At 40.4% G+C, this 71,812-nt stretch overlaps 4 protein-coding genes across 4 annotated transcripts; 2 read left to right on the forward strand and 2 right to left on the reverse strand.

Annotated features, from left to right (window-relative positions):
- Window positions 1-2,689: 2,689 nt before the first annotated feature.
- On the reverse strand, window positions 2,690-15,940 carry LOC112543096 (vomeronasal type-2 receptor 26-like). The gene is made up of 6 exons (XM_088143982.1): window positions 15,836-15,940; window positions 15,348-15,499; window positions 7,757-8,048; window positions 5,951-6,796; window positions 4,330-4,456; window positions 2,690-3,585 (listed from the first exon to the last, which is right to left on the reverse strand). Exons 1-6 carry the CDS (start codon window positions 15,938-15,940, stop codon window positions 2,690-2,692), a joined length of 2,418 nt encoding a protein of 805 aa, XP_088000108.1.
- A 5,283-nt stretch (window positions 15,941-21,223) lies between these two features.
- On the forward strand, window positions 21,224-31,158 carry LOC148215271 (vomeronasal type-2 receptor 26-like). Its single transcript, XM_088143983.1, has 4 exons — window positions 21,224-21,571; window positions 21,928-22,782; window positions 29,381-29,507; window positions 30,248-31,158. The coding sequence occupies exons 1-4, from the start codon at window positions 21,224-21,226 to the stop codon at window positions 31,156-31,158; spliced, it is 2,241 nt and encodes a 746-aa protein (XP_088000109.1).
- A 7,856-nt stretch (window positions 31,159-39,014) lies between these two features.
- On the reverse strand, window positions 39,015-46,243 carry LOC148215272 (vomeronasal type-2 receptor 26-like). Its single transcript, XM_088143984.1, has 5 exons — window positions 45,960-46,243; window positions 44,008-44,299; window positions 42,182-43,033; window positions 40,643-40,769; window positions 39,015-39,910 (listed from the first exon to the last, which is right to left on the reverse strand). Exons 1-5 carry the CDS (start codon window positions 46,241-46,243, stop codon window positions 39,015-39,017), a joined length of 2,451 nt encoding a protein of 816 aa, XP_088000110.1.
- Window positions 46,244-55,743: 9,500 nt separating this feature from the next.
- Window positions 55,744-56,997, forward strand: LOC112543113 (vomeronasal type-2 receptor 26-like). Its single transcript, XM_088143985.1, has 2 exons — window positions 55,744-55,887; window positions 56,128-56,997. The coding sequence occupies exons 1-2, from the start codon at window positions 55,744-55,746 to the stop codon at window positions 56,995-56,997; spliced, it is 1,014 nt and encodes a 337-aa protein (XP_088000111.1).
- The last annotated feature ends 14,815 nt before the right edge of the window (window positions 56,998-71,812 follow it).

Here is a 71,812-nt window from a genome sequence, read left to right on the forward strand (position 1 = left end):
TATGCACCTTTCCTCTTTAGAAAATTCTGCTAAGATATACAAATTCATCTATTTGTCCTCATTTATTGGACATTTTTATATAGCTGGCAATTGTTTATGCTTATTTAGTTACTTATGTAGGTGTATATGGCTGCTCATTCAACACATGACTCTGGGCAGTCAACAATCAGTTAAAAACAACTTAAAAATAATCAACAATTTGGAAACAATACATTGTGCTCAGGGTGACTGAAAACATAAAACCAGAGCACCAAGATGGGCTCACCCAACAGCCTGGCAAAGAACCAGGTCATCAGTGCCTTGCAAGAGATGGGCAGAGTTGTAGCCAATAGAAAAGAATATGTGTAGCTCAAGGTTGAACTGTGGAGTCCTTGGGGTTCTCTGAGCTTGGTTGTTTTCTTGCAAATGTTTGGTTACCTGGCTAGGTAACATCTTCAGTGCTAGAATGGACTGGGGTTTGCTCTTTGTTTATATACAGGTGCTTGCCCTGCCAGTGTTGATGAGGGTGTGGTGTCCCCCCCCCCCCCATTCCTGGTAGTTTCTTGATTAGGGTATAATTTACTGCTTGATTGTTTGCCTAGTAATAATTTTGGTGTTAATCTCTGCTTATTTGGGTGATGATTGCTGGCAAGGAGATATTCTGGTATTTTTGTTTCCTTTTTATTGCTGCTTTTGAATAGTGCATAGGTGCTGTTTATCTCTATGTGGCTCTTGATGGCTGCCTAGTTTGAGTACCAAGCTGGAGTTGGGTGGCATACAACTTTTATTATCATCATTATCGTTATTATTTGCATGCAAAAGTATATGTATAGGTTCACCTCTCCAGCCAACACACTTTGAATGTCATCACAAGCATTCTTTATACATTTATCTAGATATACATTAAACAACCAAAGGGGCATCAGATATCCTTATTTTCTATTCATTGAACAAAGATGGGAAGATTTGCCATTCCCCACAATGGAGGAATGGTGATGAAGTTGATGGAACTCGCTGAGATGGCCAGACTGACTTCCTTGATCAGAGAAAAGACACTATCTACATTTATTTTTTACTGGAAACCCCTTATGGACTTTTTGTCTATAACAGAAAAAATGAAGTTATGATTTTGATGATTAGACAGGTTAGGTTATAGAAAGAAGAATCATGTGGTAACATTAGAGTAAAGGTAAATTTATAATTTATGATTGTACTTTTGGTGTTCCAAAGAAATTTGGAAATGATTTCTTTTCACTTTTTAATCATGCCATAAAGTAGGAAATAAATCAAAGAAATGGACTGGACTGGACTGGACTAGAATATGCATCAAGATGCTTTAGCAGTATTTCTCATTCCTTTCCCCACCCAACCTGGAATTGACCAGATGAGGTTTTGATGATTTGGAAGAGTTCATATGTAATGTTTAAATTTATGATATTTTCTCTGGATGTTCAAAGCTCTTTTTGGAGGCCCAAAGTTATGTCTTCTGTGTAAAGTTGGCCTTTGGGTACCTTTGAAGGCTGCTTCATTCCAACAAATAGTTCCTGCCTAATGCTCAGATTCTTTGATTCTATGAATCAAGAGCTGAAGCCAGCAAAGTAGGGACCTGCCCCAATGCAGGTGACTTCAAAGAGCTGTATAATATTTCAATCTGTCAACAGGTTTTATGGTTTCCCACCCACTTCTGCAGTAGTTAGACCTGCATGCTATACCTGGATCTTGCTGGAAGAGTGTTGAAAAATGTCATGAGCTACCTGAGGTTGACATGAATAACTAGCCAATGACCTGCTCATTAAACTATGTGCCTAGTTTATAGATACTAATATTATAGTAATAGCTGTTCTAGTTGCAATGCTACCTATTCAGGAGCATGAAAATAATGAAGGGAGATAAAGTGGCCACTTTGGAGTTCACAGAAAAAAAGGGCTTGAGGATACTTTATGTTATTTTACGTTATTTTAATTATTTATTTGTTGCATTTCTTACAGCCACTCAACTCAAACAGTATAACTCTGGGAAGTGTACAAAAGTCATTAACTGAATGAAAAAATCACAATGAAAACTTTACTTACAACCAAAAAAAGGTCTTAGGTCTTAACAGCATTTCTAAAGGGCCTGAAGTGTCAGGTACAACTTAATGTTAGAGGTTAGTCCAAAGGACAGGTAATGCCAATGAGGAAGCAGAGAAGATGACATTGTTTCAAGGAAGGAATCCAGAGTGAATCCTTCCTCTTAGAATATGTGGAACAGGAAGATTTCCCCTCCTTTGTAAAGCATCTGAAGAACAACACCAAATAACCATCCAATGTAGTACAACATACCTTACTTACATAGGTGTTCATACTCAAGGCAGTTCTGCTGCTGCTTCTGCTCCTCCTCCTCTTCTCATTAGTTCATGATAGTATAAATAATGTACTAAACGATGTAAATATAACAAAGCGAATGATCAAGGATATCTTGAGATGGGTCTCTACTTAAACTAAACTCCCATAATCTGCATGAACTTATGCAAAACAAATAATAAAACATCTATAATAAAAGGAGGCCATCTTCAACCCCACAATGCAAAGCCACAAAGGCATCAAAGTCTTTCTCCTGAAACATGACCCAACTGTTCCTGCTAATAGCACCCAGCGTGGTAACTCTCTTGATGATCTAAGAGGAGGGTAGACTCATTGGGGTAAGCTACTCACTAAGATCATTATTCCTGTTATTTTCTCCTTAGGTGCTTCCTGCTGTTCAGCTCAGGCCTCAGTACAAGAATGTAAATTTTGGGGGAAAAGATGCAGACCAATAAGCCAGCACTGGAGGCCAAGATGGAAAAGATCTCCACAGCCACCATGTCTTTGCCCTTTGTGCTTAAGTAAGTTGGAACAAAGGACACCCAGACACTGCAGAAGACCAACATGCTGAAGGTGATAAACTTGGCTTCATTGAAACTGTCAGGCAGGTTCCTGGCCAGGAAGGCCACTGTGAAGCTGATGGTAGCCAGGATGCCCAGAAAGCCCAGGGCACAGTAAAACATGGTGACAGACCCTTCATTACACTCCAGGATAATTTCTTCCATCATGGAGTGCATATCAACATCTGGAAAGGGAGGAGCAGTTACGAACCACACACTGTAAATCAAGGCTTGAGTAAAGGAGCAGGAAAGAACAATGGAGCTGGCCAGGTGCTTGCCAGACCATTTTCTCATCCCACCTCCGGGTGTGGTGGCCATGAAAGCGAGGACCACAATGATGGTCTTGGCCAAAACTGAAGAAATAGCTGTTGAGAAGATGATGCCAAAAGCTGCTTGTCGAAGGAGACACATAAGCTTTGTGGGTTGTCCAATGAAGAGTAAAGTGCAAAGGAAAGAAAGCAAGAGGGAAATGAGAAGAACATAGCTGAGGTTCCGGTTGTTGGCTTTGACGATGGGAGTCTCCTTGTGCTTAATGAAGAGGTAGAGCACCAGAGTTGTGAGGAAAGAAAAGAAAAGGGCAACAACAGTGAGTGTGATTCCCAAAGGTTCTTCAAATTTCAGGAAGCTGATTGCTTTTGGAAGGCACAGATTCTGGTCCTTGTTGGGATGCTGACCATCCGGACACTGAAAACAGTCATCCAAGTCTGTTAAAAGAAAGAAACGAATATGCTATTTAATACACCAGAGCTTCACTTGTACAGGTGAATGTACAAGAAATGTATAACAAATTTATGTACATAAGTCCCAGTTGTGAAAAGGAAATGAGAGAATAAAGAGCAATAACACATATCATAGGATCACATTGAAAGGAACCTGAATAAATCATTATGTTTGCGTTGCCACCAAATATTGCTGACCTTTCTCCTCTCCATCTATGTACCTAAATTAGCTTTGCTCTTTCTTTTCTTTCTTCATTGTAAAAAGATACAGGCAATCCAGATTATACAAGTCATATTATTTTATCTTGTATTTTTATTTCTCTACTCTGATGGTGCTGCTTTTAACTGACAAGGTGGGCAAAAAGTATAGGTGTCTCATATTCAGCCAGATAATTACAAGCACGTGAGTGAAACTGCAGCCTCATGTCTTTGTGTCTCAATGTCTGATGTGAGTATCTATGTTGCCATATTTGTGTCATGAGAACATTGTGCATCTTTGTCTCTTGCTCTCCACCAGACACTTATATGCTCTTTCTAAACAATTTGAGAAAAAAATGTGAATATGCTGAAAGTGAAGAGAAAGTAAGACCCATAATTTGCTTTTCAACATACATGATCTCCCAAACCACTGAGTCCAAAATCACCCCTTTTTAATGACTCCTCAAATATTGGGAATGATATGAAGCTCACAGGCTGTGCATGAGTGCATTTTTCTACAGCAGTTCTTACTCTTTAGATTAGAAATCTTCCCCTCTGGGCATCGATGGCAATTGTAGCAGCAAAAGGGTTTCCCTTCAATCTTGGTCCGACTGTAACCAGAACTGCAATGGGCATTACACAGAGAAGGAGGGTGTCCCTGTCCGGAAACATGAGAGGAGAATCTTTTGTCCTTCCTAAAACAGATATTGCAAATATCTAGCTCCAGGTCCTACCCAGGGATCTTTTCCAAAAAGATTAATTGGCATTGGTCTGAAATAGAGCCATGCAATGAAAGAAATTCGAAAGGATGATGAGCACAAGTAAATACATACAACATACTTGTAAACAATCCCTTAAGGAAGCTGGATATTCTCCCCAAATAGATTTGATTTATCGTGTTGCCCAATGAGGTGACCCTTTTTTCTGCTTCAAATCAGTTCCTTAGCAGAGTCCAAGTTGGAACAAAAACCAGACTGCTTGATGGCTTAAATTTCACTGAAGTGTATATTAGACACATAAGGTGACTTTGAGGGCAGTTGCATCTGGCCATTAATTCTGTCCTTTCAATGCCAAAATACCCCAAATATTTGTTGATCCCCGCTGTGGATCCTTGCACTGCAGCAAGTCTTCAACAAAGCAGAAAAACCTCCTTTGGGATAATGATTGACATGTCTTAGTATGAGCTCTACCTGGTTGAAAGCCTTGGGCCATTTGATCACATCTTCAGAAATGGTGAATACTTTGCCAGGGGCATTCTGTGGTGCCATTCTTCCAATCTTGACTCTAATGAAGGATTGATTTGGAAATGTGATCCAATTGATAATATCAAATCCTGCTATCAGTTCCCCTTTTGAAGTAAAGGAAAGCGTTTCGCCAACACTGTTGTTAAATGAAACGCTTCTCAGGTAGTGGTGAAGCTACATGAAAATGAGGACAATAAATGATCAACCTCCTCATCAGCATCATCTTAAATAAATACAGTTACAATCAGATTGAATCTTAAAAGCATTCTTTCTGTAAAAGAAGTGGTCTGGTGTATCATATCAAATTGATCATAACCTTTTCAGTCCCAATTAGGTAGCAATATATATTTCACAAGTAAATTAAAGGCAATAAACTCTAATGCATATTCCTCCATTTACAAGTTAGATACATTAACTCAGAATTTTCTGAAAAAGGAAATGTATCAATTTTTTTTAGTTTCCTAGCAGATGAGCAACTTTATGCAAGGCTTCCATGTTCATTTGTCTTGGAAGACCATGAAATGAGGTAAAAGAAAAGGAAAACCGTAAAAGGAAAATGAATGAATGAATGAATGAATGAATGAATCTGATCATCATCATGATCTCAGTTCCAGTTATTATTATTATTAGCTCTCTCAAGACAGCCATCACACAGCTATTGTATGGTTTTTATATTAATAATATTCATAATAATATAATATGGTATATTGTATATTTAGAGACACCCAGAGTCACTTGTCTTCGATGGGCAGCTATAAAAGTTGAATAAAATAAAGAAATAAAAATATTGTCTGCGTGTCTAAAATTCTGCAGTGATATCAGAATTTGAATCACTGGATACAATTGTTTGGAGCTTCCAGAACTCATTGTACAGGAGTTCTCCTGCATTATTGATCTCAGGAAACTACCTGCCAAGGTTGTTGCTTGAGAAGTTGCTGCCTCTGCTTGTCTCGTCTTGCTCCTTGTTCCACTGAGTGCATAGCATGCAAAGCTTCTGCCACTACATGGACAGCGTTATAGATGCTGTAGCTGTGGCTGGTCATGCTCATTTCAAAAATCGATCCAGGAAGATGCTCCAGGTTCTCCTCTCCAGTGCAGAGTTCTTCTGCCATTCTTTCTCCAGCAGCATTGGAGAAAGAACACTGAAATGCCTCTTTCCAGAAATCCCTGGAGAAAAGATCCTGGTTAGATGTGAGCTTCCAGTGATGAACGAACTGATGGAATCCCAACACTTCTTCACTGTGAACTGAAAAGGAGAGTGCACCATGCATGAAGTCCAAGGGCCAGCTTCGTTGAAAAGACATTGAGGTGAAATCCATCTGGGCTATGAAAATCCATACTATAGGTTTTATTAGGCTCTCCTCAAATTCAGCCATACGAAGCATTACCCTTAAAATCACCATAGTTTGAATTTCACCATGCACAATGACTACATTAGCAGTTGCTCCCATAATGATTCTAGTAGTTTTCTCTCCGTCCGCAACCATTTCAGAGATTTCACTTGAAAATTTGAGTTGTGGAAATGTTTCTATAAAGTCAAAGCAGATACCTGCCTGGGCAAAGATGGGCAGCTCATTTTCTGCAAATCTCTTCCCACTCTCATTGTTAATGAAAATCACTCCAATCCACATCCAGTGGAAATAAAGCAGTAGTTGGAGAATCCCCTTATATTGTTGGTTGATGTCTGGAAATATCTGGCGAAGGAAAACTCTTTGGTTTATGTCATTCATCACTGGTGAGGACCCATATGCCAGCTAAAGAATACAGCAAACAGTCAAGAAGGAAGTGTCTCTGAGATATTTTCTAAATACAATTAAGTTGGGTACTTTTACCATTTCTAAATTTCTAGGCATGTCCCCAAGCATTTACTGTTTTTCAGTGCAGACTTCATTCAAATTCAGTGATAATTTGGATTTTCGGTGTGCAATGGCCATGGATGTACCTGCTCAGAAGTAAACAGAAGAAACTTTCTTAACAGATGATAAGTAACTCAAAGCCCAAGGTGTCTCATATTCATCCACTAGCATAAAGGTTCCCTAGGAATAAAACAATTAAAATTCTTTCCCGCTGATCTACGTGCACGTGTCTAGAACATTTATGCTAAATGAAAACTTTAAATGAAGGTAGTGTCCATATGACCTCTAAATAAACATCTATGTACATTCTGATGATCATACTGCCTAGTCTGTAAATTAACATGTAACTGAAGGTACCATAAAACAAACTAACATATTCTAGATTCACTGCTAGAGCTGTATAGACACCGATTGTTGGACAGAGCCTGCATCCTCCTCTGAAAACTACAAGGGATCAGCATGGCCAGAAATCTGACACAGAAATGTGTAGGTTTCCTTAATTGTTATACATGTATGGAACATTTGGGAGTGCAAACTCTCTGAAATACAACACACAAACAGTCTGCTTTTGAATTTAAGCCATGTGAGGAGAAAAATGAGAGCTCAGTAGCATGTAAAATATGGATTTTACCAGCTCTCGGTCATACTTCTATTGCTAATGGGAAGCATGAGTGAGCTCTTCATTATTTTGGCTGATAAGCCAGTATCAGCAGTAAAAAGAGAGAGCTGTCCCCTCAACAGGGTTTGCTCTTGAAACAGGACCTGTCTCTTTTGGTTCCATCCATTCTCCCTAATGGTATCAAAGCCATTATCTCAAAAGTATTGCCTGCTTAACTGTATTGCATGTGGACAACTCACCTGTGAAATCTTGTAGCTGCACAAGATGTTTGCCATGAACAGACACACATCAGCATTAGGTCCCCCAATAACAGCTGCTATATTACTCTGCACATCACACTTGTAGTTAGGGATAAACTTGTCCCTTGTGGAGAGAAGTTCCAGTGAGGCAAGATAAGTCCACTGGTCCCGAAAACTGCTGTTCAATACATGGAAGCCCAGTGTGGCATTAGGTAAGATCCTTGGGCTTTCATTAATGGTCTCTATAGCAAATTGCAAGGCTAGCAGATGCTGGTAGTTCTGAGTTATTACTCTGCAATGAGAAGGTTGCCTTTTTAATCATTAGATCTTGTGATCTAAACACATCACTGGCTCTGCATGGAACAAATTTCTTGGAAGTTTCCTCTTCCTAAAAATAAATATTTAACAATAACACAAGAGAGGAGAGATCTGGACTATTTATTTTTCTGTATTTATCCCAGATATTCAGTATATTATTTATAATTCTTACTTGATAGCTTATATTTATTTTACTTTTATTTATTTATTAAATTTGTATGCCACCCATCTCCCCCAGAAGGTGCCTCTGGGTGGCTCACAATTAAAGTAAAACCCCAAAACAGTTAAAAATACAAATACCCACATTAATTAGTTAAAAAGTCAGGCTATATAAAAATTTCCTATACATAGAAAGACTAGATTATAGGTTATTTTCTTCTGCTTTTGCCAGTCTAGAGATATTTATTCAAACCATCTGGAAGCTTCTCCCCTTCCATAGATGTAACCAAGCCATAAAGGATACCATCCACTCTGACATCTGTAATAAGCAGCTAGCTTTATAATACAATTTAATGCTTGGAAGTGTTAATCCACCTTGTTCTTTGGATTCCTGTAGAATCTTGAATTTAATCCTGCTGTTTTATTAGACCATTTGTAGTTCATTACATCTTTGCACCAATCACTAGGTACCTTGTTATCAAAATTTATTGGAATCATTTGAAAAAGAATCTTGACTTTTGGTAGAACATTCATTTTGATGGCAGCAATTCTATCTAGTCAAGACAATATAGTTTTTTTTTTTTAATGTTCCCATAACCCAGAGAAATGTGTTGTTTTGTTCTCATTAAGAAAGTCGTTTAATTTCTAATTATTCCCTTTTTTCTTAGCAGTTCTTTGTGGGTAACTGTTCTGAATGTGACCATCTCTTCCTGATTCTCTCTATGTTCATGCCTGCTTAGTTACCGCTTCAGTGAAGCTTCCATGTTTTGTAACAGACTGAATATTTGAATGTTAAAGTGAGTAAAAAATTAGTAAAAATGCTAGAAGAGAGAAAACTATCAAATGTGCTGTTCTGGAACAAGTCTTTTAAGCAACAACCCTTTGCAAAAAGCTCTGAGTGCAAAACAGCCAAAAACTTTGAAAAGGCCAGAGACAGCAACCTGCTTCAAGAAGGGATGGTTGGATGCAAATGAAAATTGCAAGCCATTTTATCAAGATAAATCCCCACTGCTAAATACTCCCTCAAAGTTATGAACATCTTAAAAGTCAGTATCAACCTTTGCTAAACCATAACGTCATGGTAGAATGAATTGGAATGTAGATTATAAGATTGATTTAATTGTTTTAATAGCTAAAAATGAAGGAAAAGAAAAATATGCATATTTCAATGAATAGGTACATCAATATTTACCCCTGGAAATAAAAAAAAAAATTGATCAAAACTCCATCTCAGTGAATCAGTCTGCTCTCAGGATTGATTCTGAGCTTCTTAAAATGTTTTGAATGATTGCTTTTTAGTCCTATCACTTGGGAAGCCGGGATTTCATGGGAGTTTGTTCCAGCAGAAAGTTGTTGCTCCATCGTTTCTATTAATATTTCCTTCAACTTGCCTGGCATAAAAAGAAGGGGGTTTGATGTGGAATTTCACCCCATTCTCTATGTTTCAATAGGTCTCCTAAGGCTTGTATGGTTTAATTAGAATTATTATCATCTCTACACTAGCCACACAATGACAGACAGTGATACAATGATGGCTCCCATTAATTCAGAGAGATGAACATCACTTCAGCATTAGGCAGGGTTTGCCAGGAGATATATTGTGCTAACTAATCAAGGGAAAACATGAAAGGCCTTACATGATATTGTCAAATCTATCAAAAGAAGGATCTCTTTCAAAGGTTATGGGACTGGAAAATAGATAGATCTGAGAGAGAATGCCACCAATGATAAAGTCACCAGGATGATAATGTTTGCGAAGAATAGAAAGAGGGAGACTTGTAGGGCATTTCACAGGAGCACTGTTACCAGCTTCTTCAAACACCAGTATCACTAGTATTGATGCCACAAACATCATCATCTTCAGTGAAGATTTTTCTTAAAGATTTCCTGTCACATACGCATATCTTGTTGAGTTGGACATGTTGGCTTGAATAAACACTTATTGGGTGTCTGGCCTTAATAATATATATAATCAAAGTGATAAAAAATTGTCTGTCTCTGCCCTAGCTCAGAATGGATATTAGTAGCATGTATTAGTTTGGTTCAAAGTTTTGCTAACAAATTCTGGATTCTCTATGGACTTGTAGAACTAATTGTACTTGAGTGGAAAATTATAGAGATGAGAAACTCCAGTGAAATGTTGTTGATCTACAAGTCTCACAAAAAAAGAAAAAAAATCAAACTCTACAGCTGACTCATCGTCATCCACCACCAGTTATATAACTATCATTAACAAGACATGGAAAACTGAAAATAAAACTTTTAGAAAGGAATGTTGACATCAAAGAAGGAGTACAAGTTTGTAAGAGGTGAAGTTTGCACAATGTTCAAGAGAGGCCAAAGTTTTGCCAGAAACCAACCAACCAACCAACCAACCAACCAATCTGTTGGCACCTACATCTAACATCTCTATTACAAAAAATAATTTATACACACACACGTTTATTACAGCCATAAGGCCAGATACAATCGCAATATACAGTAGTAACCATCTTACTTTTATGCATATAAACAGTATATAAAACAAAGCAATTAGTATTATTTAATCTAAAATTAAAGTAAAAATACTAAAATATATCAAAGTAAAATGTTATGTTATAAAGTCTTAAATCTAAATAATGGGGAATGTATTGTGCAGATGGGAGCACAGAACTGGGCCACTTGGGAGGATATTTTCGGACCCTTGTCTGAAAGGAGTAGCATTAAATAGAAATCATACTCCCTGCTAGGAAAACTCTTCAGTATCGGGTATATAAATATCTCTCTAGAGTCCTTATATAGGGAACAGTATAATAACATATAGCTTAGTGTTTCTATTGATCCATTTCCAGACGGACATAATCGAAGGTGCATAGGAGTACCCCTAAACGTCCCAAAATGACTGCTGAGGGCAGTGCGTCCATTCTGGCTGAGGTGAAAGCTTTATGAAATTTCAGAATTGTAATAGACGATAAGAAGCTGGAGCAGACCCTTTTGGCAGAAAATGACAAATATTGGGGTGTAGCATCTTACTTAAATTTGTTTGAAGATCTATATCCCAGATACGTTGTTTAAGGGCGTTTCTAGCATGATCGAATTCTAATAAGCACAGACTTTCCACAGAGAAGCCCAGCAATTGAATTCTATGTAAGGCTTTTTTTTTTCCCCCCACGATGATTTAAAATGATCTCTAAATACTAATGGGGCTAAACCTTTAGGAAACAGAAGTAATTTTAGCCAGAAGGTAAGAAGAAGGAACCATGTTCTGGCATCCAATGAAACTATACCTAATTCTTCCCTTAGGATGGCATTTTTAACACATTTTGGTACCATCAGAATGGCTCTCATAAACTTATTCTGAATAGTTTCAATTATATTAAGCTTTGCAAGGGAGCAAACCTGAGATCCATAGAGGAGCTTGAAAAACCTTGCAAGCTGCAGGGATATCATGGGCTCCTTTTGAATGGTAGACTCTTACAATTGCTGATGAGGTACTCTATGCCCCAGTAGCCTGGTAAGAAAATGAGCATTCCAAGATAGGGAAGCATGGGACTGCACTCCAAGGTATTTATAGGTGCACACCTGTTCAATTGGGGTCCCATTTATTTGCCATCTGTGACTCTTATGATGGGGTTGGGCAAAAACTAAGACTTTAGTTTTCTGATAATTTATTGAAAGTTCTTGATCTGTGCAGAATAAAGCTAGTGCCCAAAGTGCTTTTCTCATTCCCACTTGTGAGGCAGACATAATGACTACATCATCAGCATACAATAATGCTGGAATTGCACGATCAGCCAAAATAGGTGGATGGTAGGCTGAAGCAGCAAGCACTTGAATTATTGGATTTAGATACAAACTGAAATGTAATGGAGCTAATATGCAACCTCGTCTTACACCTCTATGGGTTGGGAGTGCTCTAGATAAGTGTCCCCAAGGGGTGCATCTAATTTTGAGGGAGGTATTTGAATAAAGCAACTGAATAAGAACTAGCAGCCTTTTGTCAATCGTGGTATGTCTCAGACTATCCCACAGTCTCTCCCTTGGTATTAGATCAAAAGCTGATTTAAAATCAACAACAGTTGCAAAAGGAGAACCACAAGGGGGAATAGAATACTTTTCTGCTAAATGGTGAAGAACTAAACAATGATCTAATGTTGAATGTTCCTCTCTACATCCAGCCTGTTCTTCAGCAATAATATTTTCCTTTTATACCCAATCCACTAACTTTGAATATAAAAATCTGGCATAAAGTTTATTTATTGTGTTTAATAAACTGATAGGCCTATAATTTGTAGGATCAAGTCTATTTCCTTTATTTTTGTATATTGGTACAACAATGGCCTGATTCCAGTCAGAAGGAAATTGTCCTGTGTTATTAATATGTGTAAATAAGGTAGCCAGAATTGGGGCCCACCAGTCTTTATTTTCCTTTATTAATTCTGGGAGGATAAAATCACCTCCAGATGCTCTACCTGGTTTTATTTGGGCAATAAGATCTTTAACGTCAGCTGTGGATACCGGTGGCCAAACTGGGAGGTCATTACAAGGGGGAATCACATCTGAGATTTTAGCAGATTCCCTTTTAAAGATGTTATTAAAATGATCCTCCCATTTATCTGCAGATATTTGTGTAATAGGGCCTAAACATCTATCTGTAAGAGACTGGTTTATTAAACACTAGAACCAAGGGGAATTCTTGAGCTTTGCTGCTAAAATTAAATTGTTCCAGTTGTCTGTTATAGCCTGCCATTTCTTTGTCTTCAAAAGGTCTCTATAATTTTTTTTGTTTGAGTCTTAAGCAATTTTAAGGCAGTTGAAGAATTTTCCTGGTGAAAGGTGATTATTGCATTTAAGAGAGCCTTTTTAGCTTTAATGCAGTCATTATCATGCCAAGATTTAGATCTTTTATGTGCATAAACATACTTAGCTGTTGTACATCTTGTCAAGGGGGCCTGAAGATTAGCAATAATTGATTGATACAATGATATTACTTGTTCATATGAATTGGATGAACATATTTGTGTATGCATCTGAAGCAGGGGCTCTGAGATCAAAATTCCAGTCATAATTTTAGCTAAACCTTGAGACCATTTATTTTGTACTCGTCCCTTCATTGTAATGTCAATGGGGCAATAGGCCACTTCTAATAATCCGAGGTTTGTTTTAAAATCAAGAAGACAAATTAATGGAAAATGGTCACTATCAGGGCCAGTTCCAATATAAAAATAAGCTATATAACTGATAAAGTTCTGGGAAATCATAATATAGTCCACCACACTGGCCCCGTTTGGGATCCAGAATGTAAACTCCCTTTTTAGGTCCCCCTGGACAGTGCCATTAAGTATTACTAGATCTAAACTATCCACACATTGAGCCAAACAAAATCCTGCAATATTACATTTTTGATCTTTAGATTGTCTGGCTAATAAACATCCCACATCAGTTTTGGGGGGCATTTGCCAATTAAAATGGATTTGTAAAGAAACATCAGATTGGCCCATGCATGCACTAAAATCACCAGTTATTAGTATGATGGAGTCTGGGTGTTGACATTATAGCAAATTTATGTAGGTATCAAACTGATCCCACAAATTGTTTATTTCCCTGTGTCCACGCACTGGGGGCAAATATACATTGACAAGTAATAGAGTAAAATTTAAATCTGAGTAAGAGGGCTAGAGCCGTATTTGAATAAGACTCCAGCATAAATACTGGGACATTGAGTTTAACCGAAATCATAGTACTCAGGCCACCTGATGGTCTACCCTTTTTTGTACTGGGAATAGCATTTAAAGTAAAGGGAAGATATACAGGTATTAATAGATCCTCCCTAGCCCATGTTTCTTGAAATAAAAGAATATGGAAAGAAGAAATATATTCCATAAATGAAACATCTAACATCTTTGCTTTCCAGCCTGCAACATTCCAGGAGAGGATAGAGATGCCCCCTTCTATAGGGTGGAGTCATTTAAAGTCTGAGGGTACTATCAGTGAGTTAACCGTACATACAGAGTTTTTCTTCTGGAATGGGGCCGAAGTTAAAGTTTCATCTAGTGTTGCCTGTTGTAGCACCACCTGAGTTTGGGGGAATAGCTTCCGGTTGGGTGATTTTAGAACTTCTGGTAACAATATCCAGATCTGACTTTTGGGGAAGTATTAGTCTACTTAGGTTCCAAGGGATGTAATAAAAAGCCATCATGTGGAGAAGGTCTAAGTTCCAAAGAGCATTGTTCAGCATCTGCCTGTGATACGGGAAACACTTCCTCCTCGATAGTTAGCAAAGGTTGGTACTCTCCAAAAGGCTCCCTGTTCCTTCCATGAAGGCTGGGAGAATTGTTGTTTGGGTGGCAGTTTCCATCCATTTCATTGACCGTCGGAAAATGGCAATTTGTGTCAGTATTTAAAGACACAAGATCAATAAGTGGTTCTGCTGTAGCAATTGTGAGCAGTAAAGTTTCCTTAAGATTTTCTAGCTTATGTATATTAAATTGTCTTGTTCTTCCTGGGCAGCCACCCAAAAGCATTAATAAGATCACCTTCAGCTGAATCTGACATATCTTCATTTTGTGAGAGTGGCTGATTCCCACTGCCTTGCTTTTTCAAGGTCGTATGTGGGAAGGAGGGCTTGATAGCCTCTGTTACAGTTATAGAGTGAGTATGCGATAAAGATGAAGCATGGCCAGACAAAGAGTTAATTTTTACATCGCGAAAAACTCTGGTAGGAAAAATTTGGAATGATGCTAAGTATGGTCTCATCTTAAATAGCATTAGTGGAATAGTAGTCTGGTTAAAAGATAGCAAAATCCATTTTCGGTTTTGTACAGTGGGGAGCCATTCGATGGTACGTAGGTCTATCTGGCTGTAGTGACAGTGCAGAAGTTGCCCTAAAGAAGTTTTAATTGCTCTCTTAGAATCCCAACATCTGATATTGAGACGATTTAGGGAGATACAGAGAGCAACCTGCTGTTTCTGAAGTAAACGGTTTTGCTTGCGAGGGAATTCCGGTTTTGTATCCAGAGAGGCTTTAGTCTGTATAAGACTACAACTCTTTATTTTATCAGAGAGTAAGGATTTATTAGCAGAGTCATTTAATCGTTGCACACTTTTGTCAGATTTTTTAATTTTGTTGTCTCACCCTTTGTCAGAACACCTGCCAGAAATGTCTTGCTTTGTCAGAGTTTCTGCATTAGTTTTAATGGATGTGGCCGGTACAGCTGCATTCTTATAAACAAAAGCCTCAAAGTCTTTTTTCAGCAGATCTAGATCATATTTTATAGCTGACAGATGCTCAAATAGTGGAATAACAGTTTGAGCTGTAAGAAGACATTGCCTTGCCATCCACTCCATTGTATTTTCCCTGGGGATCCTCTCCAAATTCTGATTTTGTATCTTATTTTTAAACTTATTTTTGTTTCCTTTGAAGTTATTAGGTGAACTAGCAAATTGTACTGGAGACATACAGTGAGAGACTGAAAGGGAGTCCAAATTTTCATTTAGCTCTTCTCTAACAGATAATGAGAGCTCTAACAGCTGTTGTTTTTCCAGTTCTGTTTGTAAGTCCCATTCAAGTGATTCAAGGGCTGCACATTTATGGGAAGTGGAGAGAAAATTTGCTTTACTTACAGTTTCATTTTGTGTAAAAAGTTCTTCTATCTTTGGTTGTTCAGCAGATTTTGATGAGGAGAGAGAGCCTGGACTAATTCCATGTCGCTTCTTTCTTTTTCCCATGTTGGTCAAAACGACTCGGACACTTTTACTCCACAATCTATAAGAATCTAATCTAAAATCTACAATAACCTTATATACTTGTTATAACTAGAATTATCTAAAAGAAAAAATGACTAAAATATACTATTTAAAAAATAATAGAAAATTAAAAGGGCAGGAGCATAGAAAAACGTGTGTTGCTGGACTGGTGAGCAAGACTCCCACAACAAATATTTGAATTCCATGCAAGTTCAGAATATCTGTAGTTTCCTCATGAATCTGGAGAGTGGGTAGTGACCTTCCCAATACATAAAGAGGCAGTTACCAAGACAATCAAAGAAACCCACCCTAACAAAGAGACAAATGGGGTGTTAAAGTAAATGTATCCACTTTCCAAGATTCTTAAATGAACTCCCTTTTCCCTTTTCAATGTGTGATTAATAATTTTCAATATATGTTATTAATAAGTTTATGAAAATCTTATTTCTAGAGTTCTTGGTGATAGGCGGCTACTGGGAGGTTGCTAGGATTCATGCCCAACATGAAATGGACGTCTCTCAGTCCACCTGCCACCTTCAGTCAGGCTCGTTTCAGAAACATACTTCAGACAGTTTCTAACTTCTCTTCCCCATTGCAGATTCCCTCAACTTCATTCTGTGATTGTGTTATATGGTTTGTGGTTAGTCATATAGCTATGGTGTGTCTTTTAGTTTTATTATTTTATCTGTCCTCTGTAAGTGACCCAGAGGGTTACAAGCAGTATTAAAAGAGGCCTCGGCCTTCAGCCTCAGGTTTTCATCCCCTTGGTCTCTCCTTCTTCTTTTTAGTTATGTTTTAATTTATGGTTTTATGTGTTTATATATTTATGTTCTAATGTTTATTGTGAATCACCCAGAGTTCCCCCATTGGGGGGAGATGGGTGGTTGAAAAATTTAATGAATAAATAAATAAAAGAAATAAAAGAAATAAATGGAACATATAGTATCTGAGCTGAAGCATTATACTGGCAGAATTCATTTCCAGATGAACAGCCCAATGGTGGGCTGTTAACTTTCAAGCCCACAAAGTTGAAGGGCAGGGAAGCTGGTAGAAAGCCTCTTTGTATATGCACCTCAACACTTTTAAGAATAATTAAAAGAATGAGGCTTTTAATTCTTAATTTAATTGTGAATTATAACCGGTTCACTTGACAACCAAGTTGCCAGTCCTAATTGTGATTGCTTACTAAGGACTACCTGATATATTCACTGAAGACCACTCCATAATTATAGCTGGTTCAGAATAAAATAGTGCAGGCTGTGATGGGCTTGCCACAGAACGCCTACGTGTCATCACTGCTTCACAAACGCAATTAATTTCCAGTTGGCTTCTAAGTGCAATTCAACATGCTGTTTCTACCTATAAAGCCCTCAGAGTTATAGAGCCTGGTAATTTGAGGGACTGGCCATCTGTAATATTTTCTGCCTATCCAGTAAGATCAGGCACTCTTGGTTAAACATGGCCATCTATTGGGTCCTATATGGAGATCCCATCCTGATGCTATTCCACAGGCCTTTGAAAATCTGGCAGTTCGTCCTGGTCTTGGGTTAGGGCGGGTGTTGAACGCCTGTTAGTTGTTCTTTGGTGACTTACATATGCTTTTTTACGGATGTACATGATTTCTTCTCTCTGTAATTGTTCTATATTTATGAATTCATATTATCATTTTTATAATAATTTTTATTGAAAATTTTCTCAGAAATAAAAGATAAACATAAAGTAATATAAAGCGGAATGGGTAAAAAAGAAAAGAAAAAAGTGGTGAGAAGATAAGAAAAGTATGAAAGAAAAAGTAGAAATAGAAACAAGAAAAGAGATATAAAGAAACAACCCCAATCTTCTTTACAACAGTTCCACACAAGTCCCCATGCCTCCCTCCTTAAAATTACATCATGTTTCTCTTCCCATATTCAACCCTTTTTAAACACCAAATCCATAAATCCCAGATCGTTTTTTCCCCCATTTTCAGCAAAAAGTGTATACAAGTTTTCCATTCTTTCATGAAGTACTTGTCTTATCCCTTATCAAGCAGGTCAGTTTTGCCATTTCTGCAAGTTCCATCACCTTCACAATCCATTCTTCCATTGTGCATAAAAATGGTATTTTCTTTTCTCTTATACAATATTGTAATAGGTATTAATCCTCAGGTTGGTATTAAAGTATTATTGCATAACCTGGTCTCTTGTCTTCTTCCTGACAAAGTGTACAAGTATATCACTTGGTACATTTCTTAACTTTGCAAATCTTGGATTAATTCTATACACTTTACCACTTCTGCATCCATATCTTCTTTATCGTATTCCAGAACTACTGGTGTTGTAACAACAATGCTGTCAGATGCTCAGGAGATAGCGGGGTTACTTGAGGATTGGAGGCCATTCTCAAAATTCCTCTCTTTAGAAGAAAGCAGGAGACTTGCAAGGTTGATGTCAGCCCTCCCAGGTAGACCAGACAGGAAACATGACTAGATGAGCTAATTCTACTTTAATGTAAGGCTACATTAATAGAAACTTACACATCTGCAAGTACAAATCTCCCACCCTCCCTCTTTACCACTGGCATAGTTAGGGTGGGTCCTTCATAAGCTTCTTTCTCTGGTCATTACTCCGTTGTGGACTCCTTTCTCTTTTATCTGATTGTTCCTTAGCAGCATCTCTTCCCCCAGTCTTCCAAGGTCACCCTCACATTCTATCACACCCTGCTTTGTGAGCTGCATTGTTTGCCAGGGTGTTTTGGGGTGCAATTCAAGGTGCTGGTTGTTCTTTAAAGCCCTTCATGGCTTAGGACCAGGTTACCTGAGGGACTGTCTTCTCCCAGTTGTTTCTACCTGTCCAATCCTGTCTAGCAGGATGGGCATGCTCTGGGTCCTGTCAGCCAAGGGCCTTTTCTGTGGCAGCACTTCCCCTCTGGAACATTCTCCACCCAGAGATTAGGATTGCCCTGACCGTGTTGGCCTTTCGTAAGGCCTTGAAGACCTGGTCATGTGCCCAGGCCTAGGGTCCTGAGTGTGATAAAGGCTCCATGTCCTGGTTATGAATATCTATGGATTATATTTTTCAACCCGGGACATACCAAATGTAGGTCCCTGACCAATGGAATGCATAGCATACCTTCCCTATCGGATCTAGTAGGATGGCTGATGTAATCAGGCAGAGCCTCCCCTCAAATAATCCAGCCCCATGCCATGAAGGGCTTTAATGGTCAAAACCAGCACCCCATAAATTGAATAAATAAATACATTTATATACAAATAAATTTATATACAGAACATCCTCCACAGGGTTGTTTTGTATATAATTCCCCAACTAAAATTAGAACTTGTACTGGCTGATCATCATGGCAGATTTGGTGAAAGTTAATTTGCATGAGACGAAGACTTTGATGCTGGGAACTTATGCCACAAACGAGGATCATGTATTGTTCTGTGAAGGACTTATGGAGATAGTAATTAAGTGTATTTTCATAAGAGAAACCTATTACTTTTCTAAAAGACATAGGTCCTTTTCAGGAATAGACATGATTTGGATTTCAAAGAATTTGGCTAACAAGGTTTCTAAAGAAGAGATACAACTGCATAGATCTTGAGACAACATTATCAGTGAGATAACTTTGTTTTCAGTAAAATTATTGATACAATCCATCTGAGCTTCAAAATATTCCAAAACTGAAAATTCTCCCAAACTGGAACTGGTAAAGAGTTATGCTACAAGGAAATATTAATACAAATAAATGTTTCCTTCTTATATATGGCAATTTTAAAACATTTTTTTATTGATGGATTATTTTTAGGATTTAACTTCATAGGGGTAATTATATACCTGTGTCTTATTATTTGAAAGAATAAGATTGGGAAGATGCCAGCTGAGCAGTGATAAACAAAAACATGCAGACCTCTGGAATTATTTTGGGTAACTTAGAATTCCAAGTTGGTAATTATTCCTCTATCCCAACATAATTATGAAATAACCATAATTAATGCTATCTCTTCCTGGCCCATGAATTTTCCCTATGGGAAATAGGATAATCCAACAGTTAGCTATACTAATATTTCATGTGTCACACAGAGTTGATACTAGCAACAGGTAGAGTTAGACCCCTGTGATAGTTGGTAATCGATATTGCAGAGTCCTGCCTTAAGATCTGATGACAGTTGCCTTTTGAATCTGCAACATTCAAATGTGAATGAGGGAGCAGACAATTTGGAACAAGGCAGGAAGTCTCTCAGACCAAGTCGTGTTATTTGCAGCACTGATGATAGCTATACGGGCTCTGCCTCATGTCTTGAGTAAGGTTTCTATTGCTAAGTGTCCTGTTGGTGAACCTCTTTCTATTCTCCACAAGTATTACCAGCCAGGCAATTTCATCATTGCAGGCATTTTCTCTCAGATCTACATTTTTTCAAATCCAATCAGCTTTCAGAAGCAGCCTTCAGAGGACCATTTTCTTGATTTTGTGTAAGTAATTTAGGTTTTACATGTATGCATGTTATGTTTGACCAGATAAAGTTCTCCAATTATTTATGTGATTTGTAGGGCTGCACTGAAATCTACAATTTGGGGGGAGAGAGGGGAAGGAAACAATGTGATAAGGAATCTTTTCAACCTTTTATGCAATTCAAGTGTATGCTTACATCCTTATCTGCTGATTCTCATTTCTTAAACTTTGGTGGAGCGGTTCCCAAGATGCTCCGAGGCAGAAGCATCTATAGGTATGTAGAGGTGCAGAGCAGTGATAGGGGGAATTGGGTGAAAAATCAAATATTTAGTCCCCATATTGGTAACAGTAGCTCCACAGCTCATTAAATTCAATGGATTCAGTTGAAGCATAAAAAAATACAGAAATTGTAGATGATGAGAGAGATGATAGGAACATGACAGGGAACACAATCATCCACCTTCTTTAGTCAAATGGAAGTACAAGAATACAATATTGCCCTTCATCACACAAATTTTCTACAGCAAATGAGGTTGCTTGCTCCAGTTCTATGGTTAAAAGCTTGCAAAGGTGAAGGACATCAAAGGAGCTCTCTGTCTTTAATTCATAATGCTTTCATGTTTAGCAGGTGCCCCAGAACTATCCCTAAATATGGTATATTTTCAATATGTTTTTGTAAAATGAACATCTGCATCTGTGAGAATGAAATATTTGTGAAATATAACTGTGTCTGAAAATATCTTCATAATTTCCAAAACTTGTTCCATGCAGTTGACTTGAAGTGCCTTGTTTTCAATGAATCAACTTTTCTTAGCACTATGTCTCGATAAAATGAGCGTTACAGTCCAGAACGGAGACCTAACCCGAAACAAATTCTTTTCCTATAGGATGTTTACTCAGAATTACCAGCACATCCTGGCCTTGGCATTTGCTGTGAAGGAAATCAATGAGAATAACCAACTCTTACCCAATGTCAGTTTGGGCTTCCACATTTTAAATAGCCATTTTTTTGCAAGGTGGACCTATCTTGCCTGTCTGGAACTTCTATCCACAAAGGATAGATTCATCCCTAACTACAAGTGTGACATTCATAATAGCATTGTGGGAGTCATTGGGGGACCTAATTCTCAAGTCTGTCTCCACATGACAAACATCCTGAGCACCTACAAAGTTCCACAGGTAAGTTGTACACGTGGAAAGACAAGGAGGAGGAACAAGGTTCCTTAAGTTTAAATATGGTTTTCTGCATGGAGTTAGACAATATAAATCTCTTTATTGAGCTGGTTGACTTTTTTTCTGAACAACTGACTTGGTGGTTGTTTAATCTATGTATGTATGTGAAGGATTAGAATGATGCATTTATAATAAATAAGTTCATTCTCTATCCACCCATCCCTACATCAATCCATGCTCTTATCCCAGGAATTCATTTGCTTAACCGCCTTCGTTTGAAAGATTTGAAAACCATAGTACTTTTTGCCATACTAGTATTCAAGAAAGATATTTGCAGAAAGAATGTCTATTTTTTTCTCAAGATCTTATATGGCTCTTCACCAATAATAAATGACAGAACCAAAGAAGATTTCTTCCACCAGATGTTTCCAGATGGGACCCAGCAGTATATGGCAATTCTTGAGTTGCTGCTGCATTTCCAGTGGATCTGGATTGGTGTGGTTGCTTTAGATGATGCCAATGGAGAGATCTTTAAACAGGATATGCTTCCCATCTATTCTGAAAAGGGTATCTGTGTGGACTTCTTAGAAACAATGCCCAAAATGTCTTTTTCAGGTGACATTGTTGAAACAGCAATGGAATGGTTTGGAACTTCTCGTGTTGTCACAGGAAGTACTGCCAATACGATTATTATAGAAGGTGAAATACAAACTATTAGTGTCTTAAGATTAATTTTCCACTTTGCACAATTTTATGATATAACGGTTGAGAGCCGAGTGTGGATTATGACAGCCCAGATGGATTTTTCATCTCCTGGGTTTCAAAGAGATTGGGACGTAGATTTCCTCCATGGAGCTCTGTCATTTGCTATTCATACCAATTATCTTAGAGGATTCCAGACATTTCTGAAGAAAAGAAACCCTCCCTCAGAAAATAGAGATGGATTTCTCAGAATCTTCTGGAAAGATGCATTTAATTGTGATTTCTCAGATTCCACTCTAGACAGGAGAGATGAGGAGATCTGCACAGGGGAGGAAAAGTTGGAAGCTCTACCTGGGACCCTGTTTGACACAAGCATGTCTGGCCACAGTTATAGCATCTACAATGCAGTTTACATTATGGCATATGCTTTGCATGCAATAACTTCACCCAAGTCGAAACAGAGAGCGAAGATTAAAGTGATAAGACAAGAAGGACTATGTGAACAGCCATGGCAGGTAGAGTACATACAAATGTAGAATGGTTTTATTTTGTTGAGAATATAGATTAAACCAGGTGGCCATAATAGGCCAATATGAGCAGTGGTTATCCAATGTAAGTGCCAGGAAGGAGATTTAAGATAGAACCAGAAGAAAACCATACTCTATCTTTTTAAAAAATTTTTTATTGAACTATGATTAACATTATTGTAGCTAAATTAATATAAATCCAAGATGCGTAGAGGAAAAAAAAAAGATAGAGAAAATACAAAAAAGATTACTAAAATATAAATAAAGAGACAGATACTGTACATGTACAGATTTACCATCTTTTGTCCATTGCTATTGAGGTAAACCATAAAATCCATCCAAATTTGATAAACTTGTGGTTCCTGCCTCCGATGTCTCATTGTTTTAACTTCACCTGTGATTTTTTTCTAATGCGGCAATTGAAGAGGCCTTGTTAATCCACATCTCAACTGTTACGTTATCTCAAGTTTTCCAATGTTGGGCAATTATTATTTTAGCTGCTGAAATTAAATAGATAATACATTCATTTTTTTTTTAAGCTTGAGGTTTGGTCCTGTAAATCAATGCAGTAAGCCAAACTCTGGGAAACATTCATTTCTTTGTTTAGTGATGGTACTTTTTTCTCCAAAAAGTTTATGCCAAAATGGTATAGCTTTACCACATGACCACCCCAAATGAAAAAATAATGACCCTTTTTTAAACAACTTCTCCAACATTTGGTAGAAAAAAGTCGATATAGATATGTGCCAATCTGACTGGAATCAAGTGCCGGTGATGCATAATCTTCTACTGCAGTTCTTGCATTGAAGCTGAGGTGAATCTGTCCAGTTTCCATAATTTCTGCCAGTTTGTCTCCTGAATCGAATTTCCAAGATGATTATTCCAACCTTCCTTTAAACCATGGGGTGGATCTCCTATTTCTAATTGTAATAATGTTCTATAATTTTTTTTAGCTTGTTCCTTTTGGTTGTTCTAAGTAGTGAAGTATTAAATTTTCAACATTGATATAAAGCTGTGTTGCTGAAGCTCTACTGTCTCTATTGCCCAAAAGAGATTTAAGTAGATACCAAAAGAACCATGGTAACTTATCACTTATGAGTTCTTCTACCTGATCTTTATTGAGAGGTCCACTATTAACATAAAAATCATTTAATATATAAAGATTTTCTTATCTCAGAAATTTCATTTTATCTAAACCATAATGATCATCTGGATCTATATATGTTATTAAAGGAGTTGGAGAAGTATCCTTTATCAAAGCTATGTATTTACTTTTCCAAATCTGAAACATCATTTTAGTGAAAGCATTTTCAATCTGTTTTATTATAGAAAAGTATTTTGGGTAAAAGAAAAATATTTATAAAATCATTTGGCTCTAATATAATTTAAATTTGGATCCATTGTTTAGTCTTCCATAATGCCCTAACTGTGCTGCTTGATAATCTATTATCAAATTGGGCATGCCCCAGCCTCCCTGTTTCAGAGATTTATATAAAATCCTTTCATTTGTTCTCAATTTTTTTGCATGAAAGCAAAAGCTTTTTCTTTTTTTCTAATGTCTTAAAGCCTGTTCTGGAATTTCCACTGGGAGGCACTGAAATACAACATTGCACAGCTGTGCAAGGATTTTCATTTTTACCACTGCAATTCACCCTAAAATGGTGAAATGTTTTGAAACCCAGTTTTTCATTTCTGTTTAATTTCTTCCATATTGGTATATAATTATTAAAAATATTAATATGTTTAGTGATAGTGTTGCCTAAATATTTTAAAGATTTATAAATTATTGGAATCCCTAAATCTGCAGAAATTTCCTTTTGAAGTTTTGGGTATGTATGAAAAAACACTGTATGTGATTTGTAATAATTGACTGAAAGTCCTGACTCCTCTGCAAATTCCTCTAACTCCTTAATGGGAAACATCTGAGAGATTCAGAACCATATCATCTCCAAATAGATTTACAGGATATGTCTTATCCCTCAGTTTCATCCTGTAAATCTGATTATTGCATCTAAGTGCTATTGCCAGCATTTTTATAGCTAGGTAGAATAATAGAGGGGAGACAGGGCAACCCTGCTTGGTAGTTCTTAAAACTGTAATAAAATCTGAATCGTAACTCTTAAGTCTAATCTGGCCTTCAGTTGGTCCATAAATGTGTTCAATCATGTTACAAAAACCAGCCCTGAATTTAAACTTAATATTTCTTTTAAAAATTGTAGTTCCAGAGAATTAAAGGCTTTAAATATATTTAAAGAACATATGGCTCATGAAAATTTATTAATTTTACTAATTTGTATAATATATAATTTTCTGATAGAGGTAGACATACTGTCAGGACCAGAAATATTGGAGCAAGGATAACTGTTTTGGCATTTGGCCTCTGTGCACCACCACATCGAAGCTGATGTTGGGTAATGAGATTAAGAGGAGACAAGGTATATAATATATCAACCTTTATATCTACTTAAAATATACAAAAGGTAAACTTAGATATAAAATACATCCTTAACAATACAGAAGTAACAACAAAGAATATAAATAATACAATGCAAATATATTTCAGACAGCAGGGTAAAAGCAGTGAGCATAAAAAGGTAAAATCAGGAAAGCAGAAGGAGTAAGAAGAAGGATACTTCTCTTATACAGAGTTTGCCAGCTGATTCTAATAGTTCACAGCCAAAGACAATCACTATGGTAAATACTGTTAAAGGTGTAGAGCTTCCAAATGTCCAGCAGTTGAAAGGAAACAGACCCAGATGGGAGCGAAGTCAGAACTTCCAGCTGTAATTCAAGGGGTTTGGCAAAAGTGCGGTAGGTATTAAACGCGATCCTTATGTTTGTCATGATGTTAGTTTGTTCCATTACTTATGAGCCATCAATGATGGGGTGTGTGTGTGTATGCCACCAGCTATACTTCTTGAATGGTTAGTGCCCCATTTTGTCAAACCCCTTGAATTACAGCTGGAAGTCCTGACTTTGCTCCCATCTGGGTGTGTTTCCTTTCAACTTCAATGTGGTGGTGCACAGAGGCCAAATACCAAAACAACATTATCCTTGTTCCAATATTTCTGGTCCTGACTGTAAAATAGAGCTTTAGAGGTATATTTTTTCTGTTGCTTAACTTCTTATTGTTAATATTTTTAATATATATTTTGCACTGTAAATTTGCAGCACCTTAATTTGATGGAAAATGGCAAATTTTAGTACCGTGGCTTCTAACTAAATAGAGCAACTTCTGCCGCATTAAAGGCATCTACTTTCCCAACTGTGCCACACAAGCTTCTCTCTTGGTGTCACCACACTGCCTGAACAGCTCAAGTGGTGTGTCCTTCTCCTTCTTCATTTATCCCTTTTCTGTCTCCTCTGAATTGGAATGAGTACTGTCAGAATACACCCACCTCAAGCATATTTAATGCTTGGTCTCTGCACCATGCTTTCTCTTCAGCTGATCATGAAAAGTTCAACTTCAGCTTCATGATGTTTCAGAGTGTTCATCAACCTCCAAACATTTATTATATAAAAATAATTTAATAAATGCTACTTTAACTAATAGGGATAGATCATCATGGGGAAAATCTACCTAGTTTTCTAGATAGACTAGCAGTCGAAAATGACTTGATGGCACATAAACAATCAACTATGAATAACAGCAGCAACAACAATGACAACAACAACAGTGGATAGTCCTATCAAGCCTTGGGGATCGATACTGACCACTTTGGCATAATAACCCACAATTTTCAGCTGTGTTAGGACCATTATGAAGGGTGTCTCATGGCATCATTTTCTCTCCACCTTCTCCCCAATTTAGCTCCACAAGTTTATGAGGAGTACTTTCTTTAAAAACAGCGCTGGAGAAAATGTTTCCTTTGATGACAATGGACATATAGTTGCTGGATTTGATATTTTCAGCTGGGTCACATACTCAAATAACACATTTACAAAAGTCAAAGTTGGAGGGGTAAACCCAAATTCTTTCTCTTCCAAATCATTCATCATTCATGAGGATTCCATTATATGGCCCACACGATTTAACCAGGTACATATTTTATACAGATTTGCAGATAATTCAAGCCCCATTTTGAATGTTTAAAATTGGTTCCTTGCTCTTCTGCTGAAACAGCATAGTCTGTTTATGCTCTTTAGGACTGGGGAACAGTGGTTTGATATAAATATCTTGCTGATCCAGTCAGTGTTGACAGGAGGAAAGAGGTTGCACCTGTGGACTCTAACATGTGGTAAGACTCAGGGCTCAACACTCTCACTCCTTCTGTTTAACATCCACATGAAACCACTGGCTGAAGTGATGTATCAGTTCAGGGTCCAGTATCGTCTGTATGCTGATGAAACCAAATTGTACATCTCAACCCTGTGTTGTACAGGTGACAGTGTCCATGTGCTGGAGACTGTTCCGGTTTGGATAGTGTAGAACAGACTTTGGCTTAATCCTGACAAGACTGAGTGACCATGGCTGTTTGCGCCTCCTGCATTTAAAACATTTTCACCCCTGTTCTTGGACGGGGTTTGCACTTCCCCAGTTGAGCCTAGTATGCAACTTTTGGCATCCTACTGAATAAAGAGCATGTAGCAGCTGTGGCCAGGAGGGCCTTTGCAGAAATTCACTTTGTGTATCAGTTGCACCCATTCATCAACTGGGAAGCCCTTCAGATGGTCACTCACACCCTTGTGACCTCACAATGTGACTACAGCAATGTGCTGTATGTGGGTCTTCCTTTGGGCACTAACGCTCCTTGACAGGCCCATCTTTCAGTGCTGCTACATGAGCTGTATTGGTTGCAAGTCAGCTTCTGGATGCAACTTAAGATGCTGGTAGTCAGCTATAATATCCTCCATGGCATAGGGCCTGGTTATTTTGGGAACATCTGCCTCCAATTGCCCATCTAGTACACTTGGGCTGAGTGGGTGCACTGAAGAAGCACACCATCTCTGACGTGGCCCTTGCCTCTGGACCAGCAAGCTGCCAGAGATAAGTACAGCTCCCATTCTTCAAGTATTCTGGAAGTTTAATACTTGGGCCTGTTTTTCAGTGTTACTTATGTGATTTTATCCAGGTGGTCTCTGTATTTTTAATTCTTGTAAGCCTCCTAGGGTGCTTTTGGAATTGGGCAACCAGAAAATCCAAAGAAAAAGAAAAGGATAAGGATAAGGAAAAGACACAGGAGGGATGGAAGGAGGGAAGAAGAAGGGAGGGAGGGAGGGAGGGAGGGAGGGAGGAGGCTTAACTTCTCAAACCAAATCTTTAATACAGTAAATTAGGGGCACATTGAGTTTACTTGACAGTGTTGAGTCCCAAACACTAGCCAGAAGTTATCATCCAACAGATTTTAATCAATGGTGCACAGAACCTGGCAATGCTTGTGGCAGGGTTAAAACCTGAAAAAAACAGGAAAGTACAAAATTGTCCTATGTGCCCTGGATATTTCTGTACTAATGTTAGGATGAGACTAGGGCTAATGTGTCTACATGATGGTCACTAGAGAAACTCATGGGTCCAGAGTTGCAAGCGCATTGCTGTTCCAGGTAGGGAGTCTTCCTCTATCGATCCACAAGGATGGCTGAGGGGGGGCTTGACACTGTGTCAGAGTGAAGGCCCTTCTGTGCTTAGGGACTTCCAACTTCCTAAGGTATTCTTTTGGCAAATGCCATGGCTTTGGTTTTGTGATAATTGGGTTCCAACTAGTCTTCCTTGCAACACTGTGCTAGGACCCTCAGCAGCCTTGTAAGGCCAATAGGCATTCTTGATAGCATTGCTGCATCATCTGCATAGGGTAGAAGAGGTTTGTGTCTTCCAGCAAGTTTTGGGGACTGAAAGCCCATGTTATGGTGATGGCCTACCTTGGAGTTCAGGCAGTGGAGTTACTATGCCGTCTTGCTTGGCTCCTTTTTGATGTTAAACAGCACTGGTGAGATGGCTGTGAAGTGCATTAAAATATACTGTTTGTATTTTCTGGAGTATGGGAGCGGTTATGTGATTCAAATATCTTGATGGTCTAAAGAACAGCGCTTAGCTGATTAAAAATTCATTTGAATATGGCAGTGTTTGAATGCAACTCACTGCATTTGGCAAAGGAAAAAGTAATAAAGTATTGCTCGAGTAAAATTCCATTCCATTCTTCTATGAAATATATAAGAAAGAAAAAACAGTTAAAATCAGAAAGAGCATATTAGATGTCAGTGGACAGCACTTCAAAGTTGATAAAAATGGCCAAACATTATTGCACAAAAATTGAAATATCTTCCATTCCATTATAAAAAGAGAATAACTTAAACAAAGCCACGGAAGTATTTTACAGAGAATAGGAGAGGTATGGTGGAAAAGTCCTTGATACTTTCTTAGTCTCTATTGGCAAGGACAAATACCATTAAGACTGAGAGTGTTTCACAAGGTCTCCTTCCGATGCCCTCAAGCAACGCATATTGAACAGCAAGCCAGCCATTTTGCATCTGTGTTTCAGTAAGAGCAATTCCTCCATGGCATGTGTGTCTTCTTTGCAAAGACCAGTACTGTCATAGCATCCCAAGGGCACCAAACCAATTCTTCATTTTGTTCATCTCTTTCATTCAGGAAAGACCTCGTTCTCAGTGTAATGACAATTGTCATTCAGGTTCAAGTAGGGCCAAAATAGAAGGAAAGCCATATTGCTGCTATGAGTGCCTTCCATGTCCAGAAGGGAGGATTACAAATCATAAAGGTAAGGTGCATTATCTTTAAAGAATTAATCTGTCCCTGCAAATGAGAGTGGAACAGTATTCAAGAGAAAGTGTTCCAGTTATGTATGGAGGAGAAAGGTTTAGATGAGTGAAATAAAGCAAAACATCCCAGCTGCTTCCTAATTACTTTCCCAAGGACTGGATAATGAAGAAACTTTGTCTTCTCAACCAAAAAATAGGTAGAGGACCAAGGAATGTTGATGAAACCAAGAGAAGATCCTATGAGCCATGACAGGCTCTGTGAACTAAGAATCTACCTCACTGAACACCTGATGTGTTGCTAAATTAAATCCTTTGCTTGGATTTTGACACTTTCCAATCACATATAAGTTCTAATTTGCATCAATCTAATTTCCCATATCTATGGATGTAAGCACAACCTTAATTTAATCTGCTGAACATTTAAGTTGAATCATAACAATTAGAAAATTATATTGGTCCAATTTTGCCACAGCTCTAATATTCAGTAATTTAATCAAAGAGGGATAAAAGTAAATGACAATTTGACTTGAGTCCAATTCTATGCAGGTTCATTTATTTATTACACAAGTGGCTTATTAGTCTCTTCAGTCTAGCCAGTAGCTCTATAAGTCTTAGGTGCTCTCCCACTGAATCACTAAGCAGGGTCCAGGCTGCTAAACTTCTTACTTCAGTCAGTATTACCCATGCCATCATTAATGCAGAATCTTCTACATTGTAATAATAACATTTTCTTTTGCAGACATGGATGATTGTTTCCCATGTCTAGAAGGAGAGTATCCAAACAACAACCATGACTCCTGCCTTCCAAAACATATTGTTTTCCTGTCTTATGAAGACCTGTTAGGGACCAGTTTGGCCACTACAGCAATTCTCTTGGCTTGCATTGCCACTGTGGTGCTTTGGATCTTCATCAAATATCAGGACACTCCCATAGTCAAGGCAAACAACCGGAACATCACATACGTTCTCCTTGTCTCCCTTGCGCTCTCGTGCCTTTGCAGTTTATTATTCATTGGACACCCTGAAAAGGTGACCTGCCTTTTCCGGCAAACTGCTTTTGCGATCATTTTCTCGGTGGCCATTTCTTGTGTATTGGCCAAAACCATCATTGTGATTTTAGCTTTCATGGCTTCAGTGCCCGGATCCAAGATGAGGAGATGGCTGGGCAAACGATTGGATAATTACATTGTTGTTTCCTGCTCCCTCATTCAAGTCGTTGTTTGCACGGCATGGCTTGTAACCTCACCCCCCTACCCAGATGCTGATATGAACTTAGTGGCAGAGGAAATCATCCTGGGATGTAACGAAGGCTGTACTCTCATGTTTTACTGTGTCTTGCTCTACCTGCTTTTCCTTGCCATTGTTGGCTTCTGTGTGGCTTTCCAAGCCCGGCATTTACCGGACAGTTTTAATGAGACCAAGTTTATCTCCTTCAGCCTGTTGTGTTTTTGCAGCGTCTGGTTGTCCTTTTTCCCTACGTATCTGAGCACCAACGGGAAATACACGGTGGCTGTGGAGATCTTTTCCATACTCTCTTCCAGTGCAGGTTTACTGGGCTGTATCTTTTTCCCCAAATGCTTTGTTATTCTACTAAGGCCTGATCTGAACAATAAAAAGCAGTTAATGAGAGGCAAGAAAGAAGAAACATAATTCCATGATATTGTTTCAGTGAAAAACACTTTCGCTGAAAGCCAATCAGAAATTACAGCTAGCTTAGAATGCAGTACCGCCTGTAGTAGTGGGCCTGCCATCCTATGGTCATTTGTCATCACTCCTCCATGAGTTAGTTCCCCTGCTTTCCATGTGGCTTCCTGGTGGAATTCAGTGTGCTTGGCAACCAGCTATCAAGCCTTCAAAGACATAGGACCACCTAATTTCTATTATTATTTAAGTTAAATTAATTACATCGTGATCGTTTACTATAGAAAACAAAATATAGATGATTATTTCATGAGATTTTTCAATGTGGTCAACTTACTATTATAACTTTAATATGTTCTGATTTGTCTGTAGATAACAGGTAAAATTTTGAGACATTGCTGTGCAGTGTAGAGGTTTTATTAGAACGGTTTGGGGTTTGTTTGTTTTTTTAGAAATCATGTTCATCAGACTATTACCTTTCAGAGTATACACAGGAACTACATCTACAGCAACAGAATAAGAGGTAGTAATCAAGAAATTAAAGATCAGAAATAAGAGAAAAAGAAAGAAAATATAATTCAATGTGCTTACACATATTTATTTATTTATTTAGATTTATGTGGCTACCCATTTAACACATGACTCTGGGCAGTTAATAATAAATAAAAACAACTTCAAAATAATCCACAGCAATTTGGAAACAATACATTGTGCTCAGGGTGGCTCAAAACATTAAATCAGAGCACCAAGACGGGCTCACCCACCAGCCTGCCAAAGAACCAAGTCATCAATGCCTTGCAAGAGACGGGCAGGGTTGTAGCCAATAGAAGAGAATATGTCTAGCTCAGTGCTGAACTGTGGAGTCCTTGGGGTTCTCTAAGCTTGTTTGCTTTCTTGCAAATGTTTTGTTACCTGGGTAGGTAACATCTTCAGTGCTAGAATGGAGTGGGGTTTGCTCTCTGTTTATATACAAGAGCTTGCCCTGCCAGTGTTAATGAGGGTGTGGTTCCCCCCCCCCCCCAATTCCTGGTAGTTCCGTGATTAGGGTATAATTTACTGCTTGATTGTTTGCCTAGTAATAATTTTGGTGTTAATCTCTGCTTATATGGGTAATGATTGCTGGCAATAAGATATTCTGGTCTTTCTGTTTCCTTTTTATTGTCTCTTTTGAATAGTGTATAGATGTTGTTTATCTCTGTGTGCCTCTTGATGGCTGCCTAGTTTTACCAAGCTTCCAGGAATTCCCTTGCATTTTTAGGTTTAGCTTGGTCTAAGATGCTTACAGTTTCCCAGTTGATACTATGGTTCAGTCTGTCCATGTGTTGTGAGATTAAGGAGTTTTCATTGTGTCTTCTGACTCCTTGTTGTTTTTCATGGATGTGCTCAGCTAGCCTTCTGCCTGTCTGTCCTACATAATGGTTCTTACAGTCCTTATACTGTATTCATAGATGACTCCTGTTTTTTCCTCTTGAGCTACTGGGTCTTTTGGTTTACTTAAGATGTCTTGGAAGGTTTTAGTTGGTTTGTGAACATTTTCTTGCCAGCAATCATCACCCAGAAAAGTAGTGATTAACACCAAGATTATAACCAGACAAACAATCATGCAGTAAAGAATACCTTAATCAAGGAACTACCAAGAAAACAAAAATAAAAACAAAACCACACCCCCACCAACACTGACAGGGCAAGCTACTGTATATAAACCAGAGCAAACCCCACTCCATTCTAGCGCTGAAGATGTTATGTAATGAAACATTTGCAAGAAAAGAACCAAGATCAGAGAACCCCAAGGACTCCACAGGGTTGTAGCCATCCAAATCTTGGGAGGTGTGCTATTCCATAGGCCAGGCACTGGAACACACAAGGCAGGCTTCCTGGATCCTATAAAGTGACGTGCTTTGATATGGGGGATCCAGAACATACCCACCTTGTGAGGTTTGTAGGATGAGCAGAAATTATTGGAGACTGGTGGGCCTGTATTTTCCCTGTCAGTCACAATAACTTCAGATTTATATATTAATATTCAAAAATATGTTCCTCATTACATCATGCAATCTATATAAGAATTACTAAAAATCATGTGTGTTCTCAGCCAAGAACATGACATTGTTCTATCTTTATCTTTTACGTTTGATTGATTTGATTGTAATATCTTTATCTGATTGTTGGGATTCACCCAGAGTAATTGGACTTGGGTGGCATACAACTTTTATTATCATCATTATCATTATTATTTGCATGCAAAAGTATATGTACATGTTCACCTCTCCAGCCAACACACTTTGAATGTCATCACAAGCATTCTTTATACATTTATCTAGATATACATTAAACAATTAAAGGGACATCAGATATCCTTATTCTCTGTTCATTGTCAAAGCATTTGCTAAATATTTGATTTATTCTCATGCTTGGATTATTTCTATTATTATACAAAAGTTCAGCTCCGTATTCACCCTAAATATTCCGTAGTTCAAGTACATCCAGTTTATTCTATGCTATCTCTAAATCAACAAACGTGCAATCAACTTTTCCCTGTCCAAGAATTTGTCAATGAGCTGCTGAAGTGGAAATATCCATTCTATGGACTCCTTTCCAGCTTCACCCAGACCAGGTCTTACAGCCAGAGATACAAGGATAGTATCTGTGCCTTGGGACTCTCATGGACCAGTATTCTGAATTTGCTAACTCCAGCACTCATATATCTCCTGTTTGGCATAAAGCCAGGTTGCCTTTCCCAAATTTGGCTCATTGTTACCTCTTGTACCCTTTCAATAAAAAGTCTGCCAAACATATTCTGAGGCAAATTAAAATTAATAACCCTGCTATTTTTGCATTTGGTTACTCTTTGTTTTATATACTCTCAATCATTAAATATTATCTCTCCATGTCACGTCTGTAGGACTGAACTATTCAAGATACCTTTCCTCCTTTGGAACTGTTCAGTGGAGAACATGGGGTTCTGCAAATGGGAGTCATGGTGTGTCAATTTCAGGATGGTTGCAGATGGAGAAATTGAAGGGTGAAGCTAAATGACTCTAACTCAAATACATCTTCTCAGGGGAAACCAAACACTAGCTCAGCCATGTGTGTGTGCCTTCGAGTCATTGTAGACTCCTGGCAACTACCCGAATTAGTCCCTGCAACTTTCTTGGCAAGATTTTTTGGAAGTGGTTTGCCATTGCCTCCTTTCTAGGGCTGAGGGAGAGTGAATGGCCCAAGGTCACCCAGCTGGGTTTGTGCGAAAGGCAAGACTAGTACTCACAATCTCTCGGTTTCTAGCCTGGTGCCTTAACCACTACTCCAAACTGGCTCAAAGCCGTAGAGGATCAAATTAGGCAACTACCTCGTTTTGCAAAACACTTTGCCAGAGGAACTAAGTGTCAGATCAGCCATAAAACATTAGAAAGACAAGAAACAGTGATAAGCTGGGGAAAGATATTGGGATACTTAGAAACTCAGGTACTGTAAGCAGAGCTGTAAGAAAACAAATGTAACTCCATAGGGAGGATAGTATATCATGTAACTCCCTAGGGATGCCTTTGTGTGAGTGAGGGTGTGTGTGTGTGTGTGTGTGTAACACACTAACTCTTTGTTTCCTGAAAACTCCCTTGTTTTTGCAGTCCTGGCCCCAGCACCTCACAGTTATACTCTAATTGCTTCACTGATCTTATGATGCATTATATCCAATCCAATACTTGCTGTAGTTTGTATCAAATACCAATCATATGTATACTTAATATCTCATAAACATATAAAGTGCGGTAACTTTTCCCAACTTTTGGTCTGTCTTTGCCTCCAGAATGGTTGATAGACCAATTTATGCTTCAATATAACATCTACTGGTCTCTATTTCAAACATTTTTAAAAATTCATTCATTCATTCATTCATTCATTCATTCATTCATTCATTCATTCATTAATCAGAGTTATACGGCTCCCCATCTCCCAGTAAAAACAGCACATATATGAAAACAATCATATAAATATTTAAAAGGTCAGTTTTAAAAAGTAAATATAATTAAAATTAAAATATACAAACCCCAGGCATGGAGAGAATGAATATAGACACTTCAGTAAGAGAGCCATTTAAACATGTCTCCAGTTCCCTGGGATCCCCAGGCCTGGTGACATAACCAGGTCTTGAGAGACTTACAGAACATTAAGAGGAATGGAGCCAACTGAACATCGGGGGTAGAATGTTCCACAAGCCAGGTGCCATGGCAGAGTAGGCCCGCCTCCTGGGGCCCACCAAATGTAAGTCCCTGGCAGTTGGTAACTGCCTTCTCTGCCAGATCTAATGGGACAGACTGATGTAATTGGGAACAGGTGGTCCCTCAAATAGCCTGGCCCTATGCCATGAAGGGCTTGAAAGATTAAAATCAGCACCTTGAATTGGACCCAGAAGCAAACTACCAGCCAATGCCACTCACTGGGCAGAGGTGTGACATGTGATGTTCTAGGAGCACACATAACTGCCTATGTTGCTGCATTCTGCACCAACTGAAGCTTCTAGATATTCTTTAAGGGCAGCCCCATGTAAAGCGCATTAGAGTAGTCCAATCAGGAGGTGACTAGGGCATGAGTGACTGTGAGGAGAGCCTCCTGATCCAGGAACAGGCACAACTGATGCACCACACGAAGCTGTGCAAAGGCCCTCCTAGCCACCACTGCCACCTGCTCTTTGAGCAGGAGTCATGAGTCTAGGATTCAGCACTGGGTCTCTCTGGGGCAATACTGCCCCAGCCAGCACCAAGGATGGCATAGTCCTGGAACCAGTAGGCCCCAAAACCCAAAGCCACTCACTCTTGCTAGAGTTCAGCTGAAGCCTATTGTCCTTCATCCAGAACCTCGCAGCCTCCAGGCACCAGGATAAGACCTTCACGGCATCATTTAATTTGCCAGGGGCAGAGATATATAATTGGGTGTCATCAGCATACTGGTGATATCCCCCTACATGGTGATTTATTTGTGGAAAACCTTGTACAAAATCAAAATAAATGCCTCCTGTGGCAAAACTAGGCAGCACTTTTTCTCCAAATCTCTCCCCAATCTCATCATTAATGAAAATCGCTCCAATCCATGTCTACTGGAAATACAGCAATAGCTGGAGAATCCCCTTATATTGTTGGTTGATGTTTGGAAATAGCTGGTGAATGAAAATGCCTTGGGAACGCAATCTTTGAATTACAGTAGTCCTATCAAATTCCTTGACTTGTCCTAATCCATGATTTAGTGAACTATGAATAGTTACATTTTATTACAGTTGTTGACTGCTGTGAAAGTAGCATAAGAGAGTAAGTAGAGATATTTCTGTTTCTCTACATAACCGACATGATACCTCTTCACTTAGCTGAAGCCAGGCCTGGACTCCTTTCTGTGAAAGTGTTTCGTGTCTGTCTGGGCAATCAAATGACTAGAATGTATAAAGGCACTTGAAATGAGAGGCTTTTCTTTTGGGATTGATGGACAAACAGTTGGAAAAAAGTCATGGAGCTTTATTTTTGTATATGAAAACTGCCTCAAGATTATTGTACGCACAAAGATGGAAAGATTCGGCATTCCCCACAATGGAGGAATGCTTGGTGAAGATGATCGAACTTGCTGAGATGGATAAATTGACTTCCTTGATCAGAGGAAAGACAATCTCTACAGTCTTCCAATTTATTGCTGACTGTAAAACTCTTAAGGACTTTTTTTGCATGAAATTAAACAAAAAAAGAACTTATGATTGATGCTTTTGATGATTAGACAGGATAGATTATAGAAAGAAGAGCATTGTATTGTAACCATAGAGTAAGAGGTAAATTTATAATTGTACCTATAACTGCTGCAAAGAAATTTGGAAGCCATTACTTTGTATTTTTTTTTTTCTATTTTTATTTCTTTTCTATTTTTTTTTCTATTCTTCTTTTTCTATTTTTCACCCTACGTACCTAGCATGCCTCTTGCCCTATTGGTATCTGTAATAGAATAAATAGGTCTGATTTTATATATGAAGGACCCCACCAAAAACTTCCTTTATTGGTGTCCTCCTTCCCCTAAAACCTCCTGGTCACACTGAACAAACTTCTATGTAGGAGATGGACACATGTATCAAAACTGGTTAGGCCCAAATCTGTGTTTGTACCACTACTCAAATTCACCAGTCATCTTCTGTCAGAACTGAACTAGGTATCTTTCTACTGGCTTCAATTCTCCTATGTCCTCTAAGCAGCAGAATTGTTTCAGATATTGCTGAACTACATCTCCCAGCATCCATCACCCAATGGGCTGCTGAAATTTTAACTTAATATCTGGAAGGTAATGTGGTAAACCTATATCTTCAAGTGATACTGTAAGATCTTTTCACTTTCTAATCATGCCATAAAAATAGAAAATAAATCAAAGAAATGGACCAGACTAGAATATGGATCAAGATGGCTCAGCAGTATTTCTCCATTCTTTCCCCACCCAACCTGGAATTGACCAGATCAGGTTTTGATCATTTGGCAGAGCTCATATGCATTGTTTCAATTTGGGATATTTTCCCTGGATCCTTCAAAGCTCTTTCTGGCTGCGCAAAGTTGTCTTCTGTGTAAAGTTGGCCTTTGGATACCTTTGAAGGATGCTTCAGTTCAACAAATAGTTCCTGCCTGATGCTCAGATTCTTTGATTCTATGAATCAAGAGCTGAAGCCAGCAAAGTAGGGACCTGCCACAAAGCAGGTGACTTCAAAGAGCTGTATAATATTTCAATCTGTCAACAGGTTTTATGGTTTCCTGCCCACTTCTGCAGTAGTTAGACTTGCATTCCATACCTGGATCTTGCTGGAAGAGTATTGAAAAATGTCATGAGCTACCTGAGGTTGACATGAATAACTAGCCAATGAATTTGAACAGCTCATTAAACTATTTGTCTAGTTTATAGATACTAATAATATATTATTAGCACTTCTAGGTGAAATGCTACCTATTCAGGAGCATAGAAAGAATGAAGGCAGATGAACTGGCCACTTTGGAATCCACAGAAAAAAAGGGCTTGAGGATACTTTATGTTATTTTAATTATTTATTTGTTACATTTCTTACAGCTACCCAACTCAAATAGTATAACTCTGGGAAGTGTACAGAAGTCATTAAACAAATAAAAATCATAAATAAAATTTTACTAACAACTAAAAAAAAAAAAAAGCAAATCAATTAAACAGCTAGAATAAGCTAAAATCTGTTGAAAAATCTGCTCATCCTGAAACAAGTTCTGAGGAAAAGACAGGGTGTTAACTTCCTTTCTACAGGGGCTGAGATGTCCAGTCCAACTTAATGTTGGAAGTTAGTCCAAACGGCAAGTAATGCCAGTGAGGAAGCACAGAAGATGACACTGTTTCAAGGAAAGAATCCATAGTGAATCCTTCCTCTTAGAATATGTGGGACAGGTAGATTCCCCTCCAAGTTGTAAAGCATCTGAAGAAATACACCAAGTAGCCTTCCAATGTAGTACAACATGTTTTCCTTACCTAGATATTCATACTCAAAACTCCTCCTCCTCCTCCCATTAATTCATAATAATACAAATATAACTATATAACTATAAAAAGTACATAAATATAACAAAGGAAATGATCAAAGATATCTTGGAATCAGTGTCCACCTGAATTAAACTCCCATAACCTGCATAAACTTATTCAAAACAAAATAATAAAGCATCTGTAATAAAACAAGGCCATCTTCATCCCCACAATGCAAAGCTAGAAGGCATCAAAGTCTTTCTCCTGATACATGACCCTGCTGTTCATCCAGATAGCACCCAGTGTGGTAACTTTCTTCATGATCTAACAGGATGGTAGACTACTTTGGGGTAAGCTACTCACTAAGATAATTTTTCTTGTTATTTTCTCCTTAGGTGCTTCCTGCTGTTCAGCTCAGGCCTCAGTAAAAGAATGTAAATTTTTGGGGAAAAGATACAGATCAGTAAGCCAGCACTGGAGGCCAAGATGGAAAAGATCTCCACAGCCACCATGTCTTTGCCCTTTGTGCTTAAGTAAGTTGGAACAAAGGACACCCAGACACTGCAGAAGACCAACATGCTGAAGGTGATAAACTTGGCTTCATTGAAACTATCAGGCAGGTTTCTGGCCAGGAAAGCCACTGTGAAGCTGATGGTAGCCAGGTTGCCCAGAAAGCCCAGGGCACAGTAAAACATGGTGACAGATCCTTCGTTACACTCCAGGATACTTTCTTCCATCACTGAGTGTGTGTCAATATCTGGAAAGGGGGGAGCTGTTATCAACCAAACACTGTATATCAAGGCTTGAGTAAAGGAGCAGGAAAGAACAATGGAGCTGGCCAGGTGCTTGCCAGACCATTTTCTCATCCCAGCTCCTGGTGTGGTGGCCATGAAAGCAAGGACCACAATGACAGTCTTGGCCAAAACTGAAGAAATAGCTATTGAGAAGATGGTGCCAAAAGTTGTTTGTCGAAGGAGACACATAAGCTTTGTGGGTTGTCCGATGAACAGCAAAGTGCTAAGGAAAGAAAGCAAGAGAGAAATGAGGAGAACATAGCTGAGGTTCCGGTTGTTGGCTTTGACGATGGGAGTCTCCCGGTGCTTAATGAAGAAGTGAAGCACCAAAGCAGTGAGGAAAGAAAAGAAAAGGGCAACGATAGTGAGTGTGATTCCCAAAGGTTCTTCAAATTTCAGGAAGCTAATAGCTTTTGGCAGGCACAGATTCTGGTCCTTGTTGGGATACTGATCTTCTGGACACTGAAAACAGTCATCCAACTCTGTTAAAAGAAACAAACAAATGAATACGCTATTTAATACACTGAAGTTCTATGTATAACAAGTGTGTAATAAATTAATGTGCGTAAGTCCCAGTTGTGAAAAGGAAATGAGAGAATAAAGAGCAATAACACATATCATAGGATCACATTTAGAGGAACTTGAGTAAATCGATATATTTGGGTTGCCACCAAATATTGCTGACCGTTCTCCTCTCCATTTATGTACCTAAATTAGACTTGCTGTTTCTTTTGTTTCTTCAGTATAAAAAGGTACAGGCAATCCAGTTTTTACGTGTCATAGTATTTTATCTTGTATTTTTATTTCTCTACTCTGATGGTGCTGCTTTTAACTGACAAGGTGGGCAAAAAGTAAAGGTGCCCCATATTCAGCAAAATAATTACAGACGTGAGTGAAACTGCAGCCTCATGTCTTTTTGTCCCAATGTCTGATGCGAGTATCTATGTTGCCATTTTTGTGTCATGAGAACATTGTACATTTTTGTCTCTTGCCCTCCACCAGACACTTATATGCTCTTTCTAAACAATTTGAGAACAAAATGTAAATATGCTGAAAGTGAAGAGAAAGTAAGACCCATAATTTGCTTTTCAACATACATGATCGCCCAAACCACTGAGTCCAAAATCACCCCTTTTTAATGACTCCTCAAATATTGGGAATGGTATGAAGCTCACAGGCTGTGCATGAGTGCATTTTTCTACAGCAGTTCTTACTCTTTAGATTAGAAATCTTCCCCTCTGGGCATCGATGGCAATTGTAGCAGCAAAAGGGTTTCCCTTCAATCTTGGTCCGACTGTAACCAGAACTGCAATGGGCATTACACAGAGAAGGAGGGTGTCCCTGTCCGGAAACATGAGAGGAGAATCTTTTGTCCTTCCTAAAACAGATATTGCAAATATCTAGCTCCAGGTCCTACCCAGGGATCTTTTCCAAAAAGATTAATTGGCTTTGGTCTGAAATAGAGCCATGCAATGAAAGAAATTTGAAAGGATGATGAGCACAAGTAAATACATACAACATACTTGTAAACAATCCCTTAAGGAAGCTGGATATTCTCCCCAAATAGATTTGATTTATCGTGTTGCCCAATGAGGTGACCCTTTTTTCTGCTTCAAATCAGTTCCTTAGCAGAGTCCAAGTTGGAACAAAAACCAGACTGCTTGATGGCTTAAATTTCACTGAACTGTATATTAGACACATAAGGTGACTTTGATAAACTTGGAGGGCAGTTGCATCTGGCCATTAATTCTGTCCTTTCAATGCCAAAACACCCCAAATATTTGTTGATCCCCACTGTGGATCCTTGCACTGCAGCAAGTCTTCAACAAAGCAAAAAAACCTCCTTTGGGAAAATGATTGACATGTCTTAGTATGAGCTCTACCTGGTTGAAAGTCTTGGGCCATTTGATCACGTCTTCAGAAATGGTGAATTCTTTGCCAGGGGCATTCTGTGGTGCCATTCTTCCAACCTTGACTCTAATGAAGGATTGATTTGGAAATGTGATCCAATTGATAATATCAAATCCTCCGATCAGTTCCCCTTTTGAAGTAAAGGAAAGCGTTTCACCAACACTGTTGTTAAATGAAACCCTTCTCAGGTAGTGGTGAAGCTACATGAAAATGAGGACAATAAATGATCAACCTCAGCATCAGCATCATCTTAAATAAATACAGTTACAATCAGATTGAATCTTAAAGGCATTCTTTCTGTAAAAGGAGTAGTCTGGTGTATCACATGAAATTGATCATAAGCTTTTCAGTCCAATTAGGTAGCAATATATATTTCACAAGTAAATTAAAGGCAATAAACTCCAATGCTTATTCCTCTGTTTAAAAGTTAGGGTAGGGTTAACTCAGAATTTTCTGAAAAAGGAAATCTCAATTTTTTGTAGTTTGCTAGCAGATGAACAGCTTGATATAAGGCCTCCCTGTTCATCTGCTTGGAAGACCATGAAATGAAGTATAAAACTTAAAAGAAAAAAGAAAAAAGAAAAAAGAAAAGAAAAGATAAAATAAGTGAAGCTGATCATTATGATCTTAGTTCCAGTTTTCAGGAATGGCCAATCAACTTCAACATTGTTAAAAGTCAGTGCTGTGAACTGGGTATGAGATGGCAGCCATGTCACAGCTATTGTCTGAGTGTGTAAAATTCTGCAGTGATATCAGAATTTGAACCACTGGATACAAGCACTTTGAGCTTCCAGATATGTGTGTACATGAGTTCTCCAGTATTACTAATGTCAGGAAACTACCTGCCAAAATTGTTGGCTGAGAAATTGCTGTCTCTGCTTATCTCGTTTTGCTCCTTGTTTCACTGTAGATGAGTGCATAGTGTGCAAAGCTCCTGCCACCACATGGACAGCATTGTAGATGCTGTAGCTGTGGCTGGTCATGCTCATTTCAAAAATTGACCCAGGAAGATGCTCCAGGTTCTCCTCTCCAGTGCAGAGTTCTTCTGCCATTGTTTCTCCAGCGGCATTGGAGAAAGAGCACTGAAATGCCTCTTTCCAGAAATCCCTGGAAAAAAGATTCTGGTTAGATGTGAGCTTCCAGTGCTGAAGGAACTGATGGAATCCCAGCACTCCCTCACTGTGAACTGCAAAGGAGAGTGCACCATGCATGAAGTCCAAGGGCCAGCTTCGTTGAAAAGACATTGAGGTGAAATCCATCTGGGCTACGAAAATCCATACTTTGGCTTTAATTTGGATCTCCTCAAATTCAGACATATGAAGCATCATCCTTAAAATCACCATAGTTTGAATTTCACCATGTACAATGACTACATTAGCAGTCCCTCCCATAATAATTCTAGTAGTTTGCACTCCTTCCATAACCATTTCAGTGATTTCACTTGAAAATTTGAGTTGTGGAAATTTTTCTATAAAATCAAAGCAGATACCTCCCCGGGTAAACATGGGCAGCTCATTTTCTGCAAATCTCTTCCCACTCTCATCGTTAATGAAAATCACTCCAATCCACGTCCACTGGAAATACAGCAGCATGTGGAGAATCCCCTTATATTGTTGGTTGATGTCTGGAAATATCTGGCGAAGGAAAACTCTTTGGTGTATGTCATTCATCACTGGTGAGGACCCATATGCCAACTAAAGAATAAGCAAACAGTCAAGAAGGAAATGTCTCTGAGATATTTTCTAGATATAATAAAGTTGAGTACTTTTGCCATTTCTAAAATGCTAGGCATGTCCCCAAGCATTTAGTGTTTTTCAGTGCAGACTTCATTCAAATCCAGTGATAATTTGGGTTTTTGGTGTGCAATGGCCATGGATTTACCTACTCAGAAGTAAACAGAATAAACTTTTCTTAACAGATGATAAGTAACTCAAAGCCCAAGGTGCCTTATATTCATCCATAAGCATAAAGTTTCCCTAGGAATAAAACAATTAAAATTCTCTCCCACTGTTCTGCATCCACATGTCTAGAACCTTTGTGCTAAATGAAATTTTAAATGAATAAACTGTCCATATAACCTCTAGCTAATCATCTATGTTAATGTTCATTTACATTCTGATTAGTATACTGTCTAGTTTGTAAATTAACGTATAAATGAAGGTACCGTAAAACAGACTAACATATTCTAGATTCACTGCCTAGAGCTGTGGCAGACACCCATTCTTGGAGAGAGCCTGTGTCCACCTCTGAGAACTACAAGTGACCAGCATGGCCAGAAATATGACACAGAAAAGTGTAGGTTTCCTTAATTGTTATACATGTATGGTAACCTTTGGGAGTGCAAACTCTCTGAAATAAAACACACGAACAGTTTGCTTTTGAATTTAAGCCACGTCAGCAGAAAAATGAGGGTTCAGTGGCATGTAAAATATGGAATTTATCAGCTCTCACTCATACTTCTATTGCTAATGGGAAGCATGAATGATCTCTTCATAATTTTGGCTCATAAGCCAGTATCCACAGTAAAAAGAGAGAGCTGTCCCCTCAACAGGGTTTGCTCTTGAAACAGGACCTGTCTCTTTTGATTCCATCCATTCTCCCTAATGGTATCAAAGCCATTATCTCAAAAGTCTTGCTTGCTTAACTGTATTGCATGAGGAGAACTCACCTGTGGAATCTTGTAGCTGCACAAGATGTTTGCCATGAACAGACACACATCAGCATTAGGTCCCCCAATAACAGCTGCTATATTACTCTGCACATCACACTTGTAGTTAGGGATAAACTTGTCCCGTGTGGAGAGAAGTTCCAGTGAGGCAAGGTAAGTCCACTGGTCCCGGAAATTGCTGTTCAACACATGGAAGCCCAGTGTGGCATTAGGTAAGATCCTTGGGCTTTCATTAATGGTCTCTATAGCAAATTGCAAGGCTAGCAGATGCTGGTAGTTCTGAGTTATTACTCTGCAATGAGAAGATTGCCTTTTTAGTAATTAGATCTTGTAATCTGAACAGATCACTGGCTCTCCATGGAACAAATTTCTTGGAAGTTTCCTCTTCTTAAAAATAAATATTTAACAATAACACAAGAGAGGAGAGATCTGAACTAATTATTTTTCTGTATTTATCCCAGATATTCAGTAAATTACTTATTATTATTACATGATCTCTTATAGAGCATTTGTTTTTGCTTTTGTCAACCTCAAGATATTTATTCAAACCGTCTGGAAGCTTCTACCTTTCCATAGATGTAACCAAGCCATAAAGGGATACCATCCACTCTGAGATCCATAATAAGCAGCTAGTTTTATAATACAATTTAATGCTTGGAAGTGTTAATCCACCTTGTTCTTTGGATTCCTGTAGAATCTTGAATTTAATCCTGCTGTTTTATTAGACCATATGTAGTTCATTACATCTTTGCACCAATCACTTGGTACCATCTAATCAAAATTTATCAGAATCATTTGAAAAAGAAAATTGACTTTTGGTAGAATATTCATTTTGATGGCAGCATTTCTATCTAGCCAAGACAATTTAGGGTTTTGTTTTTTTTTAATCTTCCCACAACCCAGAGAAATTTGTTGTTATGTTCTCAGTAAGAAAGTAGCTTAATTTCTAATTATTCCCTTTTTTTCGCAGTTCTTTGTGGGTAACTGTTCTCAATGTGACCATGTCTTCCTGATTCTTTTAATGTTCATGCCTGCTTAGTTATCACTTCAGTGAAGCTTCCATGTTTTGTAACAGACTGAATATTTGAATAATAAAGTGACTAAAAAATTAGTAAAATGCTAGAAGAGAGAAGACTATCAAACTTGCCCTTCTGTAACAAGTCTTTTAAACAAAGATTCATACATGAAACCCTTTGCACAAAGCTTTGAGTGCCAAAGAGCCAAAAAATCTGAAAAGCCCAGAGACAGCAAGCTGCTTCAAAAAGGGATGTTTGGATGCAAAAGAAAATTGCAAGTCGTTTATCAGTATTAGATAAATCCCCACGGCTAAATACTCCCTCAAAGTTATTAATATCTTAAAAGCCAGGATCAATCTTTGCTGAACCATAACATCATGGTAGAATGAATTGGAATGTAGATTATAAGATTGATTTAATTGTTTTATTAGCTAACAACAAAGGAAACAAAATGTATGCATATGTCGAAGAATAGATACATCAATATTTACCCCTGGAAATAAAAAATAATTGATCAAAACTCCATCTCTGTGAAGCAGTCTGCTCTCAGGATTGATTCTGAGCTTCTTAAAATGTTTTGAATGATTACTTTTTAGTCCTATCACTTGGGAAGCCAGGATTTCATGGGAGTTTGTTCCAGTAGAAAGTAGTTGCTCCATTGTTTCTGTTAATTTTTCTTTCAACTTACCTGGCATAAAAAGAAGGGGATTTTGATATGGAATTGCTCCTCATACTCTGTGTTTCAATAAGTCGCCTAAGGCTTAGCACGGTTTAATTAGAATTGTTATCATCTCTACACTAGGCACATAATGACAGACAATGATACAATGATGGCTCCCATTAATTCAGAGAGATGAACATCACTTGAGCATTACACAGGGCTTGCTAGGAGATGTAATGTGATTACAAATGAACAGAAAATGTGAAACGCCTTACATGATATTGTCAACGCCATCAAAAGAAGGATCTCTTTCAAAGGTTATGGGACTGGAAAATAGATAGATCTGAGAGAGAATGCCACCAATGATAAAGTCACCAGGATGGTAATGCTTGTGAAGAATAGAAAGAGGGAGACTTGTAGGGCATTTCATAGGAGTATTGTGACAGGCTTCTTCAAACACCAGCATCACTAGTATTGATGCCACAAACATCGCCATCTTCAGTGAAGGTTTTTCTTCAAGATCTCCTTTCACATATGCATATCTTGTTGAGTTGGACATGTTGGCTTGGTGTCTGGTCTTAATAATAAATATAATCAAAATGATAAACTATTGTCTTTCTCTGCCATAGCTCAGAATGGTATTAGTAGCATGTATTAGTCTTGGTTCAAAGTTTTGCTAACAAATTCTGGATTCTCTATGGAGTTGTAGAACTAATTGTACTTGAGTGGAAAATTATAGAGATGACAAACTCCAGTGAAATGTTGTTGATCTACGAGTCTCACGAAACAGGAAAAAAAAAAAATCAAACTCTACAGCTGACTCTCATAGTCATCCACCAGCAGTTATATAACTATCTTTAACAAGACATTGAAAACTGAAGATAAAACTTTTAGTGAGGAATTTTGACATCAAAGAAGGAGTACAAGTTTGTAAGAGGTGAAGTTTGCACAATGTTCAAGAGAGGCCAAAGTTTGGCCAGAAACCAACCAACCAACCAATCTGTTGGCACCTACATCTAACATCTCTATTACAAAAAATATCTGAATTTGATGCAAGTTCAGAATATCTGTAGTTTCCTCATTAATCAGGGGATTGAGCAGTGATCTTCCCAATACATAAAGAGACAGTTACCAAGACGAAGAATCCCCACCCTAACAAAGAGACAATGGGGTGTTAAAGTAAATGTATCCACTTTCCAAGATTCTTAAATGAAACCCCTTTTCCCATTTCAATATGTGATTAATAATTTTCAGTATGTTATTAATAAGATTATGAAAATCTAGTGTTTGTAGTGATAGGTGGCTACTGGGAGCTTGCTAGGATTCATGCCCAACATGACATGGACATCTCTCAGTCCACCTGCCACCTAGTCTTCAGTCATGCTCATTTCAGAAACATACCGTATTTTTCCGACTATAAGATGGTTGTTGTTGTTGTTGTTTAGTCGTTAAGTCGTGTCCGACTCTTCGTGACCCCATGAAATATATTGCGCCAGGCCTTCCTGTCCTTCACTGCCTCCCTGAGTTTGCTCAGTTCCATGCTCATTGCTTCAGTGATGCTATCTAACCATCTCATCCTCTGCCGTCCTTTCTCCTTTTGCCTTCAATCTTTCCCAGCATCAGGGTCTTCTCCAAAGAGATCTCTCTTCGCATTAGGTGACCAAAATATCTGAGCTTGAGCTTCATTATCGATCCTTCCAATGAGCAATCAGGGTTGATTTCCTTTAAGATTGACTGGTTTGACCTCCTAGCAGTCCAGGGGACTCTCAAGAGTCCTCTCCAGCACCACAGATCAAAGGCATCAATTCTTCGGCGCTCGGCCTTTTTTATTGTCCAGCTCTCACAGCCATACATTACTACTGGAAAAATCATAGCTTTGACTATGCGGATCTTTGTCGGCAAGGTGACGTCTCTGCTTTTTAATATGCTATCTAGGCTAGCCATAGCTTTCCTCCCAAGGAGCAAGCGTCTTTTAATTTCATGGCTGCAGTCTCCGTCTGCGGTGATCTTGGAGCCCAAATAAATGAAGTCTGTTACTGCTTCCATTTCTACCCCTTCTATTTGCCAGGAATTGATGGGTCCAGATGCCATGATCTTAGTTTTTTTAATGTTGAGTTTCAAGCCAGCTTTTGCACTCTCCTCTTTCACCCTCATCAAGAGGCTCTTTAGTTCTTCTTCACTTTCTGGCATTAGGGTGGTATCGTCCGCATATCTGAGGTTGTTGATGATTCTCCCTGCAATCTTAATTCCGGCTTGTGATTCTTCCAGCCTGGCATTTCTCATGATGTACTCTGCATATAGGTTAAATAAGCAGGGTGACAGTATACAGCCTTGTCGTACACCTTTCCCTATTTTGAACCAATCGGTTGTTCCATCGGTTCTGACTGTTGCTTCTTGGCCCACATACAGATTTCTCAGGAGACAGGTAAGGTGGTCTAGTACTCCCATCTCTTTACAAATTTGCCACAGTTTGTTGTGATCCACACAATCAAAGGCTTTTGCATAGTCAATGAAGCAGAAGTAGATATTTTTCTGGAACTCTCGTGCTTTCTCCATGATCCAGCGAATGTTGGCGATTTGATCTCTAGTTCCTCTGCCTCTTCGAAACCCAGCTTGTACATCCGGTAGTTCTCGGTTCATGTATTGCTGAAGCCTAGCTTGTAGGATTTTGAGCATAACCTTGCTAGCATGTGAAATGAGTGCAATTGTGCGATAGTTTGAGCATTCTTTGGCGTTGCCCTTCTTTGGAATTGGAACAGAAACTGACCTTTTCCAATCCCGTGGCCACTGTTGCGTTTTCCAAACTTGCTGGCATATTGAGTGCAGCACTTTAACACCATCATCTTTTAGTATTTTAAATAACTCAGCTGGAATACTGTCATCTCCACTAGCTTTGTTGTTAGCAATGCTTCCTAAGGCCCACTTGACTTCACTCTCTAGGATGTCTGGCTCAAGGTCAGTGATCACACCAGGGTGGACATCAGGGACATTAAGATCTTTCTTGTATAGTTCTTCTGTGTATTCTTGCCACCGCTTCTTAATCTCTTCTGCTTCTGTTAGGTCCCTGCCTTTTTTGTCCTTTATCATGCCCATCTTTGCACTAAACGTTCCTTTCATATCTCCAATTTTCTTGTAGAGATCTCTAGTCTTCCCCATTCTATTGTTTTCCTCAATTTCTTTGCATTGTTCATTTAAGAAAGTCTTCTTATCTCTCCTTGCTATTCTCTGGAAATCTGCATTCAGTTGCTTATATCTTTCCCTTTCACCCTTGCTTTTCGCATTCCTTCTTTCCACAGCTATTTGTAAAGCCTCATCAGACAGCCATTTTGCTTTCTTGCATTTCTTTTTCTTTGGGATGGTTTTAGTTGCTGCCTCCTGTACAATGTTACGGACCTCCGTCCATAGTTCTTCAGGCACTCTGTCTACCAAATCTAATCCTCTAAATCTATTCATCACCTTCACTGTGTACTCACAAGGAATATGATCTAAGTCATACCTGAGTGGTCTAGTGGTTTTCCCTACATTCTTCAATTTAAGCCTAAATTTTGCAGTCAGAAGCTCATGATCTGAGCCACAGTCAGCTCCTGGTCTTGTTTTTGCTGTCTGTATAGAGCTTCTCCATCTTTGGCTGCAAAGTATATAATCAATCTGGTTTCGGTATTGACCATCTGGTGATGTCCATGTGTAGAGTCGTCTCTTGTGTTGTTGGAAAAGAGTGTTTGCTATGACTAGCTTGTTCTCTTGACAGAACTCTATTAGCCTTTGCCCTGCTTCATTTTGTACTCCAAGGCCAAACTTGCCTGTTATTCCGATTACTCCTTGACTTCCTACTTTAGCATTCCAATCCCCTATGATGAAAAGGACATCTTTTTTTGGTGCTAGTTCTACAAGGTGTTGTAGGTCTTCATAGAAGCGGTCAACTTCAGCTTCTTCAGCATCAGTGGTTGGGGCATAGACTTGGATGACTGTGATATTGAATGGTTTGCCTTGGATACGCACTGAGATCATTCTGTCGTTTTTGAGGTTGTACCCCATTACTGCCTTTCCCACTCTCTTATTGACCTAAAGTGCAACTCCATTTCTTCTAAGGGTTTCTTGCCCACAGTAGTAGATATAATGGTCACCCGAATTAAATTCACCCATTCCCGTCCATTTCAGTTCGCTGATTCCCAAGATGTCGATGTTCAATCTTGTCATCTCATGTTTGACCGCATCCAGCTTGCCTTGGTTCATAGATCTGACATTCCAGGTACCTATACAATATTGTTCTTTACAGCATCGGACCTTCTTTTTGCTTCCAGATACATCCACAGCTGAACGTCCTTTTGGCTTTGGCCCAGCCGCTTCACTCTTTCTGGAGCTACTTGGAATTGCCCTCCGTTCTTCCCCAGTAGCATATTGGACACCTTCCAACCTGAGGGGCTCATCTTCCGGCGTCATATCTTTTAGCCTTTTAACATTGTCCATGGGGTTTTCTTGGCAAGGATACTGGAGTGGGTTGCCATTTCCTTCTCCAGTGGACCACATTTTGTCAGACCTCTCTGTCATGACCTGTCCGTCTTGGGTGGCCCTGCACGGTATAGCTCATGGCTTCATTGAGTTACGCAAGCCCCTTCGCCACAACAAGGCAGTGATCCTTACGCTAAAAACTGAAGGGTGTCTTATGCAAGGAAGTAAGCCAAGGAGAGAACCGCACGGTTGCAAAACTGCGCATACTTTTTCTCTACAAACAGGCTTCCTCCTATTGCTAGCCTCCAATCACAAGTGAAATAGCTTGACTCTGCAAACAGGCTTCCTCCAATCACAAGCCTCCAATCATGAATGAAACTGCCCATACTCTCTCTGCAAACAGACTTCCTCCAATCACAAGCCTTATGTAACTGACATCAGCTGATGCTGAACAAACCAGTTGGAGGAAGTCTGTTTGCAGAGCCAAGCTATCGGCAGTTTCACTTGTGATTTAATGTAATCAGTTATGCAAAAGAGCATGGAAATAGAGCTACAGAGAGATGGTTTGGACCTCCTCCCACTGAGTATACCAGGTAAATGTTACCTTATTACTAAATAAAAATGTGTTCTGCACTATCTTTAAAATATTGATTTCTTAATTTTGGGTTGGAAAAGTGGGGGTCATCTTGTACATGGGGGTATCTTATTGATGGCAAAATACGGTACTTCAGAACAGTTTCTAACTTCTCTTCCCCACTGCAGATTCCCTCAACTTCATTCTGTGATTGTGTTATATGGTTTGTGGTTAGTCATATAGCTATTGTCCATAAAAGTTATCCATTCTTTCATGAAGTACTTGTCTTATCCCTTATCAAGCAGGTCAGTTTTGCCATTTCTGCAAATTCCATCTCCTTCACAATCCATTCCACCATTGTGCATAAAAATGGTATTTTATTTTCTCTTATGCAATATTCTAATAGGTATTAATCCTCAGGTTGGTATTAAAGTATTACTGCATAACCTGGTCTCTTGTCTTCTTCCTGACAAAGTGCACAAGAATATCTCTTGGTACATTTCTTAATTTTGCAAATCTTTTATTAATTCTGTACACTTTATGCACTTCTGCATCCATGACTTCTTCCCATTCCAAAACTTTAGTTACAGATTAAATAACTGTCTCGATGATGTCTTCACCAGGTTCCTCTGGAACTGCTCTCAGTCTTAAAAAAAATTCTTTCTCTCTTAATACCAGTAGTGCCCATTATCAAAATCTTTTTCCATCTCTATATTTAATAGTTCTGCTTTGTTTTCCAAAATTTCCATTTTATCTTTATTTGTTTAACCTCCTCACTTATCTTTAATACAGATTCTTCATATTTTTTTATTCATTTTTTCTTCCATGCTTCCAATTTTTTTCCTTCATCCTCCCTTCCCATTGAGCCAAATCCCTCTTGATTCAGATTCAGTCACATTTTCCTCTAAGTGCTTGAACATCCTTTGGAATATCTCTGCTGTAATTCCTTTTTCTGTGATTTGTTCTGTCAAATATCCTCTGCTCCCTTATGCAAGTTTTGCTGCTTTCCTAGTAATAGCCATTTTTTTCTTTAATTTATAATCCAGAAAGGAATAGTAAAAGCAAAAGAGTGGCACCCCTTGCTTTCTCTGTATCCTTAAGTCTTTGGTCCCATTCAGCACTCTGTAGTTCGATAGTCAGATGATCTTTTGGAACTTTCCCTTATCTCTCTCTTTGACAAAGCCAACCAATTGTTCTCTTTGGCATATCTAAACACTCCTCTTTCCCACAGAGGCATATATTATTTATTTGATTGTTTCAAAAGTTCATTAACAGAAATAATTCCAAATTCAGCTGTCCCCTTAGATCATTTTAAACTTCCTTAATTCAGACTCTCAGCTTTTTCTTTTTCTTTTAATTGTTTTGAAGCCCTTATATCTCTTTGCCTTTAGCTTTAATCTTTAATCATGGTCAAAGGATCATTAACCAGGTAGTATACTTGCTCTGCTGCTGAGGAGACCTCTGTGGCTTTTAAAGTTCTTACATTCGAAACATGCTTTAGAAAGTGGAGATTTAGGTGAATCCAATGTCCTTAAACAAGCTCTGCTCAGGCTGTGTGATATTTCTTCAGCAGCTCCGGGCATTCTTACCTATCAGTCACCTGCAGAGTCTGTAGGTCTCCTCAGGAGGAGCTGCCTTCTGGAGCACACATGGGTGATCTCCTGGCTTCTCCTTGCCCAGACAGACTCCACTGGCCTGCTGCCCAGTCACTGGTCTCTGCTTCAGCATCATCTCTGCCATTTGGAGATGCATCAATCTTCCATTTTTCTCTGATTTCCCTGGAAGGTCCTGATTTGTTGTATGGAGATAGAATTTTCGGACACTGCTTTGTGCAAGGTAGATAAGATTTTGGCTGGTGTGGTTCTTCCGGGCTGTGTGGCCTTGTTCTGGGCACAGAGAGAACTGCTCCTGTCTGTGCTCCTGCACTCTGAAGATGCCGGTCACAGATGCTGGCGAAACGTTAGGAAACAAAACTTCCAGAACACGGCCACACAGCCCGGAAGAACCACACCAGCCATCGTATGCCAGCCATGAAAGCCTTCGACAATACATAGATAAGATTTTATTTATTTATTATTTATTTTTGTTTGCAAAGATTTTTAGCTCCCACTCCATTCAGGCAATTTTCTTCCCTTGTGTACACTGAATAAAATGAACTTTTAACATACGGAATGAAACAATGACAATTCAACAAATTAAGAGCAAAAAAAAAAAAAAGTACAACATTTGAAAATACAGCAATCCATGGTCCTGCATCCTTGAGGCCAAATGAAACAGCTACATTTTTATGGATTTTCTATAAGTCAGGAGGGAAGTTGACACAAACATCTGACACAAACAGTTCCAGAAAAAGCACAATTAATCAGTCCCCGCAGATGGCAGTCTACAAGTGAAGGATGTTGCAGAAGACCTCTGTTTCTGATCTAATTGGCTAGGTAGATATTACTGGGGGAATTAACATATATCCTCTATTCATTGGTTGGATGTCACTCAGGCACATACATCAGTAAAAGATTTCTACTTTTTTCTGAACATGAGAAGAAAGAAGAAAGCGTAAAAGCAGATATAATCCATCTATGTAATAGGTGAATACAGTCGATACCCACTCAGCCTTATCAAAAGAGTATCTATCATTGCAACCAACAGCTACACAATCCATACAGCCATTGAAAAGGACAACTCTATCCTATGTCAGTGTTCTTATTCTAATAAAAATGTTTTATCTTTCTATAATGCCTGTTTTTATTCACTTGTTATTTTGTTTTAATTGTTGTACACTGCCCAGAGTCACTTTCTGTGAGACGGGCAGCTATATAAATCTGATGTATAAATAAATGAACAAATTTCTACCTTCTATTTGTGTTGCTTGTTGGGAATAATCCCTGCTATTCATAGTGTACACCAGATTTCATTGGATTGTACCCTGGAACTAGAAACATTTTGTAGAAGCTAGATTTATTTATTTTCTGGAAACATAGAAAGGAAAAAAATGCCTTTCCGGTGGTTTCATTGAACTTCCAACCAACTTCCAAACTACTGCTTGCATTTTGGAATCATCCATAGTAATTTAATTTTCTTCTCAAACTGTAAAATATGCTTGACTTGGAAACACAGAATCAACCTGTATTATGTAAAAGATGTAGTTCTATTTCATATCAATGTATACTTCACAAAGAAAAGGTATATTCATTTTCATCTGCCTAATCAAGTTGAGGTCAAGGGTGGTTGACCTCGAAGACACGGGACGAGACAACGTTACAGCCTCTTTATCTCCAGTGGGAATAAGTTGAAGAATTTATAAGCAGCAGTAAAACACGCACAATAATATGGTATTATTTGACTTTCAATTATCAAGTTAATTGGGATTTCTCTGACTCCTTCCCCAATTCTCTGGAGAGACTGAGGCTATAAGAAATATTATCGATAAAAATTTAAAGAGGCTTTAAATTTGCCATTTGACGCTCCCAGCTGGGGAAATAAGGAGGTTAGGCTGCATCAACTCACTGGCCAGACATTTATTCTAGAGTGCCTTGGCTTGCAACAGACACTTGACTCTGACATTTGAAGCTATTCTGTCATCTATGAGGGAGATGGAGAATTGTTTTTGGAAAGGAACATTTTCGTTTATGACTGTAATACTTTGCGTGTTGATATTAGTTTTGTTCCCCAAGAGCGTCTGCACGGTCCATTGTGCAAAGTACTCTAGTAATGAACCAAGTATTATTTTTCATAAATATTATCAGCCAGGGCAACTCATTATTGGTGGCATAATTTCTCAGTTCTTCATTATTTCTGAGGAGATCAAATTCTCAAGACATCCTTCTCAGGACATGTTTGTTGATTTCATGTGAGGAACTTAAATTTGTCAAAGTTGTGGTGTTGTATCTCTATTCTGATCTGGGGAAAAAAGTGCTACTCCATGTTAATTCTTGCTTGAGGGCAGTAGACAGTATTTGCCTTCCACAATACCTTTTTTTAACCATTTCAAAATGCCATGATATTTCATTCCGTGAGTATCAAGAGTTACAGCAGTAGCAGTTGTTCCACTAATAGTTGGAGTGCTGTAGTTGTTCAAACAGATCAAAAAATTATTATAGGTAACAGACACAGTGTGCACAGGAGAAAATGTAGTATATAACAGAAGTCATCATGCAGTAATTCAATCATAGAAGGACATCAGTGAATATACTTTCTGGTGTATAAAATGGTGTCATAAGTGGGCTTTCACAAACATTCATTGTGAGAAGAGTTGAACCTGCCCTTTTTAAAATTCCATGTTGCAACTAGTAGTTCAAAATAAAATGAAAACAAAAACTGGGAAATTTCAGTGGTAGAGAAAATATGGATAGAAGGAAGGAAGGAAGGAAGGAAGGAAGGAAGGAAGGAAGGAAGGAAGGAAGGAAGGAAGGAAGGAAGGTTGGTTTTATTTCTTGCTAATCACATTATATTCTATGTGTCATCTGGAGGTCATTATCCAGTTCTGTTCTTTATCTGAGTCCTGAATGGTTTCTAAGTTTGGCTTCTTTGTTTTTGCATTTTTCATTGATAGATAAATAGACAGATTCCATCTGTGTCTGTGTGTGTACCTGTGTGTGTGAGAGGGAGACAGGGAGAAAAAGTGAGAGAGTGTGGCTCAGAGAGAGAGAGAGAGAGACAAATATGTTTATGTGTGTGCAATTATGTGTATATATGTCATGATATCTGCTCCTATCATACACACAACCATGACTGTGTAGTCTTTTTTTATATGTATGGATTCACTTCTCACAGCTGCCCCAACCTATATTTTACTTTAGGATGAAGATAGGAAAGATATACAGGATTGAAAATGTGTATTTCTTCTGAAACAACTTAAATAAATGTGTCTTGTTTTCCAATGTCACCTCAGATTACTGACTCAGGCCTACCAACATGTCTTAGCCTTGGTGTTTGCTGTAAAAGAGATTAATGGAAACCACAAGATCTTAACCAATGTCACCCTAGGCTTCAATATCTATAACAATTATTTTAGTCCACGATATACCTGTGCAGCCACAATGGAACTGCTCTCTACAGCAAGCAGATTCATCCCTAACTATAAATGTGATCTCCAGAACAATGTGGTAGCTGTTATTGGGGGACCAAGCTCTAATGAATTCCTGGACATGTCAACCATCCTGAACAACTACAAAGTTGCACAAGTAAGTGTTGTTAAGGAAACAGGAAAGGTTTTTAAAACAGGTCCCCTGGATTTTTAGGGCTGCTGCTTTTATTTGTTTTGGACAATCAAAACTCACCAGCTAGAATAAAACAGTGAGTTGGGTCATCTTAACTGATGGATGGAACAGAGGTCATGATGGCCCAATAGAATGACTACAGAACTAAAAAGCTGAGGGTCATATGCTTTGAAACTAACTCTTTTGCTTCTTCATTTACTTTAGTTTGCATACAGCTCTGCCCCAGAGATGGATTCTCAAACCCAAGCTGTTTTCTTCCACTGGATGTTCCCAAATGCAATTCATCAGTACAGGGGGATCCTGCATCTCCTGCTTCATTTTGGATGGACCTGGATTGGGGTGTTCTATATTGATATTGGCAATGCAAGAGAGGTTCTTTTAAGGACCGTGATTCCTATGCTTTCCAAGAGTGGCATCTGCTTCGATTTCATAAGAAATTTGGTTGGTGGGATGCTCAGTGACGTTGATCAAGTAGAGGAAGCAGCTTGTGAAACATTAAGTTTTGCCTTGACTCGTACAACCAATACTGTCATCTTTCATGGAGAATTTCAGAGTATGTTAACTTTAAGGTTTTTCCTCAAGGTTTCTGAACTTGAGGACATGCCTGAATATTCCAAAGTTTGGATTATGACAGCAGATGTTGATTTCACATCTCTTCCCTTGCAGAGAAATTGGGATTTAAGCTTCATTCATGGATCTTTATCCTTGGCAATTACTTCAAAGTATATTTCTGGATTTCATCAATTTCTTCAAGTGAGAAATCCTGCTCTGGAGGCAGAAGATGGTTTCCTAAGAGAAATCTGGCAACAGGTATTTAGTTGCTCCTTCCCTGATTTATCCAGTGATGTGATGGATGGGAACCTCTGCACTGGGAAGGAGCAACTAGGGACGCTCCCTATGACTGTGTTTGAAATGAGGATGACGGCTCACAGTTACAGTGTCTACACTGCTGTCTATGCCATTGCACGTGCTTTGCATGCCTTGCACTCTTCTATGGACAATCAAGGATCAGTTAGAAATAGGAGACAGAAGCTTCATCAACAGTCATGGAAGGTAAAGCTCAGAGCAGACTAGCGTAAATTATCATACTTGAGATATGTTGCTAATAGTATTTTCTTAGAGAGAACATGATGAGATCTGAGCACTTTCTGATGTGACGGTGGGAAGTTACTGAACAAATGCACTAACCATATGGTCAAGATAAAGTCTTCTTCGATCTGAAACTCGTTCTTGGTGCCTTTTACTTATGTCCATGTAAATTTCCTGGTCATAGTATGATCAGTTATGAATGTATGAAGACAGAAACTTAATCAACAGTCTTGGAAAGTAAAACTCAGAGTATACTAGTGCAAGACCACTGACCATATGTGGTCTCTGCTATATTTTCTTAGCCATAACTCAGTTAGATCAGAGTAGTTTGTGTGCTGCGATGGAGGATTGCTGCTGACTGTTTGCTCCAAACTTAAAGTCAAGAGTGAGATGACCCCCAACTCCCCACTCTAAAGTGATAACCTGCAATATCCTGGTGATCTTCTATCCAGTACTAACTAGATCCAACGTGTGTGTGTGTGTGTGTGTGTGTGTGTGTGAGACAGAGAGAGAGAGAGAGAGAGAGTTTTATACTATATTATGCTCTATCTGTGCGTTTAGGCAAGTTTAGTTATGCTTCTAAAAATTAGGTGGGAATATCCTTGAGAGACAGGAGGAGGAAGAGCTACAGCTCTCTCTCTTTTCAGCTTCCCAATCTAGCTTTTAGCTCTTATATCCCCTTTTTGGCTCCCATCAAAATATTAAGAAGAATGGACCCTGCTGAAGCAAAATATTAGATGAGATGAAAATAAATTCCTACAGACTTCCAAACCAAATGCTTCTTTCCTAAGTAATGTGAAGGGAAATTCACTGATCATTAAACAATTTGGGAACCTCAAAGTAAACCTCAAGTATAATTTGAATCAATCCAATTTACATTTGCAAGTTTTCAGTTATGAAGTTTCCCTTATGAGGCATTCAATAAGTCACATCTTTTTAGAAGCCGGTGGCTTGATTTCTGAACATCAGTGTTTTGAGGTCAATCAATCAATCAATGTGTCTCAGAAATTCCAATCTGAAATTTAATGTTTAAATCCATAAAACATTTTTAAAATAAGCCAGACTATTCCTAAGAGACCTCGCTTCTTCATGTCTAATATTTCCTTTTCCTTGAAGTAAGTTAATAGGTCATTCTATGCACTTTCCCCTCTGCTTCATGTATTAAATCCTCAACATTTCCCCTATTTTTCTTCTATAGTCTTATAAATAATGTACACAATCACCAATAATAATTCATTTATGTCAGTAAAATTAAAAACCTTTATTTTCATAATTATCCCACATAAAAACAATAAACAATTGTATATTGGAATACAACTATATTTTTTATTTCTTTGTCCTGTTTCTTCATTCTCACATTTAGATCCACCACTTTATTAGAAGCATATCATTTAATGACAGCACTGGAGAGACAATTTCTTTTGACCATAATGAAGAATTAGTCACTCAATTTGATATTATCAACTGGGTCACATTCTCAAATGAGTCTTTTCTTAGGGTCAAGATTGGAAGGATAGAGCCAGAGGGATCTTCAGACCAACGGTTGACACTTTTCGAAAAGAACATTGTCTGGCCTACTCGGTTTAACCAGGTAAAATCTATGTCATTTCAATAAATAGCCATTTATAAAGACCTTCAGGGTTAAGTTCTTGGAATTGCATAGTTGTCATTCAGCTAAATTTAAAAAAAAAATGTTTTTAAGGTTGGTTTATTAGGGCCTTCGTCCCATCTCCAAAATAATCTGACTTTTTTCTCTTAAAACTCAAATTGCTTGTTTTCTTGTTAGAATTCATTCTCAACACTAAGAACATTCCAATCCCTCCTACAGTGTCTTGGACAGAAAAAGCTATTTATTTATTGGCTTATTTAAATTTATTTAAATTTATTGACCACCCAACTCCTGCCATCACTAAACAGCTGTTGATTTTTGTTTGCTTATGAATATAGTCCAAAGGGCTTGACATCTTTTCCCTCGACCCTTTTCTCTTAGTTCATTGTGGCCTCTCACTCATTAGTATGATTTAAGAATTTACAAGAAAGAAAGATGGGGTATGATTCTCTCTACAAATTATCTTTGAAATGAAAAATTCATCTTTCATTCCCTGAAAGTAATCTCAATATTAATGTGGATTCTAAAAAATAGGGTTTTTTTATATAGCCCTCATTCTCAACGAGATAGATATTGGTTCCTCTACTGTCCAACCCCATTGGAAATATATAAGTTGTATCTCTTGAGGGCAATGACAAGTGGTGGGTCAACCTGTCTCTGGCCTACTTCCTCTGAGCAAACCTAGGAATCTTCCTTAACATCGTGAACATTGACTGAGCCCTTTTCTGATTTTCTGCACATGACGTCCAATGCTTCTTCCATCATTGTTCAGACACAGCCTCTTTCACTGTGTAATGAGAAATGCCGTTCAGGTTACAGAAAGAGCAAGAAAGAAGGAGAACCCTTTTGCTGCTATGATTGTACTCCATGTCCAGAAGGGAAGATCTCCAACCAGACAGGTAAGAAACAGCTTAAGAATATGGGGCGTGTTTCAGCATGTAGACATCAGGTTATATATAAACACTCATTTTTGTACAAACTTGTCCCAGTTCAGACAATAATTTTCAGCTTAAACAAGCTTTATTAAAGTGTGTAACGGGGTGAAATGAACACTCACATTTGGTGAAAAGTGGTTCAAAAATCAAAAGGCATCTGGTAGCACTTTTTCTGAGTACCATTAAGATCACCTAAGCTTACATTTGCTGTGTCTGGGAATGAAGCTTTCCTTATCCAAAATCCCATTTTTTATTGTGTTCCTAAAAGGAATATGACCATTTTCATTTCTTACTCTACTTATCAGGAGATAAGTACTACTACTTTGATGATGATGATGATGATGATGATGATGATGATGATGATGATGATGATGATGGCCATGAACCCAGTAATTCTTAGGGTTATTTGTAAGAATAATCAAGTTGTCCTGGAAGGGGTTGTTACAGGTTCTTTTATATTATGCATCTATCCCAATGTCTAGCTGCCCTGGCTCAACTTTGAATGGACCTGAATGGAAAGCAGCATTTCCACTACACCCAAAAATAGGAAATAGAAAAGATGAAGACAGGGACGGGTTAAACTGGATCTTCAATCATGAAATGCTATCTAATCTTAAAGTAGTCTTAGCTTTTAAGCATGAAGTTCCTAAATTATTGCATTCCAAAATTTCCTTACTGATTTTTTTTTAAAAAAACTTCATCTCAAGGTGTTACTGAACAAACCTTTATTATTAGAAGTGAGTTTTTGTACATTCTTGACTAACATATGCTATGCTTGCATGCACTGGAAAAAGATATGCTGTACGGAATGATAATTTCAGAACAGAAAAGCAGAGGGAAATTGATCTCTTTTATATTGATCTCTTTTATATTTTTAATGGCCTATTTGGGGGAACATGCAGAAATGCCAAGAATAGCTTGATTTAATATTCCCACTTGCTTTTCCAGACATGGATGATTGTTTTCTGTGCCCAGATGATCGCTCTCCAAGTAAAGATCATGTTTTATGCATTCCCAAACATGTAAGTTACCTATCTTATGAAGAAAATCTGGGTATCAGTTTGACTGGTGTGGCTCTAGTGCTTTCCTTCATCACAATTTTGGTGCTAGGAATCTTCAGCAAGTACCACGACACCCCCATCATCAAAGCCAACAACCGCAGCCTCTCCTACACCCTCCTCATCTCCCTCCTCCTCTCCTTCCTTTGTTCTCTGCTTTTCATTGGTAGACCTATGACGGTGACCTGTCTCCTTCGACAGACTGCTTTTGGGATCATCTTCTCAGTGGCGGTTTCTTGTATGTTAGCCAAAACCATTACTGTGGTTCTCGCTTTCATGGCCACCAAGCCAGGATCAAGGATGCGGACGTGGGTGGGGAAAAGACTCGCCCTTTCCATTGTGCTCTCCTGCTCCCTTATTCAAACTATTCTTTGTGTAATCTGGCTGTCCACCTTTCCCCCCTTCCCAAACATTGACATGAACTCTCTAAACATTGAAGCCATTCTGGAATGTAATGAAGGATCTGTTGCAATGTTTTATTGCATTTTGAGCTTCATGGGCTTCCTGGCTATTGTCAGTTTTGTTGTAGCTTTCCTAGCCAGGACACTGCCAGATACCTTCCAGGAAACCAAATCCATCACCTTCAGCATGCTGGTCTTTTGCAGTGTCTGGCTGTCCTTCATACCTGCCTACATAAGCAGCAAAGGAAAATACCTGGTGGCCGTGGAGATCTTTGCCATCTTAGCCTCCAGTGGGGGGCTACTGGCATGTGTCTTTTTCCCCAAATGCTATATAATTTTGCTGAGGCCTGATCTGAATAGAAAGGAACATCTGATAAAAAGGATCAGTTAAACATAATTCTCCATGACTTCTTGGCATGAAGTGTGCTGTAGATTTTCCTAATGTTCATATCTACCCTAACTATGGGACAATGTAACATAGGTTGCTCTGATAGTAAATTTAAAAAGTATTTTAATGTGCAGATCTTCAATGTGTATGTCTCCTTTCAAGTGTAGAACAGCACAAATTTTAGTGTCATGCAGAGAACTGGGCTCACAGAACAGAAATCAGAATGACTCTTGGAGGAATGTTATTAATTTATCCAGGTTCCCATTTCTGGGAACATGGTATAAAGCAGCCAGATTTAATCCAGGATCCATGGTGAGAAGGCAAGTTCATCATGATGTAGAAGATGCAATTCAATGTTTTTTTATTGGGTTCATATTTGTGGCCAGTCACCTGTCTGATCACAATAATGGATACGGACAATCTACATCATTCTTTTCCTCCTATATAATAACTCCTAATGGCTATATGGTTGTTTGGGGGGAAGCACAATTATCTGTGAGCCCTTTCAGGTGTATCAGGAAAGACACACTGCAGGAAATTCTAGAAGGCTATGGAAGAGGAGTAATATTCTTAAATCTGTAGGAATTAAGATGGCCAGGCCTTCTTTGAGTCTTGTTCCCCTTGAGTTTGGAATAGCTTTGATATAGAGAGAATGAAATCCATCCATATCCATCTGGCCAACTACCCAAATTTCTTGCATTAATATAATATCAAAATTTAGATAAATATTTGACAAAGAAGACTCTCAATCACTGATGACCTAGTTAGCTCCCCAATGGAGTATGTTTTTTTCCCCTTTATTTTATAATAATTACAACAACAAAACATAAACACAAAAAGGAACAAGACACAAAGTTACATACATTGTCCAAAAAAAAAAAAGTGTTTAAAAATAAGTGGAAATAATACTACAGAAAAGGAGGAGGAGGAAGATATATAACATATAATATGTCATTACAACAATAAAGTTACAATTGTATATATATTTATCTAATGCAAATAGTCTGCGAGTATATAACTATCATGTTTTTTAACTTAACCAACTGAATTTTGTATAAATAAATCCCGTACTTCATTACACTTGTCCATACAAAGTCTATGTCTATAGGCAATCCGCTCATAAGTGGCAAGTGCAGTCAGGTCTTCAATCCATGGAGTGAATGGGGCCATACATGTATCTTTGCAGTATTGCAATATCAGTCTTTTGGCCATAGTAAGGGCATGGAGAATCCATTTACGTTTTCCAGTTATCAAATTCCATGTACTAGATATGTAATTCAGGAGAATATTATCCTCTGAAAATGTTAGCTTTTGTCACATAAACATAGTTATATAGTCCACTACTTTCTCCCAAAACTTTGTAAGTATAGGACATTGTAAAAACAAAGTGTTTTAAAGAAGCATCACCATTATTACAAAAAGCTGTCTTAGACAGTCCTTTTCTATACAAATGTAATGGAGTCCAATAAGTTCTAAATATTATTTTTTGCTATAGAAATCATAGTTTAAGGTCCATTGATAATCTTGCTATAGAAGTTAAGATGCTCTCCCATTGTCTAGGTAATATAGAAACTTCTAATTCTTTATTCTACTCATCTCTTAACATCTGAATGTCAAATTTATTTATTGGTAACAAATGTCTATATAAACTACAGTAATAGCAGGCTTTTTTACTTTTAAAGGCTTGTGACACAGTTGGAATTCTAAATAGGATTATCTCGTTAAAAACAAATAATATAAAATGAAAAGTTTTAAATTATCAAATAGTCAGTCTTTACCCACATAGTCCAATAATTCGGAAGTTTGAAAACCCTTTAATCAGGTGAGGTGAGAGATATGCCTTATAGTGCCATCACAAACGGGAAGTGACTACTGTAACATACTCCTCATGGGGCTCTCCTTGAAGACTATTTGGAAGCTTCAACTGGTGCAAAATACTGTGGTGTGGGCCATTCTGTGTGCCCCAAGAACAGCACGTGTTATACCTCCGGTCCACTAGCTGCATTGGTTACCAGTTTGCTTCCAGGTCCAATTCAAGGTGCTGGTTTTGACCTTTAAAGTCCTACATAGCATAGGCCAGGCTATTTGAGGGACCCCTCACCCCAATTACATCCACTCATCCCAGCAAATCCAGCAGGAGGGGCATGTTGTGGGTCCTGTCAGCCAAGGAGCTTCATTTGGCAGGGCCCAGGAGGAGAGCGTTTTCTGCCATGGCACCTGCCCTTTGGAACATCATTCCCTCCAAGATGAGTTTGGCTGCAACCCTGTTGGCCTTCTGGAAGGCCCTCAAAACTTACTTTTGTATTCAGGCCCGAAGATCCCATGGAAGCATGGATCCCATTAAATGGCTGGTATAAGTTTGATTGCGTTCTTCTCTGTCTTTCGTAATTATGTTTTTAATTGTTTCTGACTGTTTAATGGATAAAGTATGTTGATTGTTTAGTTTTGTTTTAATTCTATACACCACCCAGGGTCACATGCAAGTGAGATGGGTGGCTATATAAATTAGAAAACAAACAAACAGACAGGCAAATGCATGCAATGATTGTCAATTAGAAAAGAATGAACATTTACAAACAAGGGTGAAGCAGATTGAACAGGGCAGGTCAGGAGCAGAGCAATGAGGCAAAAGCAAGGATAACTAGTTCAATTTGCTTGTAGAGTCAGCAGTCAGCTGAACCTGGTGAGAGGAAGAGCCTGGGTGGAAAACCATATCATAATCCAGACCTTGGAATCCTCTGGCATTTCGAGCATTTTTTAACATAATTGTTATACTTCAGATACTCTGATAGTCTCCATAAAATATTCTAACATAAATATTGTTCAAGGCAAGCATTAATGATCTGTGAGTCCCATCTTCTATCTATGTGAAGTCACTGAAAAATAAATAAATAAATAAATAAATACATACATACATACATACATACATACATACATACATACATACATACCACTTTTGGAAAACATGGGAAGTGCATTCCACAGCAATTTCTGTGTCACGTTGCCAATATCAACATAGAACATTCCAATCCAGGTCCACCCAAAATGAAGCAAAAGACAGAGGATCCCCGTGGCATTTGGGATCATCCAGTGGAAGAGAATGGCCTGTGTTTGAGTATTTCTTTCTGGAGCAGAGCTGTAGGCAAACTAAAATAAAAGAAGGGAAGCAGGAGGGAAAGCATTTTCCTTCCAAAGCTTGTGTAGCATTGGGATTTTTCTGGAAGACATTGTCGTTTGAAAATCAGCTGGAAATCTTGTGTCATTCTGGATTCAAAATCCATCTGGCAGTTCATCTAAATGTCATGGTGGGCTCAGATTCAGATGAGGAGGCTGACAATGAGCTACGCTTTATCTTCTATTTGGGGAGACATTTCTTTAAGTCACCTAATATACATGAATTGCATGATATTATTCTCTTGTTCTAGAAACAAGCAAGCAACAAAGAAGCAGCTTCAAATAAGCATGGGAATGTAATATAATAAAATGACTCATGCACAACTTTATGGAAGTCAAACTTCTACCTATCTGAGGCCACAAATGCTATATCAGAACAAAAGTGCAGCATTACTGGGTCAAGTGGAGTCCCAACTTGATTCTCAGAGTGAGCAATCAGATGCTTCTGTGGGGCTCTCAAAAGTCATGGAGACTTTTTGGCCCTGCCCCTGATATTTGAAGGCAGATAGACCAGTTGTGTCATGGAGCCTTCAAGAGCCTTTGCCCTTGATATTCTTTTCCTGTAAAAGTTTTTCTAATCCCCCTTTCAAACCATCCTACTTAGTGGTCATCGTTAGGCATTGATGTAATGACTGTGTAGTGTGAAAGTATTTTCTTAAGTCTGTTTAAAATCACCTTCTAATCAACTTCATTTATAACAGTTTAATTCTCAGGAGTCTTCTCCAAAACCAAAGTTCAAAAACATCAATACTGTTTCTATCCTGCTTTTTCAGAGTCCAATTTTCACTTCTAGGGAGTGTCCCAGGGAAAACCATTGCCTGCATGATTTTGAACTTTGTAGGTATAGATGTCAGGTTCGGCCAGCACGGGGCTTCAGGGAAGCTCGCAGCCAGACCACGCGGAATCCACCGGCGGTAGCTAGCGGGGAAAAGAGGAACTGAAAGCGCCGCTAGTTAACGGGCCACCTGCGCCCAGCCAAACAGGAAAACCGCAGCGGAAGCTTTTAACTATAAACTGATAACGGCGCGAGCCAACAATGAACGGGGCCGCAGGCAGCAAAACAAGATCGCAACGCAGCACAGAACCCTCGGGCTTGCACGTAACGGGGAGGGACCAACCCAGCCGGAGGGGAACTGGCAATCAAGGACAATGGACCCTGACCGAACCTGCCATCATGGACAATCAAGGGGGATTATTGGGGGGCCGATAATCCGCAGCAGCAACGTGATCGCGGGGCGGGAAAAAAGCGCGGGAAGGGGGGAATATAACAAGTGATGCAATTGTACCAAGCCAGTCCTGGCTTTGCTTGTGACTACTACGTTACGCATGAGTAAACCTTCTTTGTGAACCACACGTGTCACGACAGTTTCTCTGTCGAACGGGGCAAACCTTACATAAAGCCAGGACTCACCGTTAGCGCTACCCGGTACCACCGAGGAGCGTTTCCCTTTCCAATACAGGCATGACCAGCAACGAGGAATCCGCGGGTCAGCTGGAGCACGAGGGGCCCAGGCTCGAGGAGGGACGGTCAGAGCCACCCGGGAGCGACGGGACAGCGACCAGGACCGGGCGCCCTCCAGCCGAGCGGTGGTCGATGTGTGTGAACCAAGGGCCAGACGGTTCAGGCGTCACGATGACCCGAGGTTCAGGGTCCCGGAACTGCGAGTGGGACGAGAAGTTCGCCCGACTAGAGGAGAGAGTCGAGCGGCGCCTAGATGCCATGGAGGTGATGCTCCAGACCCTGCTACAGAGAGTGGGACCATCGGCGGTGAGCGATGGGGCGAGCAACGGGGGTGGCGGTCCGGCACCCCAGCCGGCACCGCCCACGATGCCCCGGTCGGTGGACCGACGGGCGGCAGACGCCCTGAGACTTCGAGGCATCACTGGGAAGTTCTCAGCGGACCCTAAACAGCTGCCGCAGTTTTTGACGCACGTTAGGGGGTTCATGCAGAGGGGTGGTCACCTATTCGCTAGGGACGAGGATAGAGTATCCTACGTGGCCGAGCTGCTAGATGGCCAAGCAGCTAGCTGGGTGATCGGACTATATGACGCCAACGCGGCGGAACTACGGAGTTTCCCGGACTTCATGCAGGCACTCCGGGACAGATTCGAGGACACATTGAGCGCCAAGCGGGCGGAGGACGACATCCTGCAGTTCAGACAGCGGGGCAAGTCGGTATTGGAGTACGCCCTGGAGTTCTGGAGGTTGGCAGAGAAGCTCACGGACTGGCCGGAGTCCCTGCGGCTGAAGTATTTTAAGAGGGGGCTCAATCCAGAGATCCTGGAGCGGGCACTGGGACGGGACGACCCGGCCACAGTGAAAGATTGGATCTGGCTGGCCGGAACGGCGGAATCGGCATGGCGGCAGATCCAACAAAGCGCGAGGCGACGGGACCAGACGAGGGACCAGCCGAGGGAGAGAACCCCCGAGGAAAGGCGGAGCAGTCGGCGCCAGTCCACTGGGGGGCGAGAGGCGACCAGAGCCCCGAACCTGGGCTTCCGGTGCGGAGGCAGAGGCCACCGAGCGGCGCAGTGCCCGACAGAGCGGGAAGGAGCCTCACCACGGCCCGAAGTCAAGCCCCCACGTGCGACCGGGAAAAGGGCCGGTGACCGACCGCGGAAGGGGGCAGTGGCGGTGGTGACCGAAAAAGGATGCGGGGCGTGGTCGACCCCGGAGACGGCGTCCTCCGGAGAGGACTCGGAGCCGGCGGGAAACGAGGTGCGCTCGCACTGAACGGCGTCCCAGTGCGAGCAGGGGAGTCGAGGCGCGCAGACCCAATCGGAGATGAGGACTGCCCTCCGTTCCGGGTGAGAATACACATCCGGGGGGTGAGATCCGGAGGGGAGGCACAGCTGTGGGCGCTACTGGATTCAGGCTGCACCCACTGCTTGATGCACCCAGCTGTGGTCTCGGGGCTCGGACTACAGCTGAGGCGCCTCCCGGAGCCCATTGCATTCAGCCAGCTAGACGGCACGCTGGCGGGGGGGGGGCCAGCTCAGTATTACACCGAGCCAGTCCAGATGACGATCAGGAGTCACCGGGAAGAACTAAGATTTGTGGTGGTCCCGGTGGCCAACTACGCGGTGGTACTCGGCTTGGCGTGGCTGCGGCGACGGAACCCACGGGTCGACTGGACGGCGGAGGCAGTGCGGTTCGGGGTCGACAGACCGGCGAAGTGTGAGAGCAGAGGGGACCGAGCCGTGGAGACGGGTGCGGCCGCAACCACAGACGGGCAAGTGGAGGAACTGAGACCCCGGGAGATGGGGCGAGAGCAGACGGAGCCTGAGACCCGGGCGGCAACAGCAGCAGCAGCAGCGCCGGGACCCTGGAGACTCGCAACGATCCCGAGGCATGGGGAGGCAGCGGCGACTGGCGAGACAACTGCAAAGCGAGAGGCAGGGTCCGGGGAACCCATGACGGGCGGCGGAATCCCGAGGCAGTATCGAGACCTGGCGGCAGTGTTCGGGGAGAAGGAGTCCGACCAGCTCCCTCCACACCGGCCCAGTGATTGCGCCATCGAGTTAGAGCCAGGGGCGACTCTGCCTATGCCGAAAATGTACTCCCTGTCAAGGAGGGAGATGGGGGCTCTGCGGGAGTTCATAGACAAGAACCTAGCGCGGGGATTCATCCAACCCGCGAAGTCACCATTAGCGGCCCCGGTACTATTCTGGGAGAAGAAGGATGGCTCGCTCCGAATGTGCGTGGACTACCGGGGGCTGAACGCAATCAGCACCGAGTACAAATACCCCCTCCCCTTGATGAAGGACTTGATGTCGCACCTGTCTAAGGGGAGGGTGTTCACAAAACTGGACTTGCGCGAAGCTTACTTCAGGGTCAGGATCCGCGCTAAAGATGAGTGGAAAACGGCGTTCAACACGCCGCTCGGAAGCTACCAATTTTCCGTGATGCCGTTCGGATTAAAAGGGGCCCCGGGGGTATTTATGCAGCTAATAAATGAGGTGCTGCACGACCTACTCTACCGGGGCGTCCTGGTCTACCTGGACGACATCCTCATCTACACCGAAACCCTGGCGGAGCACATGAGCCTGGTGCGCACGGTGCTCCAGAGACTGCTGAAGTCACAGCTGTATGCGAAGCTATCAAAATGCGAGTTCCATCGAGAGCAACTAGACTACCTCGGCTACCGAATATCCAGCCGGGGAATTGAGATGGACCCGGTGAAGGTAAAGGATGTCCTGGGCTGGGAAGCACCGCAAACCCGGAGGCAATTTCAAAGCTTCCTAGGGTTTGCGAACTTCTATAGACAGTTTATCCCGAACTTCGCCCAAATCGCCCTTCCCCTAACAGACCTGCTAAAAACCAAGGGCACTGGAAAACCCCCCAAGCCCAGCATGACACTTGCGTGGACTGCAGAATGCCAGGGGGCGTTTGAGGAGCTAAAACGGCAGTTCACAGCGGAGCCGATCCTGCGCCATCCCGACCCAGATCAGCGGTTTATAATCCAAGTAGATGCGTCAGATGTGGCAACGGGGGCGGTCCTGCTCCAGCCCAGCCCGGAGGGGGCCATCCACCCATGCGCCTACGCCTCCCGCAAATTCACCGAGACGGAGAGGAGGTAGATGGTGTTGGAGAAAGAGGCGTACGCAGTCAAGTGGGCACTGGCCACGTGGAGTCATCTACTGGAGGGGGCAGCTGAACCATTCGAGGTTTGGACGGACCATAAGAACCCCGAGGCCCTGAAGACCCCGCGTAAGCTATCCCCCAAACAGGCGCGGTGGTCCCAATACTTCAGGAGGTTCAGGTTCACCCTAAAACACATCCCCGGGAAGCGCAACTTCCTAGCCGATGGACTGTCTCACATGCCCCAGCACGCCAGCCTACGGGAGGAGATCGTGGACTCCATCATCCCTGCCAGCAGACTGGCTGCAAAGGCGGTGACCCGGAGCCAGACCAAGGGGGAGCGACGGGACGCGGCGCCTGAAGTAAGGCAAGGGATCGCGGAGGAGGCGTAGCGGGACGCTTGGCTCAAGCAGAACCGAGAGGCACTAACCAGCCAAGAGGGGTTGTGGTGGCATGAAGGAAAGCTGTACGTGCCCGAGGGTTGCTGACGGGAGGTCATGGAAAGAGCCCACGACAGCCGGAGCGCGGGGCATTACGGCTTCGTGAAGACGCTCCACTTAATTCGGCGGCAGTTCTGGTGGCCCACGCTCCGTAAGGACGTGGAGGCGTACTCGGGGGGTTGCCCGGTGTGCGCGACGGCGAAAGGGACCAAAGGCAAGCCTAGAGAGCTACTCCAGTCGGTAGCGGAACCCGACGGCCCATGGCAAGAGATCGCCATGGACTTCATAGTAGAGCTCCCGGAGAGTAAGGGGAAGACCGCCATTTGGGTGGTTATGCACTTATTCTCCAAACAAGCGCACTTTGTAGCATGCCGGCGAGTCCCCACAGCAGAGGGGTTGGCGAGACTATTCGTGCAACATGTTTACCGGCTCCACGGCGCGCCCCGACGGGTCGTCAGCGATCGGGGCGGCAACTTCATCGCACGGTTCTGGAGGGAGTTCCTGAAGCGGGTGGGGACGAAGCAAGCCCTTTCTTCCGCGGCGCACCCGCAGACGGATGGAGCCATGGAACGCCTGAACGGGGGGCTCGAACAGTACCTGCGCTGCTACGTGGGGCACCAACAGGACGATTGGGCGGAGCTACTACCATTCGCGGAAGTGGCATACAACAACGCCGTCCACAAGAGTACCGGGTTCTCTCCGTTCAAAGTAGCCACCGGGAGAGACTTTGTCCCCATGCCGGAGTTGCCTCAGCCGGAATCCCAGATCAACTCCCTGGACGCCTGGTTCGCCCAAATCGACGCGACCCGGCAAGTGGCGCACGCGGCATTGCAAAGAGCCAAAGCCGACTACAAGAAACACGCGGACCGCAAGAGGCTCCCTGAGGAGCAGTGGAAAGTGGGGGACCAGGTGTATCTGTCAACCAAAAACCTAAAGACGCACCAGGCATCGAAAAAACTCAGCCCGAGGTTTGTGGGGCCGTTCCCCATTGCAGAGGTCATCAATCCAGTAATCGTCAGGCTGACGCTCCCGAAAAGCTTCGGGAAGATCCACCCGGTGTTCCATTGCAGCCTGCTAAAGCTGCACCAGCCAGGGAACGCCTGGCACAAGGCAGAGGGAGTGCCACCACCCATCATGGTCGGGGGGAAGCAGCATTTCGAGATCAACCAGATACTGGACGCCAGGAGGCACAAGGGGCAGGTCCAGCTCCTAGTGCAATGGAAACATTTTCCCAAGTCCCACAGCGAATGGGTGAGTAAAACCCACATAAGGGCACCGGACCTAGTGCGGGACTTTTACAATAAATACCCCGGGAAACCGAAATAGAGCCGGGGGGGGGGAGTTGTCTTCAGGGGGGCGGTATGTCAGGTTTGGTCAGCACGGGGCTTCAGGGAAGCTCGCAGCCAGACCACACGGAATCCACCGGCGGTAGCTAGCGGGGAAAAGAGGAACTGAAAGCGCCGCTAGTTAACGGGCCACCTGCGCCCAGCCAAACAGGAAAACCGCAGCGGAAGCTTTTAACTATAAACTGATAACGGCGCGAGCCAACAATGAACGGGGCCGCAGGCAGCGAAACAAGATCGCAACGCAGCACAGAACCCTCGGGCTTGCACGTAACGGGGAGGGACCAACCCAGCCGGAGGGGAACTGGCAATCAAGGACAATGGACCCTGACCGAACCTGCCATCATGGACAATCAAGGGGGATTATTGGGGGGCCGATAATCCGCAGCAGCAACGTGATCGCGGGGCAGGAAAAAAGCGCGGGAAGGGGGGAATATAACAAGTGATGCAATTGTACCAAGCCAGTCCTGGCTTTGCTTGTGACTACTACGTTACGCATCAGTAAACCTTCTTTGTGAACCACACGTGTCACGAGAGTTTCTCTGTCGAACGGGGCAAACCTTACAATAGACACATCAAGACATCTGAATAACTTTTCCAAAGCCTTCACTACCAAATTCTAGTCTGTGGTGTATTTCTTGACTGCTGATTGCTTTACAGCTGATTTGTTGTTGTTGTTTAGTCGTTAAGTCATGTCCGACTCTTCATGACCCCATGAACCATATCGCGCCAGGCCTTCCTGTCCTTCACTGCCTCCCTGAGTTTGCTCAGTTTCATGCTCATTGCTTCAGTGATGCTATCTAACCATCTCATCCTCTGCCGTCCTCTTCTCCTTTTGCCTTCAATCTTTCCCAGCATCAGGGTCTTCTC

Source organism: Python bivittatus, unplaced genomic scaffold, assembly GCF_059951505.1.
Source record: "Python bivittatus isolate LINGU-HERP-01145 unplaced genomic scaffold, Pbiv_v1 ctg000430_np1212, whole genome shotgun sequence".
Lineage (NCBI taxonomy): Eukaryota > Metazoa > Chordata > Lepidosauria > Squamata > Pythonidae > Python > Python bivittatus.

Excerpts from the sequence above, each read along its gene's own strand:
- LOC112543096 (XM_088143982.1), bottom strand. The coding sequence starts at position 15,940 with ATGGGAAAAAGAAAGAAGCGACATGGAATTAGTCCAGGCTCTCTCTCC. Across the intron at positions 15,500-15,835 it reads TTTTTACACAAAATGAAACT|CATCTGTCAGCTATAAAATA; the intron begins GTAAGTAAAGCA and ends CCACTATTTGAG. Across the intron at positions 6,797-7,756 it reads GCAGCTACAAGATTTCACAG|CTGGCATATGGGTCCTCACC; the intron begins GTGAGTTGTCCA and ends TGTATTCTTTAG.
- LOC148215271 (XM_088143983.1), top strand. The coding sequence starts at position 21,224 with ATGAGCGTTACAGTCCAGAACGGAGACCTAACCCGAAACAAATTCTTT. Across the intron at positions 21,572-21,927 it reads GCACCTACAAAGTTCCACAG|ATCTTATATGGCTCTTCACC; the intron begins GTAAGTTGTACA and ends TTTTTTCTCAAG. Across the intron at positions 22,783-29,380 it reads TATGTGAACAGCCATGGCAG|GAAAGACCTCGTTCTCAGTG; the intron begins GTAGAGTACATA and ends TCTTTCATTCAG.
- LOC148215272 (XM_088143984.1), bottom strand. The coding sequence starts at position 46,243 with ATGTCCAACTCAACAAGATATGCATATGTGAAAGGAGATCTTGAAGAA. Across the intron at positions 44,300-45,959 it reads GATGGCGTTGACAATATCAT|AGTAATAACTCAGAACTACC; the intron begins GTAAGGCGTTTC and ends TTCTCATTGCAG. Across the intron at positions 40,770-42,181 it reads TCAGCCAACAATTTTGGCAG|GGACACCCTCCTTCTCTGTG; the intron begins GTAGTTTCCTGA and ends GTTTCCGGACAG.
- LOC112543113 (XM_088143985.1), top strand. The coding sequence starts at position 55,744 with ATGGAACTGCTCTCTACAGCAAGCAGATTCATCCCTAACTATAAATGT. Across the intron at positions 55,888-56,127 it reads ACAACTACAAAGTTGCACAA|TTTGCATACAGCTCTGCCCC; the intron begins GTAAGTGTTGTT and ends CATTTACTTTAG.